At 38.4% G+C, this 72,089-nt stretch overlaps 1 protein-coding gene, 1 non-coding gene and 1 pseudogene across 3 annotated transcripts in view; 2 read left to right on the top strand and 1 right to left on the bottom strand.

Moving 5' to 3' along the window:
• Nucleotides 1-15,026, top strand: part of LOC143856421 (uncharacterized) — a 16,213-nt gene extending 1,187 nt beyond the window's left edge. Inside the window, exons 2-7 of one of the 2 annotated variants that reach the window (XM_077366639.1) lie at nucleotides 1-1,152; nucleotides 5,715-5,822; nucleotides 10,121-10,925; nucleotides 11,086-13,897; nucleotides 14,458-14,519; nucleotides 14,614-15,026. The exon at nucleotides 1-1,152 is cut by the window's left edge and continues 388 nt beyond it. In XM_077366639.1, coding sequence (XP_077222754.1) covers nucleotides 1-1,152; nucleotides 5,715-5,822; nucleotides 10,121-10,925; nucleotides 11,086-13,897; nucleotides 14,458-14,487 — 4,907 coding nt within the window. In that variant the 3' untranslated portion in view covers nucleotides 14,488-14,519; nucleotides 14,614-15,026. Of the gene's footprint in view, nucleotides 1,153-5,714; nucleotides 5,883-10,120; nucleotides 10,926-11,085; nucleotides 13,898-14,457; nucleotides 14,520-14,613 lie in introns of both variants that reach the window. The other variant, XM_077366631.1, reaches the window with a different exon arrangement.
• On the top strand, nucleotides 1,608-1,729 carry LOC143875371 (5S ribosomal RNA). Its single transcript, XR_013250021.1, has one exon. It is a non-coding gene; the product is annotated as a 5S ribosomal RNA (ribosomal RNA).
• Nucleotides 15,027-20,031: 5,005 nt separating the features above from the next.
• Nucleotides 20,032-71,560, bottom strand: LOC143869965 (uncharacterized; annotated as a pseudogene).
• Between the last annotated feature and the right edge of the window lie 529 nt (nucleotides 71,561-72,089).

Below are 72,089 nucleotides of genomic sequence, written 5' to 3'. Positions count from 1 at the left end.
CTGTAATTCATCATGGCCCACCTCCCATCCAGCAAGGCCCACCTGCACCCCCACATGCTGTTCAGTCTAGTCATCCTTACATTCAGCCTCCTGTAATGGTAAACATGGGTCACTCATATGTGCACCAACCTCCACCAGCTCATGGAATTGCTCCACAGGCTCCACCATATCCTTCATCCATGAATACTCTCAATGCCCATCAAGTTGCCCAACCAATACCTCCTCCCCCTGGCCCTCCGCTTTCTAGACCAAGCCCCCCGCCCCCAAGACTATTACCTCCACCGCCTCCAACAGTAGGACAAATGTTATATCGGACTCCTCCACCACCGCCCCCACCGGGAATCATGCAAGGGATTCATCATGCCGTACCATTGCCTCCACCACCTCCTTCTGGTTTCATCCCAATCACGCCCTCTCCTTATGCATCATTCCTACATGCCCCAGTTTCAGATGCCCACCCACCTTCACTGCCACCGCCGCCGCCTCCACCTCCACCTCCACCCTCTTCTCCTCCTCCCCTCCCACCATCCCCACCATCACCCTCTCCATCACCATCTATTTTACACTCGGATCATTCATTAGAAATTTCGCACCGTTCGGAGCCTGATTTTGGTTCTGACAGACAACCTAATTCTGCGCATTTGATTAGTGGCTCCATTGAGAACATGGTTGGAGGGACTCAGTTGAAAAATGATGTGCCCATTCCCAGTGGTTGTACACATGGTGAATCTAGCTCTGAGATGGATTCTGTAGTGCCAGATGATGTCTCATCAAGAGCACTGACTTTGGAAGATCTTCCTTCACCTCCACCAAAGCCAGTGGAAGAAGAAATTGTTCGGAATATTGAAATTTTGAGCCAGTTTATTGCTAAGGTTGGGCCTCATTTTGAAAACATGGCTCGTACCAAAGAAGCTCGGAATCCAAAGTTTGCATTCCTGTTTAGCGGTGAGCCTGGAAGTGCTGCGGCAATTGGGTATGAATATTTTCAGTGGATGAAGAAGAAATGCCAATTGGAATTTAAATCATATAATGAATCGGAGCAGATTGATCAAGCACCAAGGCTTTCGGAAAGAGAGTCTTCTTTGCAGTCTCTTAGTTCCCCAGATGAGGGTGTCTCTGTTTCCCCTGCAGCATCGGACATGGAAATGGATGGTCAGTGCATTTAATATCATTCATTGCATTTTGCCCTGTATATTTTCCACTTTGTGAAAAAATGCTGTTGATTTTAGACCTTTCTGTTGGTTCTCATTTATCCATTTTATTTGATTTGTCGCTGTCACTTAATGGTATTGAAGCTTATTCTTTCATTGTTTGTACTTTTATAAGCCATTCAAAAAAATTGGTAGTTTTATATGTAAGCTTTATAAGTTCCGACTCGTCACATTTGCTTCTCATGACTTTATATAGTTTTAATATGCAGGCTAAATTTTCTGTCTAAACCTTTTTTCCCTACACTGAGGATTTTCTTTTGTTTCTCATATTGCTTCTTGTTCGCATTGTTTTCCCTTTCTTCTCTAAACCTCCTGTTCTTGCTTTTTTAATTTTTTTTTTTGTTTTGCATTTTTTAATCTTACTACCGTTAAAAAAAACATATTCATCTAGAAAAGGGGTGCGATCATACCAGCACAAACACATTGGATCCCATCAGAACTCCGAAGTTAAGCGTGCTTGGGTGTGAGTAGTAGTACTAGGATGGGTGATCTCCTGGGAAGTCCTCGTGTTTCACCCCTGACCCCTGTCACTTTTTTACCCATCAAAAAAAAAAAAAAAAAAATCATCTAGAAAAACCCTATGTTGTTCTATAAGAGTACTTGGGACACATTGATCCTGCAAAAAGTCCTTCAGAGTGAGGCACCAAGTTAATTTGCTAATAACATCCTTTGTGTATCATTGAGAACAAACATTGAGCTTATGTTGGGCTCTTGTCATTAACATGTACAATCTGAAATTACATATGTTTTTTTTAAAAATATTTGTTTACCCCTTTCAAGCATATTTCCTTGTTCTATATATAAGTGTACTGCATTTTAATCATTATCTTGGCATTTGAAAATTTTCGCTTAGAGTCCAGTCTATTAGTTCTAGTCAGTTAGGGCATCATTCGGTAGAAGTTGAGTCTCTAGTGTTGTTTCTAGGACGTAGGTTTTTTCAGGTCAGTTAGGTGTTGATGTTCAATTTCTTGGGTTGTCTTCATCTCTATTTAGAAGTTTGTTTTTTGCAGAGTCTGTAAGGTCGTCCTACAGGTCCAGTCACTCTGTTTCAACCATGACTAACAGGCCAACGCTAGGTCGAGTCACTCTGTTTCAACCACGACTAATGGGCCAACGCTAGGTCGAGTCACTCTGTTTCAACCACGACGAACAGGCCAACGCTCCACATCAGGGCCAGGTTGAGGCCAGCCCTGAGGGGCCTGGTAGGAGAGCACGCATGCTTCGTTAGATCCGCTATTCCAACATGTTGGCCTATAGCAGAGCCACCCTAATCGGGATCAGTGACGCATGGTGATGCAAGACGATCGAAGGAATGACTATTACTTCGCTCTAATGCTGAGACTGATGTGGGACGATCTAGCTTTGATATCAATTTTTTTAAAAAAAATTGATATCAATTTTGCACGTACAAAATCTCACAAGGTTTCAAAACAATAGCAATGTGCCTTTAGGGAAGATTCTAGACCTAAAATAGGGCTTCTGGGTAGATTTAGAGGCATGCTGACACGAGCCAAGAGTGTCAGATTTATGTCGGGATGGTGTAAATGGTTGTGGTAGGGAATATGAGTGAAACAGATGGGTGAAAATTAAAGATTTGGGTTCTAAAATAGGTGATTAGATTGGAAAAATATTTCTACGAGGTTTATGATAGGGTTGGAGGGGAACATAACATATGTCGAGAAGCTGCATAAGGATGCTAGGAAGGTGTAAAATTAGTTTTGGGATAAATATAAGGGGTGCCAGGCATCAATGATTTTGAATGATGTTTTTTAGGCTGGAAATTTTTTTAATGGGTATTTTAGGAGTTTATGGTAGAAGATTGGTGAAAAATAATGCAAGAGAGGTTTTGTGTGAGATTAATCGTGGTTTGGGGTTCCCGAGAAGGTAGTTTTTGTGAAAATATGAAAAAAGATGAGATAATATTAATTGAAACAATAAATAACAAGTAATGAAAGGTAATCTACTTATCTCAAGGCTTAACACCATGAGTTTCTTTGGCATCTTACCAAAGTGGAAGAAGAAGAACATGAAGAAACCTTTTCTCCAAGAGGCTCTCAATATCAAATAGCAAATGTATATAGTGTGTATTCTCACAAACCCAACATAAAGTATTTATATCAAACAAATAAAAAAACCCTAATGACTAAACTACCTTTTCTAAGGACTTAAAGATTTACTCCCACTTAAACTTTTGTAATAGCGTGAGGCCTATTTAAAGACCCACCACAACTCGAATAACTTAAGTTGTTTTGATGGAAAACTAATACCCCCTATGACTTAAAAGGACTCAAATAACACTATAAAAACTAAATAAAACTCTTCTAACACTAATGATGAGTCCCCATCTTCTTGACTCTTTGATTCCCCTTGTCATCTTGGATGATTCTCCATTAATATGGCTAGTACCTCCTGGATGCATCGTGACACCTAGGCCTAAACCTATCTCATCCACCTTTGATAGGTGAGGCTGGTTTCCGAGATTTAGGTCTTGACGATTCCTTTGACGATTCTTTTGAAGGTCGACCTGATTCTGAAGATTTAGTTGAGCCTTATGAGGAGCCGTGTGGTTCTACGATGGTTCCAGACCCTCTTTTGAGGACAGGATAGTGTGGCTCTTAGAGGGTTCTAGAAGTTATGGTATTTGAGTTATGTCATGTATTTAAAGGGTCATCTTGACCTTGATGAATTCCTTGAGTGGATAGATAACATCGATTACTTCTTTGAGTGAAAAGATCTCACATAAGATAAAACTGTTAGATTTCTTACCATGAAATTCAAGGTTGTTTCCCTTGTTTAGTGGGCCATTTTGTACCAGCCAAGCCCCACTAGACGGATGAAAATAAGGCAGCGTCGAAATGCCCAGGCGATGGCAGATACCCATCTTCAGTTGAATCAAGGGACACATAATATCTTATTACGAGAGAGTGTAAACAAGTCCAAACCAGAAGAACTCAAAGAGGAAAGGCCCCGATTAGTAGCCAAAATGAAAAAAAGATTAAAGGTGTTTTTTCTCCATCGTTCACAAAAGAATTTGTATTTTGATATTTTCCTTTTTTCAATGAGTTGCATCCCAGTTGTATTTCCATGGTCTCCCAAGCAATATATGACACACGTCCATTGGGACTATATCACCTATTACTTTCAGTTTTTACATGGGTCCAATAGAAAGCAAAACTAAACAAGTAGAAATAAGTACCTCACCTCTATGAATCATTGTATCTTGTACGGTTGATGGTGCTTTTTTTCTTTCAATTATAATTTGATGTTTTCATTGGATCCTCCATCTATGAAGAGATTACATTGCTTTCCTCATGGGCTAATCCTTACCCAGAAGATGTTAGATCAAAGACATACTTCTTCATTGATGATCTTTGGAGGTGATAAGAGTGTCTTTTGAACCAGCATTCACTCCCAATTTTGATCTTCAGCATGAGAATCATCCCTCCGACAGTCTTTGTGTAGAGAAACTTCTACATGCAATTTATTTCAGAATTCAGGTATTCTCGTCTTTATTCCTTAATATATTTATTCTGTTCTTGTGTTCGAAAAAATTGATCATCATCATAATTTCGCCCTTGATATCGATCATTGTGATCTCGACCTTGAACCTTACATGTTAGAGCCCCACCTAGATGAAAATAGTTGGTATCAATCTCCTCCAGAATTCAACTCCTCGTCAACATCATATTCGTTCCCTGGTTTCCCTCCATGTGGTGAATCCTGGTGCTAGCACGAATGCTTAAATGATTTCTTGCATCGAACTTGCTCTGATAACAGTTTTTTTCCTGAAGGTTATTTCTCTGATAGCAGTTTGATACAAGTTATATGCTAGGAATCCACAAAAAGTAGTAAACTTGCTAGAGAATTGAACAATTAGATAAACAATCTAATAGATCTTCACAAACAATGCTATGAAGGTAACCGTCATTGAATTTTTATCAAAATATGATCAAAGAATCGTAAAACGCAAAACCCAAAAGGGAGAACTCCTACCTATTCATTGACCTCTTGCAAAGTGCATCAAAACTTCACACACACACACACGTAGGCCTAAAATACCTTAAAGTCCTACTTTAATCCTGACCCAATGGTACAGGATTGATTCCAGCCATTAGATCAACTTATATGAACCCTAGTTTTTTTTTTGAGCTCCCCAAAAGTAAAGATGGAATGTTTACAAACAAAATTAAATAAAAATCGCTAAAAAATCTCCATAAATTATTATCACCCGGCTTGCCAATTTTTGTGATTAACTAAACTCTGTAGGGCCCGCCATTGACGTGATCATGATGTTACTTTTGTATCTCGGTCAATCCATGTTTTCTCCTAAATCATCTTTTACTGAATTATGTATGGGCTTGTTTGCATTGGTTGTCAACCTGTGTTTCTTATCATATTTAATGTATATCTGAGTATTTGTATGCATTTCAATTGCCTGATCTATGTGTGCTAGTTATATAGTATTGAATGCTGAAAGTTCTTTTTATGTGTGGTTGTTGTCAGATGATGTCGATCAGCCTGAAAAAAGCCAGGGTGTGGGTCTGTCAAATGAAGACTTAGATGGGCAACTACATGCACCTCAGAGTTCGACAAAGCCATATGTGCCTGAAGGTGCAGTGCCTGGAGTTATTACCTGTTCTAGTTCATTACTTGTTGCTGGGCAAGGAGAAGGTTTCAGTTTAATGCTTGTTTACTTCATTGGCTTCAAATATATATATATATATATATATATATATATATATATATATATATATATATTTATATATATATATATTTTCTGGGTTTGTGTTTGTCCTTCATAGTTCATTACTAATTAGTTGCACATTGAACTGCTTCTGGGCACTTTCTATTTTCCTTCCTATATTTTTTCCATTGATTTATTATTTCTTTCATGTATGAGTGAAACCTTTGTTCTGACTGTTACTCTATAGTTTCATGTGATTGTTTTCATCTGTCAGAGCCATAGTTATATTTTCCATGTTTTAATCTATTACTGCTAGCACATTATAATATTATATGAAATTGTGCTATTTCATGTATAAACTTTGTGGTGCACCGTTTTTTTTTGCTTTCAATAAATCTAATGTGCATGATTGAATGCAATACCCTTGGGCAGTGTTTTTTTTCCTGGCCTTCAGTTATGATCAGGAAAACAAATTTTTCTACGGGACCTGGTCATATGCTCGTGGCTGCAATTTTGGTGGTTGGATGAAAGAGAGGCATCAAGGGAGGATTTCACTTAAGAGTGCAATATTGCTTTAACTGACAGGACTATATTGTTTTATGTGCCTTGAATGTTATTCATGTCTTAAATATAGCTGGGGATATGGATTATGGAGAGAGAGAGTTGAATATGACATATAATGAGGAAACTCCATGGTGTATCACTGTGCTGTAATGCTATATTGGTATATGGTGAAATATGTGATGAAAAAGAGCCATTTCTCCATAAGTATTGCACTGCCAAGTCATGAACAAGATGCTTAGTAAGATTTAAGCTTGATAAGATTTAAACAGTTGCTGTAGATAATTTTTCCTACCTATGTTGGTCTGAGTTCATTTTGAATGATATTCGTAATATATCCTTTTGATTTTCTTTTCTAAATTTAGCTGGAATCATTTGATGGTTTTGTCTTTAAAAATATAAATTTGGTTCCTGATGTTGGAAAGAAATGTTGTTCAATGTCACTTTAGCAAAAGCCTTATTGAAGTACACTAATATTTCAAGTCCAAATGTATGCCCGTCCTCTTTACTTTGATGCCGCAGCCATTTGGATGCTGGGTGTTTTATTATGACCTTGGTTTTAGCTCTAGCACATTTGTTTTAGATATCAAAGTGAAGTATTGGCCATCTGCTCAACAGAGTAATCAAGCTGAAGATTTCCTAGTATTAGTTTGCGCCGGATTCGGGCCGATATTTCCCCCAAAGCTTGGTCCAGGTCTGGCCCATTGGCACCCCAATCCATTACATTATGAATCAATAGATTGGTTAAGATGCACTGTGATCTAAAATATTTGAAGAAAAAGTTGCATCTTGAAATTTATTAGTTGCAAACTGTATCAGCCGGGTGATGCCATATATTATTCTTGAACTAGCAAGTTAAAAGCTGATGAAAATAAACCTGATGCATCTCAAAATCAAATTGGGGCTCCTCAGCTTCTCTTTGAACCTCAAATCTTACAGTAATAATGCGAGACCATCTGAACTCTGCAGGTTCAGTTAATTGCTTGTTTTATGAGTCTCACCCCTATGTTACTTGTATATGGGACCTAGTAATGACTTACAGTTTTACTAGACAAAGTTCTCTAGATCTTCTGCTCAATGACTCGCTCACCGATATTACGTGTTTAGTTAACACAGATCTGTTGGGAATTTGGGATTATGTATCATAAGCATAGTGCTGATGCGTAAAGACAGCCACATGCGTGAGAAGTCCCCACTTTCTGCCAGTAAGTAGGATCAATTCTAAAGCAAAACTAGTTAACTTAATAGTCTTACATCGTTGTTAATTCACCAATCTCTTCAGACAAATGAGTCAAGTTAAAGCTACCTAATGGGTCTCTCTTGTCTGTCTCACTTATGTAAATGCAAGGAACGATTTTTTTGTCCTTTTTTTTTATCGTGCATGGAGATTTTCCCAACAATGCAATCATGTGACCACACGAGCACATCTAGGATAGAAACTCTTTTGAAACCCATTTGTCGTCGCATGCATTTTGTTATAACTTTGCATCTTTATTTTCTACATTATTTCATTAGTAAATCCATTCAATATCTTTTTGATCAATTTAGTTAACTACCTGGAACTTGTGTTTACTTTTACTTCCTCAACCATACTGCTGACAAGTAATGAAAGATTTATCTATACATTACTCTAGAGATGTGATATCTATATAAAATCAACATAATTTAGATCCATGTAGAGAAGGCTTTTATTATCTTTAAACCTTCGTATTGTTTTAATATTAGGAAAATTGTAAAGAATTGTAAACAGATGGCAGTGACTGGAATGACTGGGATAATCCGTGGTTATCCAGACTTGACTGAAACACAGGCTGATACAATTGACTACATGTTCTCTTTTGTTTCCTTCTAGAAATCTGAACGGAATTGATTGATTTTTTTTTTGAATGGTATGTGAATGGAATTGACAACTAAGCAAAGTGGTATTATTACTTCTTCCAGTTACAGCATCTTCAAAACAAAAACTTTGTGTTTGCGCAAGGGTATTTTTTGTGGACAGAAATAAAATTTATTGAAAGAGGAGAAAATGTGGTTTGTTATATGATGCATGTGAAAATTTTCTCCTTGGAAAAATATGGGCGGGCAGAAGATAATGATGGCCACTTGTTCAATGATCCGAACCATTTATCTGCTAGGCCTTGCCACAATAGGCCGTGCTCCAAACATTTCTCCTGTCAAACTATTCTAACCCTTTGCTTTATGGAGGCTTTCCTGATGAATGAAGAACATTGGATTTTTATTTTCGAGCCATCTATTTAAAGGCCATAAATTGGAGATTTAGAATCATCTGATGTGGGTGGGCTTTAGGGTCATGATCCATCCATAGCTAGGCCCAGCAGATAAATGGTTTGGATCATTGAACAAGTTGCCCCTGGATCATTGAACAAATGCCGCTCAACTATAGTTTAGAAAAATGTGTATGCATAATATAACTACTCCGAGTAGTAGGGCATTTCCCATGATTTAGCCGACACTTTGAATTTATTGCTGACACACGTGTCTTGCCGTGTCCCACACGATACGTGTGTCTACATGTGTCGACACTCCTTTCCACACTTTTAAATGTACTACTAGAAGTGAAAGACTTAATGTGTGCGTGCGGACAAGTTTTTTACTTTGTCAAGTTTGACATTCTGTTTTATTATTGAATATTGTGTTTACTTCTTTTATTATTAACTTTTCTTTAACTAATATTTGTTGTTATATTCCCTCCCCTAAGCCTAAAACCCTAAACAAACTCTTATTTCAACACTAGATTAGTTGTATCCTATTATTCTCCCTATCTCGCTGCATATTGGAGACTGAAGACAATAGATTAAACTGATGAATGCATTGTTATTTGTTGATTTCATGTTTGTTTTAGATTATAGTTGATTAATCCTAAGATGAATTATTTTGTTAAATTAATGCCATATTTATATTGTTGCAAATTATGTTAGTAATCGGTAATTTTTTATGTATGCACATGTATGGGTGTGTCACCATTTCTAGATTTTTAGGAGTTGCCATGTGAGACACCTTGTATCTGTGTCGAAACTCGACACACGATTCCGTGTCTATAAATCATGATCATATATACTTTCTGTTTTAACCCTGTCCCTGTTTCTAAACTCAGCACTCTTGTCCGTGTCCACAAATCAAGTATTAATTATGTCCGTAAACTTTATTCTATCTATCTGTTTCTATGCTGCGTCGCCATTTTTCTATACCTAGATAAATTCATGAATCTGTTGAAAACCAGGTACAAAGTTTCCATGTAGGATTGTTAGCATTAATATCTTATGGGTCTGGCGATGCTGTTTGGGACTTATACTTTAACGTCCTCATCTTCCATTTGTAGCAATTCTCTTATATACTTGTCCCTCCTATACTACACTCTTCTGATCCTGCAATCTTCTGGTTGGGGGTACTGCAAGTTTCTATATCCTTTCATTATCCTCGGAATGACCGGTATGCCTGAATTAATAATAAGGAAACATCTTGACATCCTCAGACACATGCTTGTCATTGCATTATTACATGGGTTGGCACATCTTGGTATCCTCATCTTGAAGAAATTTTCTACACCTACTTTTTTTGGTTTTCTAAGGTGGGATAACAATTTTCCTGAAATGCCTGTGCACCTAATTCTTTGATATTCTAACACGGAATAACAATTTTTCAGAACATGATCACCCTATGTTTGCAAGGCCTAATTCTGGAGATCTCGGCCGAATTAGGAGTTCACATGAAGTGACCGAATGTGCATTGGACAGCAACATGCAGGAATCCGCTACGCATCTCGTTGAAGCTTCAAATCCTATCAAGGTTTCAGTGGCCGCTGTTGGTAGTAATAATGGGGAGTTTCCAAGGGTATTTATTAAAGATGGGAGCCCATTCAGACTTATACAAGATTATGCTTCCGACGACAGTTCAGATGATGATAAGGGGCCATGCATTGAAGATGTCAGCCCTGTAAGCATTTCTCCATCAGTTAGAGTGGGTGGTTCAGGTTTGCGTGAAAACAAGAAGATTGATTCTGATATGACCTTTCGCTCCAAGAATGTTTCTACAGCTGAAATGGGATCTAGCATGGCACTTGAGATTAGCGAAATAGTCCAATATTCAGATGCTTCCCCAGCGTCACCCAAAGTGGCAATGCCCGTGTCCATGGTTCCTGATCTAGATGCAGTTACCAAAACTGATGAGCTTGGTATTCAAAACGATGAAGATCAGACAGTAAATTACCAGACAGGAATTGAATCTATACATCATAACGATGCTTTTCAAGGGGATGCGAAAATGGCTTCTGCTGTATTGAATGTTGATGAGTTTGGGAGATTGGTTAGAGAAGGTGCCAGTGACAGTGATTCTGATGGGATGCCCTATAGCGAGAGAGGTGGTAGGGGCCGGTCACCTCATGAAAGTAGACAAAGGAGGAGAAGTCGCAGTCCACGAAGGAGAAGGGACAAGCGAAGCCGATCACGCAGGTATACGTACGGTATTCTCTTTCTGGGCACATCCCTCTTGGTTGACCTTTGTAGATGTTTAACTTGGCATGTGCGATCAATGAGTGTGCAATTATTGATTCCACTTTTTCCAAGACTGCAAATACTGGAAGATTTTAAAGTTTGAACTTTTATTTTTCAGCTGGTCTCCCAAGAAACAGAGAAGCCGGAGCAAGTCACCACCTCCATCTTTCAGGCGCATGGGTGAGGTTGGCAATGATAAAAGACGGGATAATAGAGGGCAGCCCCAGGAATGTTTCAACTTCCATCGAGGCAGGTGCTATCGTGGATCAGCTTGTCGGTTTTTGCACAGCGGCCCTTCAATGGATGATGCTACAAGACGGTATAAGATCAAGGAGGATCAGTATCAGGAGAGTCCTCAAGATTTGAGGAACTCTTCTGTGGACACAAATGAGGCTAAGAATATCGAGACAGATATGGTTATAGATGAACATGATCTTTTGCAAGAGGAAGGAAAGAGCGTCCGGGATCTGCCTGTGGGCAGTGCCGAGGCTCCAAAGGATGATGATTTGGATCAAAAGATAGAATCGGCTTCTGTAGGAGATGATGTGCAACGTACCGTTTCAGCTGAAATTGGTCAATTACCGGGTTCTCAAGAGGTAGTTGGTGAGGAAATAGGTCAGTCTCAGGGTTCTGAAGAGGTAGTTGCTAAAGGGCCAGAACCACAGGAAAGACAAAAGGTACAGGTGGAACCAAGTGTCCAGCCTCTAGAGGAAGATGACTCCCAGAGACCAGTGGGTCCAGAAATCTTTCACACTGAACCTGAAGTTACTCAGACACAACCTTTGGATGGTGACACTTCTCTGGCCCAAGCTAACAGCGATAACTTGGTGGTCCAGTCGTCCCATTCCAATGTTTCTGAATCCCTCTCTACTCCGGAGCTTCCTAATGTTATTCCGCCGGCTTCACATGGAGAAGGGTCTTCAATATCTCTTCATTTACCTGTTCAAACATATCCATCCACAACTTCTCCAGACCAGGTCCCCAGAACCCTGCAGTATCCGGGTCAGGGGAATATCATTCCCCCGTATCCGAATCAGAATCCTATGAGCCATCCATATTCGAGTCAGGTTCCTGCAAACCATCCATTTCCGCCTGAGAGTTTCAGACCTCAGCCATTGCCACCCAAAGAGTTCCATCCTCCCAGCTTTCCAGCTGGAGACTTCCAGTTTCCGCCTTCCCAGCTACCCCCTCCACCTCAGCTACACCCTCCCCCTCCTTTCCATCAAGACAATATAAATGCACATGTTTCACAACCTCCAAGAGATTACCACTTGCAACCACCAGCAGGAAACTTTCAGTCGCAGCCGTACCCAGTTGAAAGGTTTCCTTCTTATCCGCCTCCTTTTGTTGACTACCATTCTCAGCATGCTCCTCCAAAGCCCTCTTGGGTGGACCTCCCCCCACCACCACCATATGTCACTGAATCAACTCCGAGACCCTACCCTCAGCCTTTGATGAGGCCCTACCCTCCAGAAGAGCCTAGTCATTCTCGGTTCTCTCAAACCCTTCTTCCAATGGAGCCTCGCCAGCCTCCCTTGCACATGGAGGAGTTCAGACTGAAGCCTCTGACCATGGAAAACCCACGGGATCAACCATTTGGGGGCCCCAGTTTTATGAGAGAAGAGCATTCTAGGCCATCTGCAGTTGCTGAAGGCCATCGGTTTCTTCACGACCCTCGACCGGATTATCATTTTCGCCCTTCTTCAGTCACGGATGATGTTCGAAATTTTCAACCATTACAGAATCCAAGATTTACTACAGGGCAAGGTTTTACTTCTTCCAATGCATTTGCACCAGAAAATATGCACTCTCAGCCCATGGCATATTCAAGGGAACCTCCTTCAATGCAAATGCAGCCTTTTCCTGGGGACAGACTATCTCTCAGGTCTTCTTCAAGGGAAGAATTCGGTCCTTCTGCTAGGGATTTTCCTTATTCTCAGCAGAGACAGTCATCTTATGGTTTGAACCTCGATAGATTTTCTTCAAATTTAGGGACTTCTAGCAATATTGAATCCATGGGTGCTAAAATTCCTTCCTCGAGCCACTACAATCCATTTGCATCTACTTTTGAACAAACACCTCCGAGCTCAAAATTCGGTCCAAGTGTTTTCAGGCGAGAACTTGACTCAAATTACAATAGTAAGTATGATTCCCCATTCAATTTGAGTCATGTCTCAGTGGGTGGACAAGGTAGTGGTGGGCTTGGAGCAAGACATACGGCATCACCACCAGATTCTGGCAAACTTGGGGGGCAGTTTCTACCGAGGTCAGTTGGTACATTGCCAATTGCCCCACGAGAACCTTCGGTGGAGCAGCACACAGTTAGGGAGTCGGCATCTGGTGACCAATATGACCCATTATATGATAGCATTGAGCCATCTCCTAACTTGTTCAGGAAATCTGATCACGTTGCAGAACGAGAATTCACTGCTGAAACCCCTGACAAGTCTATTCCTACCCAGGACATGAATGACCAAGACGTTACAGTGAGACGCAACAACTCTGCAATTGCGCTTCCGGAATATGACGAATTTGATGGTGCGGCTATCGATGAACTTGGTGGTTTGGAGAATGGGAGCCCCGGGCCAGAGGAAGAGAGGAATTTGAGTCCGGGCAATCCGATTGAACCAGACAACACAGCAGTAGGGGAGGTGGAGATTGATCAGGTTCAAACATCTGGTAAGGGAAAGAAGAGCAAGGACTCAAGGTCAATGAAGCTTTTCAAGATTGCACTCGCGGAATTCGTTAAGGAGGTTCTTAAGCCGTCATGGCGGCAAGGGAACATGAGCAAGGAGGCCTTCAAGACCATTGTCAAGAAAACTGTTGATAAAGTGTCCGGAGCGATGCAAAGCCACCAGATACCCAAAAGTCAGGCAAAAATCAATCAATATGTTGAGTCGTCACAACGGAAGCTGACCAAACTTGTGATGGTAATTGTTCATTTTCCCTAGCCATTCGTTGTTTTCAGATTTCCACACTTGAATCTTAATTTTCAAAAGATGGGGATTAATTGCCTGCCTTTCAAATTGTCACCTACACATCGCTTATGCACCCACAAATATGGTTCAATGTTATGTTGAACCTTCCCAAATTCCAAGTGAATTTTAAATGATAAGGTTTTGAACTTTTTTGATTATTTGTATTTGTTGCCTTTGTGTTTCTGACAAACATTTTGGGTTTTGGAGGGGAATGTTTCGTAGTTTTAAAGTAAAAGGCAAGTTATGTTTCTTCCTCGTTTCTGGTCATTTTTTGTTTCTAATTTTTTTTTTCTTGGAATCTCAAGGGTTTTTAGATTTCAAGAGGCGTCTTGAAAGTCTAAAAAAAAAAAAAAAAAAAAAAAATCAGAATATGATTGTCATTTAAGAGAAAGCATTCATGAATGGATGCTCCATCATATTCCTGCAGCTGAACCTTATACAGGCTGCGATTTTCTTTTTTGTTTTAAACATTTAATTCTTATCAATGATGTTGACCCTCCTACTCTCTTCAGGGCTACGTCGACAAGTATGTCAAGGTTTAGACAGCCAGTATAATGAATTGGCTCGGGCAATGGTGCGGATGGTTTGATTACACTTAATTTTTGTTATTATGAACCTTTTTTTTTTAAAATTTTATTGATCAGGTGAATTGTTGCATTTGGATGCAGTTAAGTTGAAAGGGCTTTGCGAGAGGATCGATGAAGTTCCCATCGAATGAAAATTGTTGAGATTTGTGGGAAATAACTCAAAATTCCATCCTCGGCAGTGTTTAGAGGGAGCGCTCTCAAACGTGTATGTAACCATTTATTTGGATCCTGTTTGATGTTTTGACAGATATCTCTGCCTTGATGGAATATATGTTTCATTTGTAAAGAATCTCACCATGTCTTCATCTAAAGAATTTGATCATGTAGATCATCCTCTTACCATCATAGCCCAAGGGACGACTTTGATTTTTTCTTCATTTTTCATGAGAATTCCCCTTCAAATGACATCACGTTACCAAAAAAACACATTCAAATTTTCCTGTTTCCCATTCCAATATTTCAGTAAAATGTAGCTGCTGTTTTTCCCCTCTTCTCATGGCCGCCTTGCCCTTTTTTGTTAACTTATCATCCCTTTTTTAATGAAAGTATTGATTGTTTTGCATGTATATTAAACTATTGCTATGTTGAAAAGGTAAGAATCTTACTGAAAATTTGCCCATAACTATGTATTGGATTACTGTAATGTGGTGAGACAGGTTATCTAGCTTATTATACTTTTTTTTATTAATATTTAGTGGCTTTGTTCATCTTCCCCATTAATGATTTGGTCATTCTAGCTTAAAAATAGGCACTTGGAACGTGCCCTGTCTCGATGGGGGCCAATGTGTTTCCAAGGAAAACCATACCATTAAACAAAAAAGGTTGTTTGATCTTAGTAGCCAAATTTCCTTCCCCACAGTTTAGGTTTAGCCATTGATCCGATCATGTGTACGGTGATTGAGCTCATCTGTTTGGTGGGTCGTTGTAGGATCATACAGTGCTTGTGGGTCCACTTGCAATTGATGGTGCTGATTGTTTGATGATGGTTGGCATTGCTCAAAATTTATAGGGGGAAAAAGTGTCCCTACAAAGCCCCTTGGTTGCATTTGAATCTATTAGCATCCATTGTGTTCTGATGGACAAGGACAACCATGTTAGCTTGGAGTAATAGCTGTAGGAATATTGCTGCTGGAATCGGCATCCTATTCTGATTCTGCCCGATTTTGGTGTTTGGTTAAAAAAAAAAGAAACTAGTTTAAACTTTAAAAGTCTGGAGTGGAATTGACACTGAGGCAGAGTTAAAGGGAGGAAATGTTGGAATCTATTTCCTGCCCCAGGAGCTGGTATTCTGATTCCGCACTGGTCGGAATGAATTTTATATTTGAAATTTTTTGAATTACATTTTTTATTTTAATTTTTCCTATTCTGTTTATAGGAGAATTGGGATAGGATGCCTATTCTGATTCCTGATTCTGGCAATCCAAACACAGCTTGAGAGACAACTGGAGATGGGTCTGGTATCGGCCAGTGGGATGGCCTTTGCCTTGATCCAACGGTTCTCCTATGTTTCGAATTGGATTTGGAGGAGCATGCTGCAGCCCCAGTTTGTTTGGCCATGTTCGTTTAAAGATTATTACAACCGATTGTGAGTAAATTTAAGTGTAATTTTGAGTCCAACAGTTGGTTTGGCACTCATAATCAGTTGTCATAATCTTAAATGAACAGGGCCTTTGGATTTTGAGAACAGATTACGAGTCGAAAACTGATTATTGCACACAAATTTATGTTTAATTGATTAATTTGTGACCAAAACTGGAGGCCGGGCAAGACCAAGGCCATTAGGCCAACAAAATCCTTGCCAAACGAAAGGATTTTGTTGGCCATCAAAAAAATCAATCTAAAATTTGAACGAAAGTTTTAGATTTATTTTCCAGGCTTTGGTCTTCTCCTATTCGTCCTTTGAAAAATGCAAAAGTTGCCCTAGAGACCTGAAATCTTGGCTTAGCAACAATTGATGGTAAGCTCAAAGAGTCTACTGGTGGCCTTATAAAGCTTGCTAAGCTTAGCCTTAATCTCTACTTAATACAAGTCGCCCTTTGATAAGGGACTAGTTGAGTCTATGATCCTTTGTTCATTTTAGATTTTAGGAATTGATTTCGAGTCAAAAACTGATTAGTAAGACCCAAAAAAAAAAAAAAAAAAAAAAAAAAAAAAAACTTGTTTAATAACCTCTAAACTTAAGGGCGCTCTTGTCGAAATGGGGTAAAAGGTCACCCCATTGGCTGCAAGGACCAGTTGTGCATTTATAACCGCTGAAAGTCAAAAGTGCATTAAATGCATAACTGCCCCTTGCAGCCAATGAGGGTACCCTTTCACTCCATTTCTGTAAGGGTGCCCTTCAGTTTAGAACAATTTAGAACTCCACTAATCTGTTTTCGTCACAAAATCAATGCTCATAATCCAATACTAGTTTGCCCATTACGCCTCTCCTCTACTTCTAGGGTACTAATTGTCATTTTTAGCATGTCACATTATTTCTACTTAGTAAAACCGCACGTGCGTGAACAAAGGATTTTCATCTGTAAATTATTTTTTGGGAACAATCAATTTATATTGTGGCCCATTAAATGGACGGTTTGGATCATCCTATGGTGTAGGCCATAAAATATTCAGTACAAATTTTTATTTTTTGATAGGTAAGTTGGGGTTTTGCGGGGACCCCTACCAGCTTATTAAAAAATACTTCACTACATGGGCTTACACCATATATATATTCTAACAAGAATTTTGTGACAAAGCCTGCAAACCAAAAACATATTTCTTACACTCCCTATTAAAAAAAAACAGTACTCTATAACTTACACCATAGGATGATCCAAACCGTCCAATTGATGGGCCACATCGTAAATAGGGTGTTCCCAAAAAACACATTTCCATGCGATGATCCTAGCCCTGCAATCTATAGAGGAACAACATATTGAGGAAACAGTTATTGGTTGGAGGGTTGTAATTATGCTATGGAAATGAATTTTGGCACACAACCTACTTACATTGTGGCCCATGAAATGGACGGTTTGGATCATCCTAAGATGTAAGCCATACAATACTTTAAAAAAAAAAAATACTCACTACCAGGACTTACACTATATAAAAACTCTCATAATCACATCATTTCCCTCTAAATCATGGGGAAATGGGTCAAACAGGCCGGGTCAAAATACCCGGAAATGGACGGTTTGGACCATTAAATGGACGGTTTGGATCATCCTATGGTGTAGGCCGTAAAATATTCAGTGCAATTTTTTCTTTTTTGATAGGTAAGTTGGGGTTTTGCGGGGATTCCTACCGACTTATTAAAAAATACTTCACTACATGGGCTTACACCATATATATTCTAACAAGAATTTTGTGACAAAGCCTGCAAACCAAAAACATATTTCTTACACTCCCTATTAAAAAAAAACTGTACTGTATAACTTACACCATAGGATGATCCAAACCGTCTAATTGATGGGCCACATCGTAAATAGGGTGTTCCCAAAAAACACATTTCCATGCAATGATCCTAGCCCTGCAGTCTATAGAGGAACGACATATTTAGGAAACATTTGTTGGTTGGAGGGTTGTAATTATCCTATGGAAATGAATTTTGGCACACAACCTACTTACATTGTGGCCCATGAAATGGATGGTTTGGATCATCCTACGATGTAAGCCATACAGTTATGCTATATAAAAACTCTCAGAATCACATCATTTCCCTGTAAATCATGGGGAAATCGGTCAAACGGGCCGGGTCAAAGTCACCCGGAAATGGACGGTTTGGATCATCCTATGGTGTAGGCTGTAAAATATTCAGTACAATTTTTTCGTTTTTGATAGGTAAGTTGGGGTTTTGCGGGGACCCCTACCGGCTTATTAAAAAATACTTCACTACATGGGTTGACACCATATATATTCTAACAAGAATTTTGTGACAAAGCCTGCAAACCAAAGACATATTTCTTACACTCCCTATTAAAAAAAAACAGTACTGTATAACTTACACATAGGATGATCTAAACCGTCCAATTCATGGGCCACATCGTACATAGGGTGTTCCCAAAAAACACATTTCCATGCAATGATCCTAGCCCTGCAGTCTATAGAGGAACGACATATTTAGGAAACATTTGTTGGTTGGAGGGTTGTAATTATCCTATGGAAATGAATTTTGGCACACAACCTACTTACATTGTGGCCCATGAAATGCACGGTTTGGATCATCCTACGATGTAAGCTATACAGTAAAAAAAATACTCAATATAAAACTCTCATAATCACATCATTTCCCTCTAAATCATGGGGAAACGGGTCAAACGGGCCGGGTCAAAATCACCTGGAAAATTTTATGGGTCAGGGCTTGGACCCGCACTGAGCCCGTGCGGGCCGGGTTGACCCAGGTCAACCGGAATTTTGACGTTTTTTTGAAGATATATTTTTTTTGCATAGAGATTTGCTAGCCACCTTCGCCGAGGCTACTTGTCTGCTTGTCGCCCATCCTTTGCTGCAAAGATTGGCAGAAGTATGATTTGTGCAAAGGTGGCTAGCAATAAATAATAATCATGCAGGTACTAAGTTTTAAATGAAAAATTACGGTAAAATGGAAGCAAAGTTCCAAAATTACGAAAAAAATACCGAAAGAGTGTAATAAAAATTGACAATTATGGGAAAAAGTACAGAGAAAATAAAAAATTATGACAATTAGACAAAAGAGGCACAAAAAGGAGAAAGATGGCGTCTTTTTTTTTAAACTCATATGCAAGGGCATATGAGAAGCGCAAATGACGAATAAGAAGTGGTGAATAAGGACTACGTGGGACTTTGATGGAAATTAAGGTGGGACGCATAAGGCAATAATAGGAAAGAACGTGCCGAAAAATGTAGGATTCTCGCTTTTTGTATAGTAAGGATTCTTGTTCAAACTTATAACTCTCCACCGTGCAAAGGAATCCTATAAATCTCCAACTCTCTGATAAGTGCCCTAGTTTTCTAGGGTTTCTGCAACCAGTTTCTTTCTCTCATTCTCCCCAAACCCACATTCTTTCTACCATGTGAGCTAAGCTCACTCTCTAAAAACCTACATCAGATGAGGCCTCTACTTAGTCTGGAGGAGTTCTTGAATCACACTAGGAGGAGTTCTTGAATCACACTAATCTGCAAGAGAGAGTAGAAAAGTCATTGCTAGTTGTTGCCTCTAAGTTGTGGTATTCTTCTTCTTCTTCTCTCTATGCTCTAGGTTTTTAAAAATATAGATTGCATAAAGGTATTCTATCTCTGATTAGGGAGAATGGGTATTTATTTTTAATTCAAAATAGATGATCCAAATACTGCCAGAAATTTTGCACAAGGGGGGCAAAAATTATAGTAATTTTTTTTCTCCAAACAAATGAAAGCAATGTTATAGTTTCCAAAAAAACCCTCATATATATTCCATCACCAACATACATTGAGGTAAACAAAAATGACATCTTACAATTTTAGAATGCAAAACCTAATAACATGACCCATAAGAAAATTTTATAGGCTTCCTCGACGTGGTCTCATTTTTTGGAAACGACACATGATTGTCTCATCATTGATGTTATCAAAAATATCCTTCTCAACATATGGAATCAAGCAATCAGTCATAAATTGATCTGACATTCTATTGCGTAATCGATTCTTCAAGATCTTCATGGCAGAAAAGGCCCTCTCAACCGTTGCAGTTGCGACTGGTAAGATTAGTACCAATGTGATGAGCTTGTAAACAAGTGGATACAAGGCATGCTTTCCCTTCTCAACCATTTTTCCAACAAGATCTCCAATTCCTTTCAAATTCACAAAGTGAGTATTGGACCTCATATCAAGAATATATGTTTCAAGTTGGTTGTCTAATTCTTTTGTAGAATACTGAACTTCTGGAAATTCTTTTAGATAAAACTTAGAGAGTCGAATCAACTTCTCTTTATCAAATGCAGAAAATGAGTCACTTGGATTCAAACATGCAACACATAGAAGCAACTCTGTATTTGGTTCATTGAAACGACTATTGAGCTCTTGAAGTTGCAAGTCTATAACTTGAAAAAACAACTCAACTTGAAAATGGTGCAAGACCGTTCTTTTCTCTACATGCCGTCGCACTCTTCCAGGAACAACATAAGTATCAACCATATTAGGGACTTCTATGTCATGTTTGGCACAAAATGAAGAAATGTCATCTAACAAAGAATTCCATCCATTGTCTCGCATCAATTGTAGCCATTGTTTTGATATTCTCACTAATATCATGGCATTCACAATATCTTGATCCTTCCTTTGCAATGCTTGCGACAATTCATTTGTAATTCCCAATAAACTTATCACCAAATGAAGGGAAAATGCGAATTCAAAAGTTTGCAATGATTTCAAGAGATTATGTGCTTCATGTCTTTGATCTAAACTTAACTTTATATCCTTGACAATAAGATCAAGTACATCAAGAATAGAGGAAAACATATATTCCAAACTAACCAGTGTTGTATAGTGTGAGCTCCAACGTGTATCCCCTGCACGTTTGAGTGTGGTCTCTTGATTAAGTCCTTGTCCATTTGAAAGCTCACAATTTTCAAGTGCTTCCTTAATTTTGGCAAGTTGAATCTCCTGAAGAATATCATGGCGCTTACAAGAAACCCCCACCACATTTACTACATTTGTAACTAAAAAAAAAGAGATCGGAGATGTTCATATTTTTCTTTGCAACACCAACTAATGCCAACTGTAATTGATGAGCAAAACAATGAACATAGTAAGCATATTCATTCTCCTTCAATATTAGTGCTTTAAGACCATTAAACTCCTCTTGCATATTACTTGCCCCATCATATCCTTGACCACGAAGTCTCGATATGCTCAATTTATGCTTGGCCAATAATGCTTCAATTTCTTCCTTAAGGGATGTAGCAGTGGTGTTGGGAACGTGAATAATACCTAACAAACGCTCAACCACATGCCCAAGCTTATCTACATAACGTATAACTACGGCCATTTGCTCCTTGTTAGAAACATCACGAGCTTCATCAACCAAAATAGAAAACAATGAATCCCCGAGATCTTTAATGATTGAGTTAGTGGTTTCAATTGCACAAGCACTCACTATATCCTTTTGGATATCTGAAGTCACTAGTTTGAGATTCCCAGGACACTTCTCCACACAAACCCTCTTTATATATTCATTAATCATGGTCACGAACTTCAAATGTTGACGAAAGTTTCTTGGTTAAGCGAGTCACAAGATTCATCATGCCCGCGAAAAGGTAAACCTTGTTCTAAAAGGAATCGAGCATTCATAACTGAAGCATGCAAGCGAATTCGATAGTCACTTAGCTGTTGCTCTGTTTGCTTATTTACCAACGCTTCAATATGTTGCTTTTGATTCCTAAAAGCTTCACATTTACTCGAAGCTTGATTATGAGCATTATTAGGACCCCCTATATGTTTTCCAAATCTTTCTACTTTCTTCCAATTAGAGAACCCCTCAACAACAAAAGCATCACAACTTCCAACATGCTCCTTACTATCCGATTTAAAAAGATAGCAACACAAGCAATAAGCCGCATCTTTTGCAATGCTATACTCCAACCAAGTAGGATAATCATCAAACCACTTTGGATTAAACCGCCTATTCTCTTTTCCTTGCATAATTTGAAGAAAATCATGATTACGTGGTTGAATTGGACCCATTCCTAAGTATATCATTCGAACTTTTGCCCTATCAAAAAGTTGATAATCAGTTATTGGCCTTCGTAATCCGGGATCAACAGGAGGATTTGTAGGATCAAGTTCCAATCGAATTCTTTTAGAATTTTCGCGTTCTTTGGTGGGGACACTTGAAGTTGTAGGAGGGGTTATCGACTTTAATGACGGTACTCTTTTAAAATATTTTTCCATACCTAAAAAAACCAAACAAGAAAGACAGAACTTTTATCACTATATCACAAAAATATTTAATTATCAATACTCCATAACTGAAACAATTTTCTATTTCTACTCCAAGACCCGGACAAAGGTATAACAGATTGACAGATAAGATTAAAATTAAACTGAGATGCCAAGATCATTTTAACCCCCCCTATCCATTCACAAAAAGAAACAAGAGAAAAACAAATGCAATTCCTAAAGCAAAATGGTTTAAACAAAAAAAAAACCCACATGAAAATTACACACAAGTCTCACAAAATTGCACTTTTGGTTTATAAAGACCCCAATTCTAGGCTGAAATCAGATGTCAAGATCATTTTAATCCTTCCACCCCTCTCCATTCCCAAAAAGAAAAAAACAAATACAATTCCTAAAGCTCAATGGCTTAACAAAAAACAAGCCACATGAAAACTACACACAAGTCTCATAAAATTGAACTTTGGGTGCAAAATTGCAAATGTACAATTCTCACAAATTGCACCCAATTGGATTAAAGAGACCCCAATCCTAGGCCGAAATCAGACAAGATTATTTGTCAAAAATCCGAAAATAAACATTAGACCAGAAAAGCACAAAACAGTAAAACTAGCCTTAGCATCTTATTTTCCATTTTTGCTGAAATTCCATAAAGAAAATCCCTTTCAAATCCAGAAAAAAAAAACAACTTCCCTTACAGATCTCAAAATCAACTCTACAGATATTCTAACAGATAACAACATAAACACCCATAAATTTTAGTCTACAGAAAAAAAGAAGACAAAATGCCAATGAAACTTTAAGAGAGAGAGAGAGAGAGAGAGAGAGAGCAAATAAACCCCACCAAAAAAATGAAACCCAAGCTACAAAAAGAGAGAGAGAGAGAGCAGTGAAAGAAAAATCACCTCCGATACTTATACTAGTTATGGGCTTTCTTCCTTGCTTCATCTAGGGTTTGCCTTCGTCAGTTTGTCTGGGGTTTCAAATTTCAAAGATATTAAAGCAATAAAGCTAGGGTTCGAAAGATAAGAAAAGGCATTGAAAGATAAAATATTTTTTTTTTGGGTTTAACCGCTGCTGACAAGTGGGACCAATCGACCGTCGTAGCCCGGTCGACCGCCGCGGTAAAGCAAACTAGCCATTGGGGCATTTTCTGCTTGACTTTTTCAAGCCATTAATTTACAGTTTTACCCAAAACGATCATATTTTCAAATACTCTATATATACATGATTAAAACTTATCTCTACAAGCTTTTGAACATTAGAGAAAGATCAAATCTCATTTCTCTTTGAGCTTCAATATTTTATTTCAAAAGCTAAAAACCTCTTTGATCTTCCATTTCTACATGTTATCAAGAGGCACTCCATAGGGCTTTTATTTGCTTATTTCTTGGAGTGAATGTGAGCTTACAATGTTGTAATCCGCCTATTAAGAGGCACTGAGAGTTTTACATTTTATTTGTTCTTCATGTGAGGGTCTCCTCTTCGGCCTATGCGTACTATTATAACCTCCAACATGATTTTATAATTTCTCCTTTTTTTTCTAATTTCTAAATCATTTAGTAGCAAAAGAATCTATTCCTCCTTAAGCTCCAACATCAGGTCTAAAAAGATAATAATAATATAAGCAAAATACGACATCTTTTTATATATTGTATTTTATATTTTAACCAACCAATGGATAGCCCCCTTTCAACTAACGTAAAGGAGTGATTCAGGTTATGTGTCTACTTCTTACAGGTACTTGCACATCAGTGAGTCATTGTGGACACGGCTGACATCTATGATCTTCATTTTCTGAGCATTGTTTATCCAATCCTACCAAGAAAATTAGCGCTTCATTACCTGCAACAAGGTGGCATCAGAGCATCCCTGTGCCACTTACCCTACATTATAGTGGTGAAAATCATTCCCAAGCAGTGAACCATTCTTAGAGAAACCATTTTTTTTTTGGCGGGGGGGGGGGGGGGGGTTCATAATAGCAAGGATTAGAAAATCATGTTGGGTGTCATAATAGAACACATAACCAAGCCCCTCAGAAATGTGGAGATTTGATGAAACAAAACCAATGTATTCGGATAATGATAAATAAACAATCGGATTATAGACAAAATGAATAACGAATCTGTTTGAATGCATCAATTGACTGTTTTCGATTTTTAAAATAGCAAGGATTAACTTTTCGAGATTGTGATTGTAGACACCCCATTTTGACAGGGCCCTAAACCCGTGTATTCGAATGAAACCCCGAGGTTGAACAAGGTCTCGAAGTGCAAAGCCAACCCGAAAAACCTGGAAAATACTGTCGTTACCAGGCCCTCTGATCGATGTTCATAACCCGAGAAACCCCCCCTCCCCCTATCGAGGAAAAGAGTAGTTAAAATGCATCAGATGGTGGTTGTCCATGGAGGATGGGGGGGGGGAAGAAAATTCATCATTTTCCCTTATATATCATCGAACTAGGGTTTAGAGTGAGGAGGCCTCATTTTTGCAAAAGAAAAAAATCAAGAAAGAAAACAGAGAGAGGGAGGAGGAAAAGCCGCCGGCCGATCCTCACCCCACCACCAAGCCTCTTCCAAAACCGTACCCCATCTTCACCCTCCAACCTTCGGCCGAGCCGCCTCCATCTCCTCCCTCATCTCTCCTCTTCAACCACCATCTCCATCCCTTACCAGCAACCCAACCACCAAACCCACATCCGGCCAGCAACCCTTTAAAAAAAAAAAAAAAAACCTCCGACCGCCTCTCCCAACTCCGGCCAATCCACCCACCAACACCTCCTCTGTCCATCTCCCTCTTCAACCTCAAAACCCATTTATGCAAAACCAAAACCCCACCTTCATCAACCTCCTCTGTCTTCATCTTCTCCGGCAAGCTTGCCGGATTCCGGCCAAGACTACCCCACCACCGCCACCATCTTCTTCCTCCTCTGCTGCTATCCCATTCAAACCCATTTCAAACCCCCATGGAATCCGACCCAGCTAACCCACTTCATCTCCCCAAAACCCCTTATCTCAAACCCATCTCCCATCCATACCCCCATCATCTCTGCCCGAACCCTCCTCATTTTTCTTCCACCCACCTCCTTCTCCCGCCGGCCATCCATCCATCTCCGGCCAGCCCAAGCTCGACCCCTTTCGACTTCATCTCCTTCGGCCAACCACCACTAGCCGCCACCACCATCATCTTCCCCCCTTTTGTTCCCTTCACCCATCCGGTCAAAATCCACCTCACCGATCTCCACCATCTCTACAACTTCCAAAATCCAAACCTATCCCCTGTTCTCTGCAAAACCCACATTAAAACCATCCAAACCCTCTTCATTTCATTTTTTTCACCCCAACTCTGACCATCTTCCCACCCCATCTCCGATCCAACCCAGTAACTACCGAGATTACCTTCATCGATTCCGGCAATTTTGCCGGAATCCGACCGTTTCCTCTCCTCTGATTTCGGATCTTTCATCATCGTCATCGTTGCTATTGCATTCAACCCAAGAGAGATTCTGTACATGCATTGCGTCCTCGCGGCGCGGGGATCGTCTCCGGATCGGCAACTTTGTGCGGCACCGGCAATGGAAAATTAAAGAGTAACTAGCCCAACTCAGGTAATTTCTCATCCTCTTAGGCATTTTGGTCTGAATTCGAAGTAGGGATTAGTTGTTTGGTTACGTTTTGAAGTTTAAGTATGATCTCTGGAAATTCTTTTGGCTTATTTCTCGAAATTCAGTTCTCAGGTTTTCTTTTTGTCGCATCTATTCTCAGTGCTTTATGATCCAATGCACCTTGATTCGTAAGCTTGAGCTTATAGTAGTCATCTTCAGATGGTGATTTTCTTTATTTTTAGTTGGAAATCTATCAAATGGCTCATCTCAGGGCATTCCTTTTCTCTGCATTCCTGATGATCAACCTTTATCTTCATGTTTCCTATCTAATGAATTTCAGCATTTTAGTAGTCTTCGCGATTCAGTTGAATATTTTGATTAAGCCCAAACAGGTTCTGTTCGTGGTTCAGATCGCACATTAACAAAGGTCTCAATTGAATTGTTATGTTTTTGTTTTATTACAAAAGAGAAAATTCCTTGTACAGTGGCAGCATGAATCAGTCTTTTTCGGGGGTTTTAGAACTCTTTGCCTCAGGGAATTTGTCTTTTTCGGGCGCAGGCTATGACGAAATGCTTCTTGAGCCAACCCCTTCCCTTTCTGCCTTAGAGTTTTCGCAGGTTAAGGGATTTCTTCCTCTTTAGAGTCTGTCATAGAGAGTTTAGGATTTCGTCCTTCCATCTTTCAGAGTCAGTCTTCAGCATAGGAGTCTGTCCTATCATCATAGGGGTTAGGATTCTGTCCAATCTCTCACTAAGTCATGTGATTTTATCCACTCTTGCAAGGTATAGGATGCTGTCCAACCCTTGCAGAGTCGTGATTCTGTCAAATTCCCCCCGCAAAGCATAGGATGCTGTCCAACCTTTGCGGGATATCAGGAGTCTATCCTACCCTTATGATGATAGGATTCTGTTAGGATTCTGTCATCTTGTGTCAAAAATTCAAAAACACTTCAAAAACATCTAAAAACCAAAAATCTCAAAAATCAAGAGTCATTAAGAGTAGTTAGGAAATTTTGGTCCGAACTACGGATGGCTTGATCCCTAGCTGAGGGGTACATAGGCAGCTCAGGCGTGCAGCTGGCATCCTGAGTCCAGTCATCACCATTTTTACATCACATTTTTTTACACCATTTTACAAATATTTCTCACCTTTTCGTCCGAACTACGTTGGCTTGATCCCTCTTCGCAGGGTACGTAAGTAGCTTGGGTCCACCCAAGTTCAGTCAAACCTTTTTAATAAATATTTTCAAACATTTCAAAACAAAAGCAAAAATGGGCAAGGATGGTGATTGCCAGGTCACTCGGAGTCCTCTTTTCATTCCATTTCCAGTTTTCATCGTGATTTTCCGGTTTCCATCGGTTTTCTGACATTTTATTGGGTTTTGGGACGGGCGATGACGTAGCGTGGCCCCTTAACAGGGATTGTCCTCGCTGAGCCCAACGATAGGTCATGACGATCGCAAGACTCGTCCGATCTTCAGCAGATTAGGATCGCTGGGCTTGATTCCTTTTGAATCGCCCTCTGAGCCTATCGTGTGTTCCATCTTCTTTTCCCTGGCATTTTTGGTTCTCACATGCCGTTGATTTTCCGATTTCTTTCTTTTCTTACACCTTTTAGCTTGCTGTGTGCTTATCTTAGATTTCTCATGCATTCTAGTTTGTTTGTTCTTCTAGCGTGCGATCGATTGCCATTTTCTTAGTCTTATCTCTTGCATAGGCTCGCATGCTAGTGTGCTTACTTTACTGCTTTGATTGCTTAGCTATAGCGTTTATCCATTCGTCTTAGCTTGATTATCTGTCTAAACTTAGATATTTGCTTTTCTTATCTTATTATATTTGTCATTATCTGCTTAGTTGTACCTATGCATGCGATTGTTTATTGCTTTCTTAGATGTGATGAGTTAAGATTAGATGCGATAAGTTAGGATCTGGATGTTCATTTTCTTTGCCCATCCCCGGGTCATGCATGCTTAGATAGACGTTTTCTCGGGGATGATTATTCCCATTTCACATGATTTTTGCCCAAAACTCTTCAAAGTTAATAATAAATGGCATAAGAGACCAGGTGCTTGCACTTGGGCGAATTGGGGGTGCCTAACCCCTTCCCCATTCGTCATCAGGCACGGACCTTTTGTATCTCTGGTTATCTGTTGCGACAGAGCACAGCATGGGATCCAGGGCCTACTTCCTTGGATGGCGACTCTTTCTTTGTTTAAGGTGCGTCTCGAATCCGGGCTGGTCCCCGAGTCGAGAGGTATCTCACTTTACATCGCCGCTCATGCTGTGAGGGGCACTCTTTCGAGAGTTCCTTGGTGGAGCTCTCCTTCACGTGGATGATCTAGAGACTCGTATGGGGGACCCGTCCCCCCGCCTCTCTCGGATCGGGGTCCACAGTGATTAATCCGATAACTCCAATAATCAGGGTAATTTTTTGAAATTGGTGTAGTTCCTTAATGAGAAAAATGACAATATTAATCGTGTGGCATTGCAAAATGCTCCGAAAAATCATAAGTTACCAGCATCTAATATACATAAGCAAATAATGAATGTCGGAGCATTTGAAACTACTAAATGATCTTGGGAATGCATTATTCCCTATTTTAGTAGATGAGTCACGTGAAATATCAATAAATGAGCAAGTGATTATAGTCTTCTGTTATATGAATTTGTGTGTGTGTGTAATTGAACGTTTTCTAGATATCATGCATGGTAGTGATACCACTGTCTGAACACTCAAAGCGACAATCAAGTCGATGTTAGCCAAACATGGATTAAGTATTGAACAATTACGAGGGAAGGAATATGATGGAGTAACATGTGTGGTAAACTTAATGGTCTCAAAATATTGATTCTGTCGGAGAATTAGTTTGTTTATTATGTTCACTACTTTGCACATCAACTTCAATTGACACTAGTTGTTGTTGCAAAAAATTATATCGAAATTGCAACTTTCTTTAACTCGATTACAAATGTTTTCAATGTTGTAGGAGCATCATGCAAGCGTCGTGATATTTTTGTGAAAAACGAACTACAAAAGTTATTGCTGCACTCGGAAAAAATGAGTTTTCTACTTGTCGTGGCTTAAACCAAGAGACTAGTTTTAAACGACCTGAAGATACACGCTAGAGTTCCCATTATTTTCACAGGATTTAAGAACTACGTTGCCTTGATGCTCGTGGAGGAGGGGATACATAGGCGGCTTCGGATGAACATCAGACCATCCGAAAAATCGGGCGACAACATTTAGAGTCTTAGGGTTTGTTATTACTATTTTAGAGTTTGTATTTAATGTTACCATTGTTTCTTGCGCGTTTTCTTTTCGGATTGAGATTATTTTCCTATTTGATTATTCACATGCTTAGCTGTAGCATTAGCATGCCTATCTTATCTAGTTTATTGCCTGTTCACATGTTTAGCTGTAGCACTTGTTCATATTCTATTGATCACATGTTTAGTTGTTAGTTGCTTTACTATTTTTCTCGCTTATCATATCTCATTATACTTGTTCCTTTATTTACGTTATACCTTTAGCTGTAGCATGCATGTGTTTGCCCACCAAAACTTAGACACTCATTAGTATGACACTCATAACTTAGCTATGCTTAGGTGACACTTCTTTTATTTATTTTGTATGTGCTTATTATCCCCGGGTCATGCATGCTTAGGTAGACGTTTTTCTCGGGGATATTTGTTCTCATTTCACATGATTTTCACCCAAAACTCTTCAAAGTTAATAATAAATGGCATAAGAGACTAAGTGCTTGCACTCGGGCGGATGGGTTGCTCTTCGGACCTTCCTCATTCGTAATTAAGCACAGACCTATATATATATATATATCTGGTTATCTATTGCAAAGAGGATTTATTTTTATGGGTTCTAGGGTTGACTTCCCTGGATGGCGACTCTGAGTTATTTTATGTACATCTTGGTTTTGAGCCCCGGCTCCGGATCAAGAGGTATCTCATTTTTATCGCCACTCGTGCTATGCTATGAGAGTGACACCATTTTGAGAGTTCCTTGGTAGAGCTCTCCTTCATGTAGATGATCCAAAGGACTGACGGGGGACGCAATCTCTCGTCGCCTTCTCAGGATCGGGGTCCACAGGCTGGCGACTCTGCTGAGGAGTTCTTGAAACATTGGCTAACTCTGTAAAAATGCCATTTTTACTAATTTTGAAGAAATTTGGGCTAAAATCATGTTAAATGAGAACTTTTTCGTTAGAAATCCAGGGGCACCAAATAGGTACGTAAAATAAGGGATTCACACACTGCACAACATACATTATCATATTCTTTATTTCTTTCATTGTTTTCATTATTGGCCTTAGGGATAGATACGACGCGTACCAGATGTGATGTCATTACCCTGATGGAACCGTTGAATCTATTTCCAAGCTATGCGTCGGTGCTGCCCCCGTAGACACTAGGCATACTTGTGTCTACAACAGCCGGTGAGCAATGAACATACTCTGTATAACGATAGGCATACTTGAGTTATACATCAAGAATATGGTCATATGCATAGTGTCCTATAGATTGAGTCAGGCGCCATACTTTCATTTTATATATAGTATGTACATAAATATATTTGCTGACTTAGTGAAACCCAACTGCGAAATGCATGTCTACATATATATATATATATATATATATATATATATCGCATTCATATAGGACATACATGTGTGATGGAAACACATGTGAGCTTAGGATAAAAATCAGCCTACCCATGTAGTGTAGAAGGGTAAGTCACACTGTGGTTACCCGTCGCGCTGTCTAGTATACTCACATGTCAGTCTTTAGTCAAGAGTCTTGACTCTGTTAGATTATATTAGGGCTGGTGCCCCTGGTTAGGGTATATATATATATATATATATACTATATCTATTGTGATATATCCCTTAGATTGTGTTTTTATATCTATTTCAGTCATATCATTCTTTCAAACATGGTCAGTGATCCTTGCTCTTACTTGGTCATCATTTAGATTATGATCTACCCTGTGATCTCCGGTTATATGATTGTTCAAAGTGTCTCAGATTTACATCCGATTCATCGGTTGTTAGATCAGGGCTTACTTTCTAGTGAGGTTTTCTGGTCTATTGTCGTCGATTACAGTTTGTTCACTCTTTCAGTTTTGGATTTGGCCGATATTTTTTTTATTCATCACCTTCTGCGGCTACTCCTTGATTCTTCGTTATTCATTCTTTGTGCTAGCTGTTAGACCAGGGCTTGTCTATAAGTAAAGTTTTCTGGTCTAACTATTAGCTAGATTCTTCTATTCTTTCAGTCTTCCGACCTGGTTAGTAATTTCATTATTCTGACCATGGTCTACCTTATTGTTTTTCGAGTGTACAGTTGTGTTGTTCCATTATACATGTCTTATTTGCTGAGTCGATTTGTAGTTTTGTTATCTTTTTTTACATACCCGGTTCGTTGAGTCGATTATTTAGATTATGATCCATTTTTAGTGGGTATTCCTAGTCTAATTCATCCTATTTACATCCTTTTGACTTGGTTGGTGGCATTTCTCTTGCCATTGTTGAAACCATAATCTATCTTCTCATTCTCGGATTGTACAGATCTTTTGTGTATATCATGTTTTGTCGATTGATTACATTAGAACCCATTTCTAGTGGGGGATTTCTGGTTTAATCAATAGTATTTATATTTTTTTTGGATTCATTTGATTGATGGCATGTACTTGTCACTCTCATGGCCACGGTCTATTTACTACCCTTTTGATTATATATCCATTCTTTTGTTGTATCATAGATTCATGTTGTGCATATATTATTCATTAGGTTATATTCTTGAATGTTCACCTGTTCTGTCTTAGATATGGTCGATGGCTTGTCCGCTGTCTCAATGGCCATAGTCTATCATTTCTGATCATATTGATCGTACAGTTGTTGACATCCATCGTCAAATTTTAGATCTAGTCCTTGACCCTACTTTTGTCATTCTTATGGCCATGGTCTATCATCTGATATATTGATTATCCATTTGATCTATGATTGCTTGTCCTTTATTATGTACTCTTGTATCATACCGTGATCATTAATGGATTGATTGTATCTTGCCCATCTATCGCATGAGTGCGTGATCATTGCTGAGATCGAAGCTTATTTAGATTAGGGGTGTTTATTGTTCCTAACTCTTACATACCCAAAATAAGAGCAGTCATACTCAAAGAAAACATAAAGGAGTTGATTGAAGATTTCTTGAGACCTGTTGATGTAGGTCATATCATCACAGCCTATTTTCCTTTGACCATCATAGACAGTTTTTCTTTGACTTTCTAAATTAAAATACCCATTGATGTGTTCAAGATTACTCTTGTCTATATTTGTTCAGAACCTTTATCCCATGACTATTGATCTAGTATGTGCGCTTCCAAGTCAAGAGCCTGTATTCAGCGAAAGACCATTCTTCCAAAAGACTAACAATTTCCAATCACACTTGATCCAGGCAGTCTATTGCTTCACCCGCATTATCAACATAGTTTTTTGTTGCCTCATTTAACCTAGACCTTGTGGAGTTGCCTTTTCTAAGATTCCTACTCCGAGATCGAACTCTATAGGTATTATTATCATGGAGGAAGGCATGCTAGCTGTGAACCTTCAGTGCCAGTTCATTACTTTTGAAGAAGTGTCTTGTGTTTTGAGAGTTTGTCTTTTTTTGAATAAATGCCAATTCTCATTTTGAAGTTGGCAAGTCAAGTTGTGTCAATATTATCTTGTGTGTATTGAGTCTGTTAGTCTTTTTCATCGAGTCAATGTTTAGTTCTTTTGAGGCTCATAAGAAAAAATGTCATGTTTGTCAGTCTTCTCATTTAGAGTCAGTGTTTAGCTCTTTGTTAAAATTCAATGTAGAGCCCATTGAGGCGCGTCGAAAAGTCATTGATGCAGTCTTCAATTCAATAAAGTTGTTGATTTCATATCTTTGATACTCTATGATTCACTCTTAGATCTAATGTTTAAACAACTTAAGAAACCTTTCTCGGATGAGAATGCAGACGAAATTCCCCTCGAGATTTGAAAATGGTCAAATGAGAGGATGAGCGTCGAGCATAGCCACTTGAAGAAGAAATCGAAGCTATAGATAGTGGTATCGAAATCCAAAACACGGGAAAGATGGATTGACAAAACTTTATCTCCCGAGGAGCGCGAGGAATTGATAACCCTGTTTAGAGGAGTTTGAGGTAGGCTTGCTTGATCCTATAAGGATAAACTAGGAGAATGTCATGTTTGGTGTAAAGCAAGACCCCATTGGCTTTAGACATTCAGTCAAAAAGTGAGATCTTAAATAATGAGCATCAGACATTCAATGGAGCTGATGAGAAGTTGAGAGAAGACTTTCAGATAATGAAGTCATAGTTTTTAGCCTTAAAAAAACACTTGGGCTGGATGTACTCAATGAGATTCTAAGGTGGAATATTTTAAAAGTAAGGACAATTCTTATGTCCGAAAGAAAGAGAGTATACCAAAACGAAGGAAAGCAGGAGAAAGACAAGAAGGAGAAGAGAATGTGTCCTTAAGACAACTCTTTAGGAATATAGAAGACCCAGATGATGAAGTCAAGGAGATAGATTGGATATGAGAATTGTCTCCAGCATTTGGAGACTAAGGAGAGTTGTAGAATCTTGAGCACAAAGTTAAGATCTTCAAGATGAGAAGTTGAGCATCGTGGTTGAGGTCTTGCATGCAAATACCGCCAGATTCCTCGATAAACACATTCAAAGTTTTGAACCTTACTCCTCAAGAACTTGCACTTCAAAACACCAGGAGGCCATCCTTGGACGTTTAGGCTTTTATAGCCAAAATTCTAATGTTTAAAAAAACCCTTTTGTGAACCCTTTGGACCAAAAATTCAAATCAAACCATTTCCTTCTAACCACATTATAAACCAGGGGCATTTTTTTAAGATTTTGAACGACATTATGACCTGATCCCCACCTCTTCAGGGGAACGTAGGTATCCTGTATGCCAGGTTTTGTCAACCTTTGGGATAAAAGCAAAATTATTCCCTGTCAATCTTTTTGAAGCTAAAAGCTAAACCATTCTTTGCTAAACCCCAAAAGGACGAACTGCGCGAACCTGATTCTCCATTTTTGGGGTACGTAGGCAATCTGGCTAGACCAGATTCGGGCCAAATCATTTGAAATTTTGATATCTAACCCTTTTGAACCCAAGCCCACCTAGAAAGTCCTTCTGGTGAAACAAGCAAAGGTTCAAGCCAAATGAAAGTAAAAACAGAAAGAAAAGAAAAGAACGAGAGTCTGAAGACCCACTAGGTTGAAAACCTTAGACGGTAGCTTAGATAAAGTCACGTACTTGCTAAGTCGATAACCAAAGGAGTCGGCATATGCAAAATTAGGGTAGCGGTCTGATGGGTTGAAAAATTGAAGAGGCAATCCAATCAGGGGCAAAGACTTCCCACAAAGAGTTGAGGTGATGCAAAAGAAGTTTCTCAGTTATGAAGAATCCCAGATTGCATGTAGTGTGAGTGAAAGTTGAGACAAGTAGTTTGCAAGACTGAAAGCCTGGAAGACATTTGTTGTGACTTCCTGTAATGAGGAGACTCGAAGAGATGGATAAACAATCACTACAGGGCAGGATCTTAAAATCCGAGTAGTGTCAGTGAGACTTACTTTAACATCTTTTTAAACTATGGGCATTAAGACTGAGCAATCCAAAGGGGGTAATAACCATGACGGAAATCCCGATGGAGGAAATTAGGTTCTCTTAACATGGTTTTTGAGATTACTTTGAGAGTGGCTGACCTTACCATTGAAAAAGGATACATTTGATCTAAGGCTGAATCAAAATTTAGTCAAGTCCCTTGAATATTGTAAGTCTTCTTTGAAAGAGTCCTTAGGAGTCTGTTCATTGTTCATCCTTATTTTCTTTTAGAATCCAAAATGTTTGGCACCGGAAAGAACTGGTGTACATCTCTGAAATATGAAGAAAAATTCAGAGTAGATCACGGTTTAGGAATCAAAGAAAGGTAAAAAACTTCTTATTCAGGCCTGTCAGAGATATCACAAGCAGTGACCAGCAAATGAAAGAATTCTCAGATCCAGTCTTTGTGGATATGGTTTTACCACTATACCAAAGAAAGAACCCATGCAAACTTAAATTTTTCCTACTTACCTTGGTTCTGCTTTCATAAGACCTTGTCATGGAAGCACATCATACTAGGGTCATCTTTTATGATTCGCATCATAAAAGATATTACACAATGATAACTGAGATATCTATTCTTAGCAAATAGAAACCAGAGAAGCTTGAACACACTATTTGAGTTAAATTTTCAGATCAAATTGTCTCTTTCGGAGTCAAAGTTTCAGAAACTTCAATTTCCAACGGAGTCTAGAATCCGTTCCTACAGTCCTCAAACCTCAGTAGAATGCTTTGCACCAGTTAAGAGAGTCAATACCTAAAGATCTCATTAATCTACTTGAGGTTTGCTTTCAGCAAAGATCATGCACTCCTAATTAATCTCAACGAGAGATAACTAATCCATTAGTGAATTCAATCAAAGTTGGCAAATTTTCTTTAATCATTTTAACCAGTTTCTTTTTTAATAAGGATAGAAATTGACGGCTCTGTACTTAGAGTCTGGTATTTTCTTCTGTCATTTTGAGTTTAAATAAGGATAGAAATTGATAGCTCTATGCTTCAGAGTTTGGTCTTTTCATCCATCATTTTGAAAAAATTTAATAAGGAAGAATTTACCATATTCCGTGTTGCACGGTTTGACCTTTCTTCCATCATTTAGAAAAAAACCTTTGGTTTACATTTGTTTTGACAAAATTTTTAATAAAGCTATAAAAAAAAACTCTTTGAGTGATTAGTGTGTACTTATTTTGATTTGTACTCTTTAAGTGTTTGGTTTTTGTTTACTTTGGAAAAGTTTTAATACAATGACAAAAGAAAAAAAAACTCCTTGAGTGTTTTTAAGAAATAAAAAAATTGCCGGATTTAGTGTTGCACGATCTGGTCTTTTTCTCAATCATTTTTTAAAAGAGTTTTAATAGAGAAGAAAATGACCAGATTTAGTGTTGCATGATCTGGTCTTTTCCTCAATCATTTTGAAAAAGAAGGTTTTAATAGAGTAGAAAATTACTGGATTTAGTATTGTACGGTCTGGTCTTTTCTTCAATCATTTAGAAAATGTTTTAATAGAGTAAGAAATTGCCAGATTTAGTGTTGCATGGTCTGGTCTTTTCTTCAATCATTTTGAAAAGGTTTTAATAGAGTAAGAAATTACTAGAACCTATGTTGCACGGCCTGGTATTTTCTTCAATGTTTGGAAAAGGGTTTAATGGAGTGAGGAAATAACCAGAATCTGTGTTACACAGTCTGGTCTTTTCTTCAAGTGTTTTGAAGAGTGTTTTAACAGAATAAGAAATTATTGGACCTCGTGTTACACGGTCTGGTCTTTTCTTCAAGTGTTTTAAGCAAAAATGTGTTAATAGAGAAGGAAATCACTGGATTTCGTGTTATACCATCTGGGCTTTTCTTCAATCATTTTGAAAGGTTTTAATAGGAGGAAATCACCGGATTTCGTGTTATATGATCTGGTTTTTCTTCAATCATTTTGAAAGGTTTTAAGAGGAGGAAATCACCAGAATCTGTGTTACACGATCTGGTCTTTCCTTTAATCATTTTGATAAGATTTTAATAGGAGGAAATCACCGGATTTTGTGTTACACGATCGGGCTTTTCTTCGAACATTTTAAAATGTTTTAACAGGAGGGAAATCACTGGATTTCGTGTTACACTATCTGGTCTTTCCTTTAATAATTTTGATAAGGTATTAATAGGAAAAAAATTACAGGACTTCATGTTGCACGGTCTGGTCTTTTTGGAAAAGCTTTAAAGAAGATAGAGAAAGAAGTAAGAAATCACCGGATTCTGTGTTGCACGGATTGGTCTTTTTTTCCTTCGCCCTGGTATTAAATAGCCGGATGATTAGTAGTGCAATGTCAAGTAGTGACTTGCCTAATCATCGTTCCATAATGTGTCGCATCTCTAATGAATTTAAGAGTCAGGCATATCTACGAAGAGGTTTGTAGGGGACTGTTTAGCAGGACATACAAAATTGAGTTTATATGGGACTGTTTAGCAGAACCATGTAAATCGGGAGTGATTCGCTACCTTGAAAGAGAGGAGTCAGAGTTACTCGGATAGTTAAACAGATGATTTTCAGCAATGATATGTATAGTTATCGCCTGGTGAAATTTGGTTTCGCCCCGGTATTAGATGTTTGAGTTTTGCTCAAATATTCGAGTACCCTAATAAGTGGTCAAATAAGTTTTGGACTGATCGACAAGATAAAAAAAAAACTCTTTGAGTGTTTGGATTTGTGCTTGTCTTAGACGAGTTACAATGTAGCTTTTAAAAAAAGGGGGGGGGGATTTCTAGAAAACAAAAAAGAGAAAAAACTCTATGAGTGTTTGGATTTGTGTTTGTCTTAGACCAGTTACAATATAGTTTCTAAAAAAAATGTTTCTATAAAAAGGGGAACTCTTTGAGTGCTTGATTTGTTCTTGTTCAAGTGATTAGTTGGCTTGTTTGGTTTGTGCTCTTTGAGCAGTTGTGGTGTATGCTTTGGTTTAGCCTTGTTGAAAAAAGAAGAAGTATGTTTGTGTTTTGTGATTACTTGTAAGCCTTTGTTAATTGATGTGAATAATTGAGTCATGAGTATACGAGAGAGACCATCTCATTCGGATGTCATGGTTGCCATGATAGGAGCCGGTGAGAGGCTATTTCCCTATTAACTTTGAGTTTTGTAGTGTCATTTTGTTGCTCTACCCTTGTGAATACCGTTCTTAGAACCAAAAACCAAAAATTTGCTTTGCTTTATTTTTGGGTCGATCAAAATGTGTTGTCTATTCAGCTTTGACATTCACGTGTCAAGCACGCTCTGCCAAAGATGGGCATATGTAGACACCCCATTTTGACCGAACCCTAATAGCCTGGTTTGATTAGAAAATCTTTCAAATAAATGAATTAGTGTCCCAAATTGTACCTCAAGGTAGGTTAGGATCCCAAGTAGGTCCTTCTAAAATTTCATCTGAATCTGTCGAGTTTTGCCCAACAAACAAGTGACGTTGGTAGTGTAGTATAGTACAGGAATAAGGGGGGTGATTTATCCGCACCAGGGGATGTCCAAAGAACAAGGGGAGTGAATTAGCCCGTCTAGGTCGAAGCTTGTTTGCGCGCTCATCATTTTTTTGTGCGCCTATCAATTGGAGGGTGCTAATATCAGTAACCTCTATTTGGTATAAAAACCAATGAATGAAAAAATGAAGGGACTATTCATTTTCTTTAGAAAAATTAAAAAGAAAGAGAGAGAGAGAGAGAGTGCGAGAGAGAGGGAGAGCCAAAAACCCAAATCCTAGCTTCTTCTCCATTTTTCCGGCTGATCTCCGGCAAGTTCTGACTGAAATTTCGGTCAATCTTGATCTTCTCTTTTCATTGCTTCCTTCTTTGGATAAACATTAGATCTGCTTGATTGTCACTCTCTTCATCATTTAGAAACCTTAGTTTTACCTTTTGTTTCTCAAAACCGTAAACCTTTTGGTTTCTTCTTCTCCGGCCAACCTTAACGGAGCTCCGACGTGCAATACATCTCCTCCAAAGTTTCCAGTAAATCTTTGATCTGATCTTAAATACCACTGGACTTAGCACAATTTGAATATTCGAAGATTTTCAACAAGACATCTAAAATTTTTGTGTTTCCTCTCTCAAGGTACGATGATTATTTATCACGATTAGATCTCCGATCTAATTGTATGCTAGATTTAATTTGAAGAAAATCTCATATCTGTTTATCAATAGGCTTGCTGTGTGTTCCTTATGAATGAGCATCACATAATCTCTGAAATTTTTACATTTTTCATCATTTTTCTTTAGAAGATTGTGAAACCTGCTTGTTCATAGGTCTGCTGTGAATATTTTTTGAAATTTTTGTATTTGATCTCTAAAATTTTAGCATTTCATTATCATTTGCCTTTATAAGATTGTAAAACCTGCTATGTTCTTTTCATGTGCCCAAGCTTTGCCACTTATTCTGTGAATAATTGTTAAAATGTTTGGATTTTTTTAAGATATAGTCTAATTTGATTCCCTGCTTACATGATTTTTCTTGCACTAAAGCCATGAATGTGATAACAGGAAGTCGAGCCTTTGTCCTATAGCATTCTCCCTGCTATTTCTATTATATAAAATTTACTTAATCTCTTGGATCTTGCCCTTTCCATTGTGAAGTTATATAAGAAAGAATCATGTGAATTCCGTGTCTCATTTTGAACTGACATACAAAAAGCATGTACATGATACGTTGTGATCTTTTGTGTTAAACTCCACTCCAATTTCATGTTATAAAGTATTTCCGTGAATGATACAATTTTCTCTCAAGATTTAAGGCCTTGGAATTGTATTGACAGAGGTTTAAGAATATAATTGTTAGTTATGCATTTTCTTGTTAGCCGTAGTATCTTTGGATGAAGAGTGTATTATAGGATTGTTGAAATCCTATCCTTATTAGACTCTAAATTCTCAATCTTGTAGTCATCTTATGATGTGAGTGTTTGTATGCATGTGTATGTGGGCAAGTATGTATATGTCTATATGCGTATGTATGTAGATGTGTGTATGAGTGCATGCAAGGGTGTATATATTTGTTTATAGGTGTCAGTGAGTGAGTATATGAGTATATGCTTGTATGGAGTGTATATATATATGCTTGTGTGTGTGTGTGTGTAGCTACAAGTTGTGTGTGCCTATTTGTGTATGTCTATGTATGAGTAAATGCATGTGTGGATGTATGTGTATGTGGATGTGACAATGAATAAGTTTGGGTGGGTGGCTATAGAATGAACATAATGATGTCATGATATCATCTTCATTGTGTCATGATAATGAGTTGAGGCCCATAGCTCATGTCTGCAAATTTTCCTTTAGCGTAGCACTTGTTTGTTTTTCTTCTTCTTCTTCACTCATACACTTCTTTATTCTAAGTGTTATCTTTCACCACTATGTTACTTGCCACACATTGATTCCAATTGTTATTCTATTGGTACATCATGTCAGTAAAAGAATGAACATTGAGGGAATAAGTATATAAGCAATATCTACAGTGCTAGTATGTGGTGGCACAAGTGACAATTCAACCCATGGTTCCTGCTCCTAGTTAGAACAATTCAACCCATGGTTCCTGCTCCTTGTTAGAACAATTCAGCCCATGGTTCCTACTCCATGTTTAGCACACTTTAGTCTATGGTTTGGGTCATGTTTTGGCATAATGTCAACCCATGATTCCTGCTCCCTTTGAGTCACAATTCTGCCCTATTTTTTACACAAGTTCGGCTCATTTTCTGCAAAAGTTTAGTCCACAATTCTGCCCTGTTTTGGCACAGGTTCAACTCATTTTCTGCACAATAGTTCAGCCCATGTTTGGTGAAATACAAGGACAATTTATTCACTCTTATTTCAGCCCCTGTTTTGTATGGTTTAAGTACATGATTCAGCCCCTATTTTGTATGGTCCAAGTATATGATTCAGCCCATGTTTTGTATGGTATAAGTACATGATTCAACCCCTGTTTTGCTCAGTTCTGTCCATTTGGTTTTTTGTCAATGATTAGTATGTAAGTTTGTGTATATGTGTGGCTGTGAATGTATGTGTGTATGAGAGAATATGCATATGGCTGTGTGTGTTTTTGTATATGTATATGTGTGAGTGTGTGTATGCTGTACATGTACATAAGTATATGTGTATGTGAGTATATGTTTGTGTATGTATGTGTGTGTGAGTGTGTAGGCATGTGTGAGAGTGTGTGTCTATATATATATATATATGTGTGTGTGTGTGTGTGTTGTGTGTGTGTGTGTGTGTGTGTGTGTGTGTGTGTGTGTGTGTGTGTATGTTTGTGTGTGTATGTGTGTGTTCATGAACGTGAGTCTATATATGTATATGTGTGTGAAGAATACTGTCTGTGCGACACTACAGTGAATTCAATTTTGTATGTACTGTGTGCATTATATGTATTTGTTGAAACAGTCTACTCCTACAAGCATTATGTGCTTTTCAAATCCATCAACACATGCATCTTGATGGATATGCCCCATGCATTGAATCTATATAGCCATCATTCCTCATCCCCATAAGCATCAGCCCATATCCCCATTCCCACATCATGTCTCCATAGCATACATCTAACAGCCCATATACATCATCCCTTATCCATCTACTGCATATCATCAAGTCCTATAATTCCTTCAGCCTATTTGCCATGTTTCCATTCCCATAATCCTATAGCCATCGAGTCACCACCTTGATATTGGCAGCCCACTCATGGCCTTATTTTTTGAAATCCATCTCTTTGATAACGACAACCCCTTTTATGGCCTTGTTTTGACAGCCATCTCTTTACTTTAGTATTTGTAGCCCTCTGCCATATTTTAATGTCAGCACAAGCTGAAGCAGTTTTTTTATAGGTTTGTGATGGTCTTCACCATTAAAAAAAAAAAAAAAACTGTTGATGGATTAGCATGACATAGTTGAATTGAAGATATAAAGCCTACAATGTTTATGCTATTCTGATAATGGTATTTGTTTTCTGTGCTGAGTACATTTTTAATTTAACCTTTACTATCTACTACACAGTATCTGTAATACTCTGATAAATGTTAGGATTTACGGTTATTTCTGAAAAATCACTATTATCTTGTTTTAATGGTCAGACAAAATATTTTTTTTATGCGAAATGCTTTTATAGTTGTACTAAATGTTCAAAATATGTTTCTTTCAGTTATGCAAGTGAAACTTGACATAGAGGCTTTATATTAATAGTATAAAGGATACATGCTTTGATAATATAATGATTTGTTTTTGTTTTATTTTAGTTAATAACTTTGGACTGTGAATGATTTCATCTTCTATTTTATCATCAGTACTATAGTTTTTTTTTGGAAGAAAAACTTTGACAGGTTTTTGAGTATAGAATAGTAATTTTAATGTTGTCATCTCAACAGGTGGTCATTTAAATATTTTGTGGATACATAGAATCAACCTCATTTTATTTTGCTGATTAATATTGGTAGAATTAGTTCTCTTTTATGTAATGTGTGTAAGAGCATACATAAAAAAATTGCAGGAGATCCTTAAAGTTTAAAGAAAATCAGTGTAATGGTTGGAATAGGGTTGTGATGTTTATATTTTTAAGGGATAGCAGGTTGGATTGGTTGAACTCAACTGGGTTTTATGACCCTGAGTTTAGAGGGCATACAAAGAGAGATTATCTTTTCTTATTTTAATTTTTGCCCTCGATATCCACATCATGGTAGAGTCCAGTACTTGATAATATTCAAATGGAAAATTAGTTTTGTTGATTAATTAAGCTTGTTAGATTGATTTATCTCTCTCTCATAGCATAGGGAGATGAAGGTGCCCATCTTTGTAGGGACCTACCAGATTATGGTATTACCCTCTCTTTCTTCTTCTTCTTCTTTAAGTAGAGTTTTTTTTATAGCCTTTTAGGTACCCTTAGATATTAGTAGCCATTCTTCATTGTAAAAGCAATGAAGGCGTTAGCCCAAGCTCTTTATTTAGGGGACTTGCTCGGTCCTAATAGCACTCCCCTCTTTTAGTTAGTAGACTTTCCAAGTCTTTTGGATACCCCTTAGACTTTAACCCCTTCATTGCATGGGCAATGAAAGAGTTATCTAGAGTCCTATAGGAGACACACTCTGTCTCATTAAGGTAGTTCTCCTTTGGAGACATGCCTAGTTGTTTAGAGCCTATCTTTTAGAGAGTACACCTGATTTTAGTATAGAGTTAACATATAGGAGGCATGCCTTGCCTGATTAATAGAACCCTCTCTATACCCCAACTTGGTCCGTTAGTTGTCTCATCCCTGTTTATCATTGCAAGGACAATGATAGGCATACTTGGAGCTCACCTTTATGTCTAGCAAACTTGCCCAGTCTCGCTAGCACCCTTTTGTTTATTTCTTTGATATATAGAATACATTATTTGTCTTATTAGCACATTCTTTTTACATGTCTTGGTTTGATACACTCCCCTTTATAGAGTAGTGAGATAGTGTTTAACTTATTTGCTCCCACCTTTTGGGAGCGTTATTAGAGAGCCTTTGACTTATTTGCCCTCACATTTTGCGTTATTAGTTATGTTTTGATTTATTTACCTCATCTTTAGTGTCACTTGTTTAGGAGTTTATTCTTTGCCATAGATATTTCTTCCCCTTTTAGAGACTAGCTTAGTCTTATTAGAGTTTTATCTGCTTGGGATCTTTCCATGTTTTTCATAGTTGGGACACTAGTTTGCTTATTTGGGATCTTTTCATTTTTACCTTGGGACACTAGTTTATTTGTTTTGGGATCATTACGCTTTTAGTGAGTTTGTTTGTTTGGGGTTTCTCCTTTGCCCTAGGGTTTGGCCCTAAGGTGTTGCTTTGTATGTTCCCTTTGGCCTTTTACCAAAAGGGTTAAAACATTTGAAAATCCAAAAACATTAGAAATTCAAAAATAAAAAACACTTGAAAACTTTAAAAATCCAAAAACATTAAAAATTTGAAACTCAAAAACACCTGAAACATTTTGAAAATGTCAAAAACATTTGAAAACTTTAAAAACATAAAAAACATTGAAATATGTTAAAATCACAAAAACATTAGAAATTTAAAACTTAGAAACATTTGAAACCAGAAAACTTCAAAATATTTAAAATGTTAAAAGTTTTAGGAGAGTAGTTAGGAAAGTTTATTTCCAAACTACGTTGGCTTGATCCTCTTCCACGAGGTACGTAGGCAGCTTGGGATTTTTATCCCAAGTCCAGCCAAATTTTGTAAATAAACCATTTAACCTTTTTAAAAATACAAAAAAAATCTTTCATAAAATGTGTTTTCGAAAAGCTCTTCCTCTAGAGTTAGGAGTTTGTCTTAGATAGAGTGTTTTGGTTGTTGTGTGTTTGTGTTAGAGTTAGGAGTTTGTCCTAGCTAGGAACGCCTCCGTCCGGCCAGTTGGCGATCCACGTCGCCGATTGATGACTAGAACATGATGCGTTAGTCTGCCCATTATTTTTCTTAGGATACAACCTAGTTACACATATGATATAAGAACTACTTTGCTTTGATTCTCGTGGAGGCGGGGCTACGTAGGCAGCTTCGGATGAACATCAGACCATCCGAAGAATCGGGCGACAACATTTAGAGTCTTAGGGTTTGTTGTTAATATTCTAGAGTTTGTATTTAATGTTACAATTGTTTCTTGCATGTTTTCTTTTCGGATTGAGATTATTTCCCTATTTGATTATTCACATGCTTAGCTGTAGCATTGGCATGCCTATCTTATCTAGTTTATTGCTTGTTCACATGTTTAGCTGTAGCACTTGTTCATATTGATCACATGCCTATTTGTTAGTTGCTTTACTATTTTTCTCACTTATCATATCTCATTATACTTGTTCCTTTATTTACCTTATATCTTTAGCTGTAGCATGCATGTGTTTGCCCACCAAAACTTAGACACTCATTAGTATGTGTAGACACCCCATTTTGACCGAACCCCAAATTGTCATTCTGAATAAGGTTCCTCTAAACAAGTGAATTAGTATTCCCAAATATGCCCTAACCTGGTTTAGAACCTCAATAATGTGTCCGCCAAATTTTGTCGAAAGCCGTCGGGGTTTACCCAGCAAACGAGCGTAGTGCAGTGTGCACGGTGCAAAGGCAGAGGGGGAGCGGATTTTTCATTCAGGAAGGTGCCCATATCAATCCAGAAAAGAAGAGAAAGTGTGCCCTGTTTTCTGCTTAGACCACCTCATTTAGGATGAAAGAGAGTGAGAAATACACTAGCAGGGGCTGTCCAGAGCAAAGGAGGGGGTGTATGAATATATCATTTCCCTTAAAAGGGAAATGAATTAGGGTTTGAGGGAGGATCCCATTTTCAAAAAAAGAGGAGGGGAGCCTCATTTTCGTCAAAAACAAAGGGAGATTACAGAGGAGAGGGAGCCGCCGGTCGATTACTCTTCCACCACCATCATCGGCACCACCACCACTTCCACCGTCCCTATCTTCACCATCTCCATCATCTCCACCCCTAGCAACCACCGTCTCCATCAAATCCGCGGCCAAAACCCATTTTCTCCGGTAAGCCTCCATGGATTCCGGCAAGACTTTGCTAACCTCCGACCCACCACCACCATACCCTCCATGTCCTCTTCCCATCATCAAATCCCGATCCAAACCCAAATCAAAACCCTCAACAGACTTTCCATTTCACCTCCCAAACCCCTTCTCATTTAAAACCCATTTTCTAAAAAAAAGAGAGAAGAAAACCAGTGAGGAGAATAGAGGGATTTTTCGTTGAAAATCTTCTTGAGAGAGAGAGAGAGAGGGAGAGCGAGAAAGAGAGGGTTTGGGGTTTCCCTTCTCCAGTCATCACCACCATTCCTTCTTCTTCTCCGGTGGCCATCACCGGAATCCGGCCACCTCCGTCAAACCCCCATTCTCAGCCACCATTAAATCCGACCACCCCCTACCCCCAATTTCAGCCATTACCTAAACACCATTAAAACCCCTCTCTCAATCCTTCATCTACCAAGCCACCATTTCCCAAAACCCGTTTATGCCCAACCCCTTTTACCACCATCAACCGCCCAAACCCACATCCACCACCACCTTCTCTGGTGAGAAATCCTCAAATCCGACCAGATCAACCTCTGTTAGCCCAAGGGTTCAACAAGTACTCCTATTGAATTGTTTTGATGATTAACAAACTAAATTTGTTTTAAAGGTTTTATACACTAATGATTTCCATTGGCAAAGTTATAATGTTCACAGTGTACCATCCTCAAGAGTGCATGACAAGGTTGAACTCAAGGTTGAACTCGAGGTTGAACTCAAGCACAAGAATGGCAAATCAACTCAAGCATCAATGGAGTTGAGTGAAGACATGTCAAAGCTTCTACAAGGTGCCAACAAGATTGAAGACCAAGTAAATTTAGAATGTAAATGGTCCTCAATGTTTTGTCTAGGTCTATGGCACAAAGGAGAGTTAAAATCAACCTAGATAGAATTTAATGGGTTTGTGAATGTTCATAGTGGTGTCTCAACATTGTTGGACCCTCATGACACTCCATTTATCTTGAAAAATCAAAGTTCCAAAAGCCCAAACACAATCAGCAAAAATATAAGGAAAATCTGCTGGCCGTAGGCTTCTCGGAACTCCTAGAATTGTTCCAGGTTCAAAAAAATAGCCGCTCGGAGCTCCGAGCCCGAAGTCCGAGACGACCGTTGGAGTGCGAAAATTTTGTGTTTTTTGTCCCCTCTATTTATATGAACCTAGGGACTCTTGGGTTTTTTACCTAAGGACATTACAAAGATTTCAAGAGCACAAAAAGCCATTTGTTCTCCTTCTCTTGAAGATCTTCACTCTCCATCTCTCTCTTGTGCCATTTACCTTAGATTATTCTTGAGAGACCTTAGGACCTTCATTTGTTCAATCTTGTTCTTGTGAGAGTGAGTGAGCTTTACCTTAAATTAGCCTATCTAGAGGCAAGCAAGCCTTTTCATTTCATCTTCTTTGTATTTGGCACAAAGGGCGCCGTAGAAGACCCTTGGAGCGTGGAGCTCGATTTGTACAAGGCGGAAGGAACGCCGTATTTAAGTTCCTTGGAGAAGATAGTGGAATCCTCAAGGAAAGTAACTTAAGAAGAGTGGAGTAGGTCTTGAGCTAAGGCCGAACCACTATAAAAATCTTTGTGTCAAAGCTTCTTTGCCTCTTCTCCTCTTCTTGTGTGGTAAGTTTTCACTATTGCTTTGAATACTATTTTGGATTTCCTATTCAATCTAAAACTAGTGCAATCTAAGTTTTCAAAAATCTTAAAATTAGAAAAGAAACCCAATTCACCCCCTCTTGGGTTGCTAAGTGGAATTTCACTTGGTATCAGAGCATAGGCTCTTACATAGGAATTCTCTTTGAAAACCTACAAGGGAAAGATTCAAATGGCAACCTTTTCTCATAGCAATGAGGGGCAATCCACCACTAGACCTCCCTTCTTCAATGGCTCAAACTATCCATATTGGAAAGCTAGAATGAGAGTGTTTTTAAAATCTTTGGATTTTGATGTTTGGAGAAGTATCCAAAATGGATATAATGAACCTAGTGTTGATATGGAACTATGGGATGAAAATGAAAGAAGAGAATCCACTATCAATGCAAAAGCAATGAATGCCTTGATTTGTGCCTTATCTCCCGAGGAGTTCAATCGAGTTTCTACTCTTGAAACCGCTAAGGAGATTTGGGATATGCTAGAGATAGCTCATGAAGGGACAAATCAAGTGAAAGAGTCCAAGATGAATCTTCTCTTTAGAGAGTATGAGCTATTCATGATGGACCCAAATGAAACCATTGCCGAAATGCATACTAGGTTCACAAACATAACAAATGGGTTGAGATCCTTAGGTAAACAATTGTCTAGCAAGGACTTAGTTACCAAAATACTTAGGTCTTTACCTAAAGATTGGGATCCCAAGGTCACCGCCATTGAAGAAGCAAAAGACGTATCAAAAATGGGCTTAGAAGACTTAATAGGTTCCTTAATAACTTATGAAATGATTTTAAAAGGAAGAGAAACCTTAAACAAACAAAAGGAAGATACAAAAAGGAAAGGAATAGCTTTCAAAGCAAGAGTTGAGAGTGAAGAGGAAGAGAGTGAAGAAGACACACAAGATGATCTTGCTCTCTTCACCAAGAGATTCAAGAAATTTCTCAAATTCAAGAAAGGAGGCAACTCTAGCCAAGGAAGAAATAGGCCCTCAAACAAAGAGGAGATGAGATGCTATAAGTGCAACAAGGTTGGTCATATACGGCCAAATTGCCCACTCATCAACAACAATGACAAGGATAGGAAGAATAGAAGACATGGCAAAAAGGCTTTGTGTGCAGCGGCTTGGGATGAAGGGAGTGCTTCATCCGGAAATGAATCCAACGGAAAGGATGAAGATGACCTTTGCTTCATAGGACTCGCCGATGTAACACAAGATATCTCCTTATCCGAGGTAAATGATGTTGATGATATGTCTCATGAATTCTCTAATGATGAACTAATTTTTGCTTGTGAAAAACTTCATGAAAATTTGGATTTACAACTCGCCAAAAACAAAATAATGAAAAAGTCCTTACAAAATATCACTAGGGATTTTGGATTCTTGAAAAAAGAATTCGATTTGCAAACCAATACAAGTGAAAAATTGATTTTGGAAAACAAAGCTTTGAATGAAGAAGTAGACAAATTAATCTTTGAAAACAAAAGCTTAAAAGAAGAAAATGAGAAACTTATTTTGAAATGCAAAGAACTTGATTTAACATTTAAAAAATTCTCATGTGGCAAAAATAAACTAGATGAAATTCTTGAAAATAAGCTTGTCTCTCTAGAAAAAAATGGTCTTGGTTACCAACCCTTTTCTAAAGAAAAAGCCTCATTCAAAAATAAAGCTATAGGAAATTTCTCCTACATCCATGCTAACACTAGTGCCTTTATTCCCACTTGTCACTATTGTGGTAAAATAGGACACTTAAGGTTTGCATGCAATGTTAAGAAATCAAAAGCAACAAAATTTATGTGGGTTAAAAAGAATGAGCTTTATGATGTTGCTAACCTTGAAGGACCCAAGAAAAATTGGGTACCTAAAACTTCAACATGAGCTTTGATTCTTGTAGGTGTGCTTGAAAGGAAAACCCTCAAAGGACAAGTGGTTTTTGGATAGCGGTTGCTCAAGGCACATGACGGGAGATGTAAGCAAGTTCGCCTTTGTCACCATGAGTCATCAAGGAAATGTCGCCTTTGGGGATGATACAAGAAGCAAAATCCTCGGTGAAGGTACCATTAAAATTAAGGACATTAAGGTTGAACATGTTTTGCTCGTTGACGGTCTTTCATTTAATTTGATAAGCATTAGTCAACTATGTGATCTTGGTCACAAAGTTCTTTTTGAAAAAGATAGATGTAAAATTTTGAATTCCAAGAATAATGAAGTTGAATTTGTTGCATATAGAGATGGCAATATGTATTCATTAGCATTAGAAGACCTTGAAAATCAAAACATCCAATGTGATGATAACCCTTGGTTATGGCATAGGAGACTTGGTCATGCTCATATGGATTTAATTTCAAGATTATCTTCTAAGAATCTTGTGAGAGAGTTACCTAAACTCAAATACATTAGAGATAAAGTTTGTAGTGCTTGCATTCATGGAAAACATGCTAAAAACTCTTTTAAACCCATAAGTGTATTATCTACCTCTTGTCCACTCCAACTCCTTCACATGGACCTATTTGGTCCCATGAAGACTAGTAGTAGAGGAGGAAGTAGATTTGTATATGTGATTGTTGATGACTACTCTAGATTCACTTGGGTGTTATTCTTAACTAGTAAAGACGAATCCTTCAAGAAATTTGTCAACTTGTGCAAGCGAATTCAAAATGAACAAGGGGTTTTCATAAATGAAATTAGAAGTGATCATGGCACCGAGTTTGAGAACTGTGAGTTTGATACCTTTTGCAATGAAAATGGAATCAAGCACAATTTCTCGGCTCCAAGAACTCCCCAACAAAATGGGGTAGTTGAAAGGAAAAATAGATCTATTATTGAAATGGCTAGAACCATGTTAAATGAGCACAATGTTCCAAGAAACTTTTGGGCGGAAGCCGTTCACTCGGCTTGCTATATTTTAAATAGAGTGCTCATTAGACCTCACCTTAACAAAACACCTTATGAACTATGGAGTGGAACACCCCCCAAAGTTAGCTATTTCAAAGTTTTTGGTTGTAAATGTTTTATATTAAACATGAAAGACACCTTGCATAAGTTTGATTCAAAATCCGATGAAGGTATCTTCTTAGGCTATTCAACCCATAGTAAAGCTTATAGAGTCTATAACAAAAGAACTCAAATTGTGGAAGAATCCGTGCATGTCAAATTTGACGAGTCTTTTGAACCTCCTAATGTCATTAATGAAGATGATGATGGTGTCAATCTTCTAGAGCCTCTTAGTCAAGTAGAGTCCATTGTCCAACCCTTAGAAAATCTTAATTTAGAAGGTCAACCTATAGAAGAACTTGAAGGAGAAAGTCTTCCTAAACATAGTAGAATCATGTCTAGTCACCCCTCTACTCAAATCATAGGTGAAACCTCACAAGGAGTTAAGACAAGATCTCACTATAAGAATGTTTGTGCCAACATGGCCTTTATCTCCCAAATAGAACCCAAGTCCATAAAAGAAGCTGAAAAGGATGAATTTTGGATGATTGCTATGAATGAGGAACTAAACCAATTTGAGAGAAACCAAGTATGGAGGTTAGTTCCTAGGCCTAGTGATCACCCGGTTATTAGGACTAAATGGGTGTTTAGAAACAAACTCGATGAGCATGGAGATATTCAAAGGAATAAAGCTAGATTGGTAGCCCAAGGTTACAACCAAGAGGAAGGTATCGATTATGATGAGACCTTTGCTCCGGTTGCTAGATTGGAAGCCATAAGGATGCTACTTGCATTTGCATCCCATAAAAACTTTAAGTTGTATCAAATGGATGTGAAGAGTGCATTCCTAAATGGGTATATTATGGAGGAAGTTTATGTTGAACAACCTCCCGGTTTTGAGGATTTCAAATACCCTAATCACGTATATAGGTTGGACAAAGCCTTGTATGGTCTAAAGCAAGCTCCTAGAGCTTGGTATGAGAGGCTTAGCTCCTTCCTATTAGAGAGTGGCTTTCAAATGGGCACGGTTGACAAAACCTTGTTCATTAAAAGAAAAGGAAAAGATATGCTTATTGTTCAAGTCTATGTAGATGATACAATATTTGGTGCTACCAATGATAAGATGTGTGAAGAATTCGCACAATCCATGCAAAAAGAGTTTGAGATGAGTATGATGGGAGAGCTTACCTATTTCCTAGGACTTCAAATCAAACAATGTAAAAATGGAATTTTCATCAACCAAGAGAAGTATACTAAGGAACTCCCTAAGAAATTTGGCATGGATAGCTCCCAAATCAAGCCAACCCCTATGAGCACTTCCACCAAATTAGAAAAAGATGAAAGTGGGAAACCGGTTGATGAGAAAAAGTTTAGAGGAATGATAGGTAGTCTATTATATTTGACCGCTAGTCGGCCCGATATAATGTTTAGTGTGTGCATTTGTGCTAGGTTTCAATCTGGTCCTAAAGAGTCTCACTTGAGTGCCGTTAAGAGGATATTCAAATATCTCAAAGGAACTCCTTCTTTAGGATTATGGTATGAACGATCGAATGAATTCAACCTAGTAGGATTTTCGGATGCCGACTTTGCCGGTTGTAGAATTGATAGAAAAAGCACAAGTGGCACTTGTCAATTTCTAGGAAGGTCTCTAGTGTCCTGGTTTAGCAAAAAACAAAACTCGGTAGCCTTGTCTACAACCGAAGCAGAATACATTGCGGCCGGTGCTTGTTGTGCACAAATCCTATGGATGAAGAACACTCTCATGGACTATAATCTTGCATTTAGTAATGTTCCAATCCATTGTGATAATACAAGCGCCATCAACTTGACAAAAAATCCAATTCAACATTCTAGGACTAAGCACATAGAGGTAAGGCATCATTTCTTAAGAGATTATTCTCAAAAAGGGGATATTGAAATTAAGTACATCCACACCAATGAACAATTGGCGGATATCTTCACAAAACCCCTTAATGAGGATCGATTTTGTGACCTTAGGAGTGGACTCAACATTTGGAGTCTAGATCAAATGAAAGAGTTTGCACATGAAGCATGAATAGAAGACATAATTATCTTTGTATATATATATCTCATATTTTGATTGTGACTACATGGTTTTTGATGATCCAACCCTAACTCTAAAAATCACTCAATTGGTACCCATAGCCCACTTCATTTCAAGGGGGAGTCGGTACCATCACCCTAAATTAAGATACTTAAAACTTTGGCCTTGCGCCATCATCAAAACCCTCGGAAAGTCATCTGTGTGTTCATGCATTGGATCATGGTTAAGTTGCAATTCAAAATATCACATGTAACTATGTTCTCCTCCCATTCAATTCAATTCAAAAAAATAAAAAATAAAAAAAAATCTCGGAACTCCGAGATTTTGTCTCGGAACTCCGAGGAAATGAACAGAGGGCTCTGGAGCGTTTCTCGGAACTCCGAGAAAATTTCTTGGAACTCCGTGATTTCTTCCAGGCTTCTCGGAACTCCGAGAAAATTTCTCGGAACTCTGAGAATCGGACAGTAGAAAAATAAAAAATTGCGTGTGTTCTCGGAACTCCGAGAATATTTCTCGGAGCTCCGAGAATCGGTCCAGGAGCGTTAAAACCCCTGGATCCGGTTCATTTTTACATATTCTTCTCTCCACTTTCCCTCTTCCTTCCCTTTCTCCTAAAATCCTACCTCCATTTTCGTTCTTTTTCTTCCTTTTTCTCCTTCCACAACCCCTTTTCCTCCTTCAAACCATTTCTTATAACTCTCTTCTTCCTACCAAACCATTTTTTTTCTTTCTTCAAACCCTAGAATTTCTCCCTTTTTCATTTTTTTTCTTCTTCCTTTCTCCCCTTCTTCTATTTTCTTCCATTCTAGGGCTATTTCCTTGTTTTTAAACCATTATCCTTCTCTATTTCTCTCTATTTTTCTCTATTTCTCTCTATTTCTCTTATTTTCCTTCATTTTAGGGCTATCTCTCCACTCACATTTCTTCTCACAATGCCTCCCAAAACCAAAAATCTCAACATTGGAGGCTCCTCCCAAGCTGCAGACCCTGAATACTTTCCTGAAGAAGTTCCCGAGGAAGAAGGGCCTTCTCGGAAGAAGGCAAAGGCAAAGGCTGTAGCGGCTGAGGTTGTGCCTAACTCATTTTTTACTGGGGATAAAGCCAAGAAACTCTGGGCCGACATCGGCACTAGGGGCATCCTCACCGGCAGGTACATTGATCCCCCTGTCCTTCAAATTTTTGACTTACAGGCCAAATTTGATGCCCTTCACTGGACATCCATCCTACACCTCAATGAACCAGTATACCCTCGATTGGTGCGTCTCTTCTACGCCAATCTCACAATTTCTCCTTCCTTCTTCAAAATTGAATCCAAAATCAAGAAAACAGTGATCAAACTCAACTATCACACCTTTGCCACTCTTCTTGGGATCAGCTCTGATGGCCTCACCCACTATTTATGGCCTGAAGATGGGACACATTCACTTGATGATATCGATCATGACACCGTCTATGGTAGGATTACGCGGCACTACCACTCAAATATGCCCGTCCAATCCGCCGACCTCATTCCGGTAGCGTGTATGCTTCACAACTTTATGTACCACATCTTCATCCCTCGTGGTGGGATGCGTGAAGCCCTCAGACCCTTAGAGGCCTATCTTATCTACAACATTCTCGAGGGCCGCCAGCTTTGTCTGCCGTACATCATGTTTCGCTACATGTTTCAGACCCCTGGCCGCTACCGCTCTTCGTTGCCCTATGGGATGGTCCTCACCCGTGTCTTCCGTCACTTTGGCATCACCTTGGATGGTAAACTGACCATGACTCCGACTGCCCCGTTTGATGAGCAGACCTTTAACCGCATGGCTTTGAATCAAGTAGCGGTTGACGTTGTTCCTGCCGCTGGAGGCGGCTACGAAGCCGATGCTCAGGCTGCACCGGCCCCGCAGCCATCACAGGATACATCTTCATACTGCACTCGCCAGGATTTGGCTCAGATGCAGGAGGCTATTGAACGATCCATGGCCTCACAATTTGCGCAGCTATCTACCCATGTCGACTCTGAGATCTCTGCTCGCTTCCAGACCATGACTACCCACGTTGATGAGCAGTGGGCCGCTTATTATCGTTACCTCTCCGGTGACCAGTGGGGCCAGGCGCCGGGCAGCTCTTCTCATCAGCCACCGCCTCCTCCGCCTCAGTAGATGGCTCGAGTTCTCTGATGCTCAGATTTCTATTTCTATTCGGTGTATCTATCTGTTTCTGTTTTGTATCGATAGTCTTTGGACTATACGCTGGTTGTATGGATCTTTTTTTTGGGATGTATTAGGTTTATCTACATCTGTCGCCATTATGCTGTGTCATGAATGCTATGTACGCTGACTGATTGTATGCACTTTTCTGTATGCCATTTCACATCCTCTATATATATCTCTATGTTTCATTCTTTTTGCTTGCATACCTTGTATTATGCCTACTCTCTCTATCGCATTTCACGTTACTTGTTCATTTGCTCTCACCTACCCTCACTCCTTTTGTTCCACCTTTTTGGTGATGACAAAAGGGGGAGAATATTTGAGCTCCCAATGCATATATTAAGGGGGAGCAAAGCTCTATGCTTAAAATTTTGCAATCAAATTTTCATCCTTAAAGTAATGCCTTAAATGTTCAATTAAATCAAACTCTTAGGGGGAGCCCAAAGTGTTTTATTCATCCCTAAAGGGGGAGCTCCTACCCTAAAACAAATTATGTTTGTCATCATCAAAAAGGGGGAGATTGTTAGCCCAAGGGTTCAACAAGTACTCCTATTGAATTGTTTTGATGATTAACAAACTAAATTTGTTTTAAAGGTTTTATACACTAATGATTTCCATTGGCAAAGTTATAATGTTCACAGTGTACCATCCTCAAGAGTACATGACAAGGTTGAACTCAAGGTTGAACTCGAGGTTGAACTCAAGCACAAGAATGGCAAATCAACTCAAGCATCAATGGAGTTGAGTGAAGACATGTCAAAGCTTCTACAAGGTGCCAACAAGATTGAAGACCAAGTAAATTTAGAATGTAAATGGTCCTCAATGTTTTGTCTAGGTCTATGGCACAAAGGAGAGTTAAAATCAACCTAGATAGAATTTAATGGGTTTGTGAATGTTCATAGTGGTGTCTCAACATTGTTGGACCCTCATGACACTCCATTTATCTTGAAAAATCAAAGTTCCAAAAGCCCAAACAAAATCAGCAAAAATATAAGGAAAATCTGCTGGCCGTAGGCTTCTCGGAGCTCCGAGAATTGTTCCAGGTTCAAAAAAATAGCCGCTCGGAGCTCCGAGCCCGGAGTCCGAGACGACCGTTGGGGTGCGAAAATTTTGTGTTTTTTGTCCCCTCTATTTATATGAACCTAGGGACTCTTGGGTTTTTTACCTAAGGACATTACAAAGATTTCAAGAGCACAAAAAGCCATTTGTTCTCCTTCTCTTGAAGATCTTCACTCTCCATCTCTCTCTTGTGCCATTTACCTTAGATTATTCTTGAGAGACCTTAGGACCTTCATTTGTTCAATCTTGTTCTTGTGAGAGTGAGTGAGCTTTACCTTAAATTAGCCTATCTAGAGGCAAGCAAGCTTTTTCATTTCATCTTCTTTGTATTTGGCACAAGGGCGCCGTAGAAGACCCTTGGAGCGTGGAGCTCGATTTGTACAAGACGGAAGGAACGCCGTATTTAAGTTCCTTGGAGAAGATAGTGGAATCCTCAAGGAAAGTAACTTGAGAAGAGTGGAGTAGGTCTTGAGCTAAGACCGAACCACTATAAAAATCTTTGTGTCAAAGCTTCTTTGCCTCTTCTCCTCTTCTTGTGTGGTAAGTTTTCACTATTGCTTTGAATACTATTTTGGATTTCCTATTCAATCTAAAACTAGTGCAATCTAAGTTTTCAAAAATCTTAAAATTAGAAAAGAAACCCAATTCACCCCCTCTTGGGTTGCTAAGTGGAATTTCAACCTCCCATTTCCAGCCTAACCCCATCTCTCTGCCAAAACTCCATTAAATCCGGCCACTCCTTCCACCACCTCCCTCTAATCTCCACCTCATCTTCTTCGTTCAACCCACATCAAACCCATTTCGGTCGAATCTCAAGTCCACCACCACATCCACCACCATCAACCTCCATTAAAATCTCCATCTTGCTCTGATTCGTTTTTTTTCCTTCTCCAAACCCACCTAGAAACCCAATCTCCGGCAATCACAAACTGTTCCGGCAAGGTCTGTCATCTTCTCCGACCGGTCATCGTCTTTTCCGTCCACTCGCCACCAACGATCTTCTTCTCCTACCCTCTACTTCACAGCCGCATCTCTCATTTATCCTCATCATCTTCAAACCATCGGGTTTGGAAAGAAGCTCAAGGTAATGGCCGAAGGAAATCGAAAAATGTCTGGAATTAGCTACTTCATCAGGTAATTTAAACATGTTTATTTTTGCATATCTCTAGAATTCCATTTTGATCTTATGATAGAAAATCTTCAGTTTAAGACTTGTTTGATTTTTCCTCTGTGTGAATTCACACCTTTAATATGAGCTGGTGTTTAAGCTTAGCGATTTTGTGCAAAATAGGGCAGTGATATGGTGTGAGTGTATCTGTATAGGTGTGTGTATGTAGATGAGCGAGCATATGTGCGCATATGAATATATGTATCTGTTTGTGCTCAGCAGTTGAGTTTTTTTGGTTTCGTTTGAAGCACTTAGTTGCTGATTTTGCGGATATATGCACTCACAGTTATGGGTTTTGCCTGATTGAAAGCACCTAGCTGCTATCTTAGTGATGTATACACTGGTTTGGTTCCTTACGAATTCAGTCCTTCACTGTTTTAGTTTCACTGGTTTATGCGATTCATACATTGGTTTGGTCCCTCAATGATTCAGCTCTTAATTGGTTCAGTTTCTCGCTGATTTGTATGGTTTGCACTTTTTTGGTTTGTATCTGTTGGTTCAAGCATCATTAGAATCTTGGCAATCTGATGGTCAATGGACATGTTATTACCTGCTTGTTTTGTTTGTAATCGTCAAGCGTTATATCCTTGGGATTACGCCTTTGTTGTTACCATCATGTTAATCAGGTACTTTAGCATGGTTCATATCAGATTTTGTATCTTTGCATCTTAAGTGTCACTTTAGTAACCTGTTGGTTTGTATATCTCCTATTCTTCTCTTATGGCCTTCCATACCCAACTTCTGTAGATATATTTGTTTTTCTGCCCTTTGGAATGTTCTAAAATAAGTACAGATAAGCTGGGTTTAAATATAGCATTCATTTGGCATATGAAAAGAATATCAGATTGAGCATGATGGGCTGTATATAATGATTACCTCGATTTTTCTTCTTTATGGATGAATGAGAAAGGGTGATAGGTAGAACGTGCTTGAGTGTACAACTTATGTCTCAGCGGAAAGGTCAATCCTTTAGGAGACTATCTTGGTCTCATTAGAGAAGTCCGCTCCTAGGAGACAGGCTTTGTCTCTAGAAATTCCCCCTCTTGAGAGGCTTGTATAGCCTCATTTGCGGGGCGCCCTTATAGGTAAAAGACTAACACAGTCTTTTTAGTCGCCCTGTCCTTGCCTATCATCGCCAGGGCGATGAAGGCGCTAGCCCAAGCCCATCCTTAGGAGACTCGCTCAATCCAAGTAGTGCTCCCCTCTTTTGTTTAGTAAGCCTACCCAACCTTTTGGATTTCTTTTAACCATTTTTTTTTTAAAAAGAACCCTTTTCTGGGCAATGATAAGGTTACTTGGAGCCCGTCTTTGTGTTTTGTGGCTCACCGTTTTTTGCACTTGAATCTGCACAAGTTGATGCCCCCTGTTATGCACCAAAATTTATAAAAATCAGAAATATCATTGCATGCATTTGTATAATTTGTTGAAAATTTAAGATTTTTCTTTTATGTTAAGTTTTGAGTTAGGTTCTGAAGATGAATGGACTGTTCAGGTGAGACTATCTTGAAAGCTTATCATACTTATTTTTTATTTAAATAAATTGTTTAATTGAAGAAGGAAATCAGATGACTACTCTATTCGATGTTATCGACATGAGTACTGTTTGATTTCAAGGCGGTTTGTAGAAATATTATATGTGTATGAAATCAGATGATTACTTTGTCATCATCTGATTTCGTTGGAGTCCCCGTATTGGGGTTTGTGGTTGGCTTTGAAGTGTTTAATATCATTTTTTTATTTCATTAGGCTACCCAGCGGCTGGTCTGGGCTAATTAATTTTATTTTAAATAAATTGTTTAATTGAAGAAGGAAATCAGATGATTTGCACTATTCGATGTCCTTGACACGAATATCGTCTGATTTCAAGGCGGTTTGTAGAAATATTATACGTGTAGGAAATCAGATGATTACTTTGGCATCATCTGATTTCATTGGAGTCCCCGTATTGGGGTTTGTGGTTGGCTTTGAAGTGTTTGATATTATTTTTACTTCATTAGGCTACCTAGCGGCTGGTCTGGGCTAATTAATGTTGTTTATCATGCTATGATTGCTATTATTACAGGTTGTGTACTCTTTAGTTATAAGTCCTTTTTTGCTTAGTACTTGATTTGTTTATATAAGAATTGAATGGAAATTTGAGATTGCCTAGTAGCTCTTTTCTGCTCTCTTGGTGGACTAGCGCAGTCTTCTAGACTTCTTTAGATACTAGAACCTGTACTATGAGGCATATTCTGTCTCATTAGGAAATCCTCCTTTGGAGGCAAGCCTCTTTTTTTTTTTTTTAGCTTAACCTCAGGGAGGTTGCTTTGATTTTGATAAATGGTGTACCCATAGGAGGCATGCCTTGCCTCATTTAGAGAGTCTTTGACTCATTTATCTTTTAGTTGGTGATAGTGGAGTCTTTGACTCATGTTCCTTTTCTTTTAGGGAGTCTCTGACTCATTTATCCTTTAGTTAGTGTTAGTGGAGTCTTCGACTCATGTTCCTTTTCTTTTAGGGAGTCTCTGACTCATTTATCCTTTAGTTGGTGTTAGTGGAGTATTTGACTCATGTTCCTTTTCTTTTAGGGAGTCTCTGACTCATTTATCCTTTAGTTAGTGTTAGTGGAGTCTTTGACTCATGTTCCTTTTCTTTTAGGGAGTCTCTGACTCATTTATCCTTTAGTTGGTGTTAGTGGAGTCTTTGACTCGTGTTTCCTTTTCTTTTAGAGAGTCTTTGACTCATCTATCCTTTAGTTGGTATTAGTGGAGTCTTTGACTCGTGTTTCCTTTTCTTTTAGAGAGTCTTTGACTCATCTATCCTTTAGTTGGTATTAGTGGAGTCTTTGACTCATGTTTCTCTCTCTTTTAGAGAGTCTTTGACTCGTCTATTCTTTAGTTGGTGTTATTGGAGTCTTTGACTCATGTTTCCATTTCTTTTAGAGAGTCTTTGACTCATTTATCCTTTAGTTGGTATTAGTGGAGTCTTTGACTCGTGTTTCCTTTTCTTTTAGAGAGTCTTTGACTCATCTATCCTTTAGTTGGTATTAGTGGAGTCTTTGACTCATGTTTCTCTCTCTTTTAGAGAGTCTTTGACTCGTCTATTCTTTAGTTGGTGTTATTAGAGTCTTTGACTCATGTTTCCATTTCTTTTAGAGAGTCTTTGACTCATTTATCCTTTAGTTGGTGTTATTGGAGTCTTTGACTCGTGTTTCCATTTCTTTTAGAGAGTCCTTGACTCATTTATCCTTTTTAGTTGGTATTGTTAGAGTCTTTGACTCATATTCCTTTTCTTTCAGAGAGTCTTTGACTCACTTGTCCTTTGCAGTGTTATTAGAGAGTCTTTGACTCATTTGCTCTTATAATGGTATTATTAGAGCCTAGTTTCCCCTTTTAGCCCTAGGATTTGGCCATAGGGTGTTGTTTTTGTTTTTTCCCTCCGGTCTTTGACCAAAAGGGTGAAAACATCAGAAACCTTTAATCCAAAAATATCGAAACATTTGAATTGTTTTGAATTGTTCTGAGTGTAGTTAGAGAGTTCGTTTCGAACTACGTTGGCTTGATCCTCTTCCACGAGGTACGTAGTGCAGCTTGGGATTCTTATCCCGGGTCCAGCCAAACTTTGTAAATAAATCATTTAACCATTTTTCTTCAAAACTTTGTTTTCAACAAGATCTTCCTTTAGAGTTAGGATTTTGTCCTAGATAGAGAGTTTTAGAGTTAGGAGTTTGTCTTTGATTTGTTGTGTGTTTGTTTGTGTTTGTTTTAGAGTTAGGGGTTTGTCCTAGAGTTATAGGAGCGCCTCCGTCCGGTCAGTTGGCAATTCACATCGCCGATTGATGACTAGGTCTAAGATGCGTTAGTGATCCCATTATTTTTCTTAGGACGCACAGCCTAGTTATACATAGGTTGTAGGAACCACTTGCATTAGCTTAGGGCTAACTTGCATTTAGTTAGGGCATATAGGGTGTCCTAAAATCTACAATTCACTGGAATTTAAATAATCGTTCAAGAAGCTTTAATAACTAGTCCGGTCTTTTAGATCGAGTCTAAGATAGAGGTCTAGGTGTCTTAGGCATCCTAGCTTAGAATAGGCGCGAAGAACTACGTTGCCTTGATTCTCGTGGAGGCGGGGATACGTAGGCTTCTTTGGATGAATACCAGACCATCCGAGGACTTGGGCTAATCATTTAAAGTCTTAGGATTTGTTGTGTAATTATTGTATTTCTTTTGATATGTTTTCTTACTTTCTTGTACTGATCCTATACCTTTAGCTATAGCTTGCATGTGTTTGCACATCAGAACTTAGACACCCTTTAGGCATGTCACTCATAACCTAGTTATCATTAGGTGACATTTATTTCGGTTCTTTCGTGTGTGCTTATTTTCATCTCCGAGACATGCATGATTAGATAGACGTTTTCTCGGAGATGCGTGTTTCCATTTCATATGATTTTCGCTTGAAACTCTTCGAGGTTAATAATAAATGGCATAAGAGACCAAGTGTTCGCACTCGGGCGAATTGGGGGCGCTCTTCGGACCTTCTCCATTCGTCATCAGGCACGGACCTTTTGTATCTCTGGTTATCCATTGCAAACAGAGCATTTGTTTTGGTTCCATGGCGTGTCCATGGATGGCGACTCTGAGTTATTTTCAGATATATCTTGGTTTCGAGCCCTGGCTCCGGATCAGGATGTATCTCTTTCTTTTTATATCGCCACTCATGCTATGCTGTGAGGGTGGCAACAGTTTCGAGAGTTCCTTGGCAGAGCTCTCCTTCACGTTGTGGAGATCTTAGAGGATTGCAGGAGGGATCTCGCGTCCCTCGGCACCGTCCTCGGATCGGGGTCCACAGTATGACACTCATAACTTAGCTATGCTTAGGTGACACTTCTTTTATTTATGTTGTATGTGCTTATTATCCCCGGGTCATGCATGTTTAGGTAGAAGTTTTTCTCGGAGATATTTGTTCCCATTGCACATGATTTTCGCCCAAAACTCTTCAAAGCTAATAATAAATGGCATAAGAGACCAAGTGCTTGCACTTGCGCTGATGGGGTGCTCTTCAAACCTTCCTCATTCGTAATCAGGCACATACCTATATATTTCTGGTTATCCATTGCACAGAAGATTTGTTTTTATGGGTTCTAGGGCTGACTTCCTTGGATGACGACTCTGAGTTATTTTAGGTACGTCTTGGTTTTGAGCCTTGGCTCCGGATCAAGAGGTATCTCATTTTTATCACCACTCGTGCTATGCTATGATAGTTGCACCATTTTAAGAATTTCTTGGTAGAGCTCTCCTTCATGTGGATGATCCAAAAGACCGACGGGGGACCCATTCTCTCGCCTCCTCCTCAGGATCGGGGTCCACAACTACTTGGATGAATTTTTCTTTAGAAGCTTGAAGATTGGTTCGCATGTGCTGGTAAGCTGAGTGATAAAATGGCTTAGGTACTGAAATTTTTCCAAGAATCCTCTGATTTCTTTTTCTGTTTGTGGAGACGACATTTTTTGAATTGCTTTGACTTTGGCAGGGTCTACCTTGATTCCTCTGTGGCTAACAAGGAAACCTAGCAACTTTTGGGAAGTAACTCCTAAAACGCACTTGTTAGGGTTAAGCCGGAGCTTGTATTTTGCAATTCTTTCGAAGAATTTTCTTAGAGTGCGGATATGATCTGCTCGATCCTTAGCTTTGACAATCATGTCATCAACGTATACCTTTACTTCCTTGTGGATCAAGTCATGTAAGAGGGTAGTTGCAGCCCTTTGATAAGTTGATGTAAGCCCAAGGGTTTCCATGGGTCTAATCATTCACCTTACCTCTTGTTTTAATACTAGCAAACACAAATTGATTAGCATTTATGGACTAATGTGTTGCTTTGAGGTGTTGTGTTATATACAGGATTTTCATGTCATAATCGCCATTACACAACTCTTCTCAACACATGACTTGTGGATCAAGAAACAAATGAACCAAGAGCTTGTACTCACAGTGAAGACATCATCATTTGAAGATGTTTAAGTCAAGAAGCTCAATGTGAAGATCCCACAAGTTCCTAGCAAGTGTCAAGAAGGAGCTTGGAGTTGAACATGCCATGGTGACACCTCATGTACCATTCAACATGCATTGAAGATTGGAGGAGAAGTCACATGAGCCATATCTGGTTGAAGATGTTCACTCAAGCTGAAGAAGTCCAAGGAAGTGCAAAGGAGTGAATACATTCCAAGAAGACTCAATGGTATTCCTTTTTAGAATGTATTTAGAGTCCTCTTGATTTTATGTTTAAATGCACTTTCAAAAGATTTTCAAATGGTTTTCATACTTAACATCTTACATCTTTGGAAACCATACACACCCAAAAATGTGTTTGAAAACCTAGGACTTAAGCCCAAAGACCATGGCCCAAAAGCCCCTGAACTTTAAAGTAAAAATGAAATTTTATACGGGGCCGGTCGACCAGGGTTTCCCGGGCGACCGCGACAAGCTTGCTAGAAATCCAGCATTTGCATAAAAATAGCGAGCCGGTCGACCGGGGGTTAGCCGGGCGACCGCGGATATGTTTCTGTTTCAACAAAAACAAATCTGTCATGGTTTGGGCGGGCGATTGCCAAGGGTCGGTCGACCGTGATAGTGTTTTTGAGATTAAATTAATTCAAACAGATTGCCCTCGCCGGGCGAGCGCCATAGGGCCGGTCGACCACGTCGGTTTGAAATTTGAATTTTTTAAAGAGAGCACGATAAGGGCGGGCGACCGCCGTGCCTCGGTCAACAGCCACGGCCTGAAAAAAGAGCCATTGGGGCTTCGCAGGTTGACTTTTTCAATCCATTTTTTTATGTTTTTACCCCCAAACGGTCATATTTCTTCAAGGGCTATATATACACTATCTAAACGTTTCTAACCAAGCTTTTGAACATTTTGAAAAATCAAAATCCCATCTTTTTTAACTTCAACTTTTCAAATCAAAAGCTAAAATCTCTTTGAGCTTGTATTTCCATATTCTATCAAGAGGCACTCCATAGGGCTTTCATTTGCTTATTTCTTTAGAGTGATTGTGATCTTTACAATTTGGTAATCCGCCTATTAAGAGGCATTGAGTGTTTTTAATTTCTTTTGTTCTTCATTTGTGAGGGTCTTCTCTTCGACCCGTTAAGAATTGTGAAGACATGGTGAGGGTCTCCTCTTCGGTCAGTTAAAAAAAGTGAAGACATGGTGAGGGTCTCCGATTTGGCCCGTTAACAAAGGTGAATCATCTAAGAGGGAGTGTCCCTCGCAAGGCTTCGTGTAGAAAGGGTGTGTGCCCTTTGGAATTGGAGAAGTTGTGGTGTACTGCTTGGTGATTCGCCATTCAAGAATCCCAACTTTAGTGAAGCATCAAAGGAGGAAAACTTGGAAGAGTAGAGTAGGTCTTGTGATAGACCAAACCACTATAAAAATCTCGTATTTCTTGTGGATGTCTCTTCTCCCTCTCTCTCTCTCTCTCTCTCTCTCTTGTACGTGTGGTGATTGGTAATTTCTAACCCTAACTTATATTTATGTTTTTTATTGAACAATGGTTAGTAAATGCACTTGATTGAAATATATAAACCCTAGTTGCATTATAATGTCTATTTGAACAAGGGTTAGTACATGTGCATGATTAGAATGTCTAAACTCTAGCTTTCATTAATATATCTATTTGAACAAGGGCTAGATTAATTAGTGCTTAATTAGTGGATTAACTTTTAATCTTCCCTTAATTAAGCATAAAATTTCTAATTGACCAATTCACCCCTCTCTTGGGTTGTCACACTTGAATTTTATTTGGTATCAGAGCTTAGGCTCTTAAAAAGATTTTTTTAACCTTAAAAATCTGTAAGAGAAAAGATCCGTGACAATTCAAATGGATTTTGAGAGAGGCTAATCTACTCTAATTCCTCCATTCTTTGATGGAACGAATTATGGAGCTTGAAAAGTGAGAATATTAGCTTATCTCAAATCCATGGATTATGACATCTTAGATGTCATGAGGGGTTTTTTTATCAAGGAAATATACTAAAAATAATATAAATTATTTTTCTTGAACTCAAAGGCAATGATTTCAATGTGTTATGGTTTAACTCCAAATATTTTTGACAATATTTCAAATTGTATCAATGCAAAAGATATTTGGAAGATATTAGAAAACACTTTTGAGAAAAATATTTGTCTCTTTTCAAATGATAAATTTCTAGACAAAAAGAGACTTCACAAAAATCTTTTGCAAAAGAAAGTTCTTTCATTCAATTTTCAATTTTGAAATTCAAATTGAAAATTTAAAATTGGAAATAAATGAAAGTTTGAAAAGAAATGAAAAATTAAGTCAGTTGAGCATATTTTTTATACATAAAAATATTGTCTTATTTCAAAGATGCAATGCCTTTGAGAAAGAAATAAAAAGCCTTGAAAACACAAACATTGAATTTATTGAAAAATATAAACATGTTTGTGAAATGAAGAACAAGTAAATGAAGAACTCTCATATAAGAATCAAAGACTACAAGAAGAAAAAGATAAGCATATTTGCTCAATTTCAAAGTCTTGTGATTCGATTTGTACCTCATTTACCAATAATTACCCATGTACTTATTGTGGTAGATTTGGACATCACAAATCTAGGTGTAAGCTTAGATTTGTGAAATCTAACAAGTTTGTTTGGATAAGAAAAGATACACTCTCACAAACAAACTTGGATAGAACCAAAGGGATTTGGGTTCCAAAGAATCTCATCTAAACTAATCAGTGAATGAGTTAGTTTAGGAATTGTGCAAAATTGTTATATCATTCACATTCATACTAGATAATTTAATTCATTGAATACTCTTTGTATCTAGTTTTCATGAGCTTAACTGCTATATCTTTGTATCCATGAATATAGATACTCATATGTGTGATGCTTTTAACTTGCATGTATCTATATTCATATGAGGTTAATGATCACATCTTTTACTTGCTATAGTCTAAAAGTAATTAAATGCTATATTTGTTTTTAAACTATACTTTGTGCTGTATTGAATATTCTTTTAAAATCCATCTAAGTGCAAAATTACATCACATTTGCACTTAGCATCCACAATTAGAAAGCCTTGCTTGTCAACCTTGCTAGACATAGATTAGACACATGTCATAGGAATCTAGCATCATTATTGGGTATCTACCAATTATGATAGTTAACATGTAATACATTGTGGTGAGAACACTTATCTCCCTCGCATTTTGGCTTTCTATAAATTCATTCACCTTGTGCTTATTGCATTATCATTTATAGGTGATTTGTGGATGAAAACATAGTTGCTTGGACCATGAACCCTATGAGTCATGTCATTTGGGTCCAAACTTTGTAAACTATCCATGGAGGCTTAAAATGTCATATCTTACTCATGTTTACCCATAAGTGATATATTATCACTTGCATGAGCCATGGATGTCTCTCAGACATTGTTATTTATAGTCTACTTGTCTTTTGTCTGAGTCATATAGATTTGAGCTAAATTGACACATTTATATAATCTACAGTTACCTCCCTGTGTGGTACTAGCTACATGGTAAAGATGTCAAACCCTAAAGTTAAAAGCTATTCAATTGGTGCTTTTAGTCTTTGTACTTGTTGAGAAGGAGAATGTACCCTCACTTTAATTAAAACACCTAATTTCTTTGGCTTCTTGCCAACATCTTCACCATGGTAAGTCATATGTGCCTTGAATTATTTTATATATATATATATATATATATATATATATAAATATATATATGCACATAATTAGGAGGACCATGGTCTGCTAGGTTGTCATCTCTTTTGGTATCATTTGATTACCCCTAGCAATCATGCATTTGTAGCCCAATGGTGGTTTGTCAATCATTCACCTCAAAATCCCTTGGTGCTTTTGTGTTAGGATAGCCCTTTGAATTCATACCCTGTATGAGTCTCTAATAAAGGGGGAGCAATACATGAAAATATATGTCATTTCCATCTTGTCATATGTAGGTTGATATGGGTCTCACACTACATGTGATGAGTTCACTCATATGGAGCTTTATTGCTTCATATGCGTGGTAGTTGGAATTTATCTTATGTTTACATTTTGAGATCATCTTTCATTTGTGACAAAATCCCTTAGCATGTGCCTCAGTGCCATATCTTCTTAGGCTTTATACTTATCTTGGATGGACTCATATGGTATCATCATTTCCAATGATAAGTATCTTGTTCTAGAGTTTAAAAAATCTCTAGAACTCTCTTTTATAGGACAGTGCTTGAGATGATCATCTCATTGCCTATGAAGTAGTCTCTTATCATGTGCTCTTAAAGTGAATAACATCTTTCATCATGATAGGTTCCAATTGTTATACATTTACAGTCATATCTATAGCCATTGTGGATTGTCATGCCTTGCCCTATAGATTCTATCCAAGGCCAATGACAATTGTTTGAGGGAGAGCTGATTCTTTGGGCTGGCAAAGTATCATTCTTAATATTTTTGAATTTGTCATGTCTAGGGGTAGGGGTGAGCATTATTCGGTTATAACCGAAGAACCGAACCGATTTGGTCGGTTCGGTTCGGTTTTTCTCCATTTCGGTTCGGTTTCGGTTAGTTTTTTGGGAAATTCGGTTATTCGGTTTCGGTTTCGGTTATCTAAAAAAAAAATCGGTTAACCGAAATAACCGAAATAAGGGATGAAACCATTTTTTTTTCAAAAAAAGTTGCTTTATGTGCACTCTGTGGGATGATCAAAACCGTCCATTCGATTGATCACAACTTAATTATGTTGTGCTCAAAAAATTATTTTGATCGGATGATCCTAGCCCTCCGATCCAAGCCTAAATTTTACTTTTTCCCTCTTTTCCTCTCACAATTCGATTATTCGGTTATAACCGAATTTGTAATCGGTTCGGTTTCGGTTCGGTTTCTCATAATTCGGTTTCGGTTTCGGTTCGAATTTTGCGAAACCGAAATAATTTCGGTTTTAACATTTCGGTTTTTTTGGTTCGGTTTTAACCGAATAACCACCCCTATCTAGGGGTGTAAACGAGCCGAGCCGAGCCGAGCTTGGCCAGGCTCGGCTCGGCTCGTTAAGCTCACAAGTGAGGCTCGGCTCGGGCTCGGGCTCGGCTCGGTCAGGCTCGCGTGCGGCTCGCGAACCTTATCGAGCTCGGGTTATATTATGTTCACACCCCTCATCTTCCCTGGACAGCCCTACTAGTGTAATTTGATTACTTTTTTTACACTATGGGGGTGGTCCTAGTAACAAATGGGGTTCCAAAAATGAAGTGACATATTTTGCCCCCCCTTTCACTCCATGGACAACCCTTTTAATGTATATATTAATATATAATATATATATTTAAATATATTAAATTCTTAACAAGCCTTAACGAGCCGAGCCGAGCCGAGCCTGGCCTAACTCGGGCTCGGCTCGTTAAGGATTCGAGCCGAGCTTTTTTCGAGCCGAGCTCGAGAGAGCTTCCGAGCCCGAGCCAAAATTGACACCCTTAGTCATGTCACATTGCTCATCAGCTCGCTTGTCTGCGAAAGAAAAGACCAATTCAGATAATTGGTTCTTCGCAGCTTGTCTAAGGTACTTGTCTCTCTCCATCATGCCAATGTAATAAGATGGTAGATGTACACAATTTTTCTCTGTCCAATCCTATCTCTTTCCACAGTGAAGGATGAGTAGAGACTAAGGAAATTGATGATGCATATCTATTGGTTGGCATGCACATTTCCTGAATTCTTTCAAGGATGACCTTTTGATGAGAGAGAAAGATTTAAAACAAGTACACAGTCCCTCAAACCTGGAAGATTATTAAGGATGCTAACATTATGAACAAGGATGAAAAGATCAAGCTCTGATCGAAGTTCTTCTAAAACTTTCATCAGTAGTCTTGTATCTCAATCATTTCCCTCTTGGAGAGTCATTCCGTAACTCATTTGACAGAGTCGAAAGGCTTTGCGTGAGAGCTCTAACGATATGTAGAGTATTGTAGTGCTCATCTAAATTATTTTTAAAAAGAGTTCCGAAAATGATGATGCGCAGTTCAGTTTTACTTCTTTCGAGAGATTTTCAAATGCCACTTTTATCATCTCAAGAAGTAACAAACCTGCTATTTTCAAGAGAATTTTTAATCATGTCCAAGGCTTCCTTAACAACCTTCCGAGAAAGGTATATGCTTATCATTCATTATGCCTAACTTTTGTAAGCATATTATTTGCAGTTTCATGGGTCATAGAAGTACTTTACAGTAATTCATTTCATCTATGCCCATCCTCAAACATAGATGTGCCTCACACTTGCATTTCACATGTCTATGTTTGTTTGTTCTTATCATGTATGGTTCACTTTAGACATCTCATACACATGAAAAGTTCTTTGGGAGAGTAATCATGGTACTATACCTTGAGCTTTAATTGCTAAATCTCTTCCATTTTTTTACCAAACTATACACATGTGTATTTTTGTACCAGACTATATTCATCTCTATATCTTTTGTCTGATACTTCTCCATTCCCATTCTGAATGCAAAAATCTTTTTGAATGGATTAATTATGAATGGTTAAAGGTGTAGAAAGGCAAATCTGATGCCATATGTGCTTGAATTGCTATATTTAGACTAGTTGCACATAGTCAGCGGGAGCTTTAACTTTAAATCTCTAGGGGCAAGCAACTTGAGAACTTTAAAAGTTGTATTATAGTTCAGAGCATGGATATGCTCTGGAATAGACTTGTCTGCTTATTGCCCAAGAGTTCCAAGTCAAACCCTTCACCTTTTCCATCATAATGCATTGTCATGCCCCTTTCACATAGGTTTCACCTAGGGCCAATAACAAATAAATAGGGGGAGAGCAAAATGGTTTCTTATTCATGTTTATATAGACCATTGTGATGTGCTCACATGCTTTATTGCCCCCATACTTGTGCTAAACTGGAAAATATTCAGATCAAAAATGAAAAAAATGGCTTCTCATGCATTTTAGTCTTGTTTTATTCTTTGATAACCATTCTATGAGCTTCAATGGTATATCATATACTTGGCACATAGCTTAGATAAGCTATTATTGATCTTGAGACACCATTTGCACTTTCACTTGTGAAAATTTTCATTTTTGTTGTTGCCAAAAGGGGGGGAGTTTTTGGGAATTTATTAGGTAGCCCATCGTATATTCACCACTTGCTTTACATTCATTTATTATTCTTGTGCATATAGTGAGGGGGAGCTATGCTCTATTTTACATATCATATCATGCTTATTCATTTATCTGTTTAATATCTACTTCCTCCCTAATCAATTTGTTTGCCATCATAAAAAATGGGGAGAATGTAAGCCCAAGGGTTCCCATGAGTCTAATCATTCACCTAACCTCTTGTTTTGATGCTAGCAAACACAAATTAATTAGCATTTATGGACTAATGTATTGCTTTGCGGTGTTGTATAATATACAAGATTTTCATGTCATAATCGTCATTACACAACTCTTCTCAACACATGACTTGTTGATCAAGAAGCAAACGAACCAAGAGCTTGCACTCACAGTGAAGACATCATCATTTGAAGATATTTAAGTCAAGAAGCTCAATGTGAAGATCCCACAAGTTCCTAGCAAGTGTCAAGAAGGAGCTTGGAGTTGAACATGCCATGGTGACACCTCATATACCATTCAACATGCATTGAAGATTGGAGGAGAGCCATATCATGTTGAAGATGTTCACTCAAGCTGAAGAAGTCCAAGGAAGTGCAAATGAGCGAATACATTCCAAGAAGACTCAATGGTATTCATTTTTAGAATGTATTCAGAGTCCTCTTGATTTTATGTTTAAATGCACTTTCAAAAGGTTTTCATACTTAACATTTTACATCTTTGGAAACCATACACACACCCAAAAATGTGTTTGAAAACCTAGGACTTAAGCCCAAAGACCATGGCCCAAAAGCCCCTGAACTTTAAAGTAAAAATGAAATTTTATACAAGGTCGGTCGACTAGGGTTTTCCGGGCGACCGCGATAAGCTTGCTGGAAATCCAGCACTTGCATAAAAATAGAGGGTCGGTCGACCGGGGGTTAGCCGGGCGACCGCGGATATATATATATATATATATATATATATATATATATATATATATATATATATATATATATATATATATATATATATATGGTTTGGGCGGGCGTCGCCCATTAAGAAAAGTGAAGACATGGTAAGGGTCTCCGATTCGGCCCGTTAACAAAGGTAAATCATGTAAGAGGGAGTGTCCCTCGCAAGGCTTCATGCAGAAAGGGTGTGTGCCCTTTGAAGTTTGAGAAGTTGTTGTGTACGACTTGATAATTCGCCATTCAAGAATCCCAAATTTAGTGAAGCATACAAGGAGGAAAACTTGGAAGAGTGGAGTAGGTCTTGTGATAGACCGAACCACTATAAAAATCTCGTGTTTCTTGTGGATGTCTCCTCTCTCTCTCTCTCTCTCTCTCTCTCTCTCTCTCTTGCACGTGTGGTGATTGGTAATCTCTAACCCTAACTTATATTTATGCTTTTGATTGAACAAGGGTTAGTAAATGCATTTGATTGAAATATATAAACCCTAGTTGCATTATAATGTTTATTTGAACAAGGGTTTGTAAATGTGCATGATTAGAATGTCTAAACCCTAGCTTTCATTAATATATCTATTTGAACAAGGGTTAGATTAATTAGTGCTTAATTAGTGAATTAACTTTTAATCCTCCCTTAACTAAGCCTAAAATTTCTAATTAACCAATTCACCCCCCTCTTGGGTTGTCACACTTGGATTTCAGTTGCACCAGCATTTTTGAGACCGAATGGCATCACTCTGTAGCAGTAGGTTCCCCACTGTGTAGTAAACGCTGCCTTGGTCTTATCTTCTGGAGCCATCTTTATCTGATTGTATCCTGAGAAACCATCCATGAAGGAGAGAAAGGCATGACCTGTCGTGTTATCGACAAGGATATCGATATGAGGCAAAGGAAAGTCATCATTTGGACTGGCCTTGTTTAGATCTCTGAAATCGACGTAGCAACGCACTCTTCCATCCTTCTTAGGTACGGGAACAATGTTTGCCAACCAATCGGGATATGTGACAACCTCTGGAAATCCTGCTTTCAGTTGGTTCGTTACCTCGTCCTTGATTTTGAGGAGCCATTCAAGTCTCATCTTTCTGAACTTCTGCTTCTTTGACTTAGCTTCTGGATAGAAAAGGATATGATGCTGGACAATGTCTTCACTTAATCCTGGCATGTCTTTGGATGACCAGGAAAAGATTTCTTTGAATTCTTTTAACAATTTGATTAATTCTGCACGTTCTTCAGGAGATAAGGTTTTACCAATCTTAATCTCCTGAAGCAGGGATTCAGTGCCTATGTTAATAGTTTCAAACTCATATTCTAATGGTTTTGCTCAACGCTGTTCCGATGGAATTGAAATTAGTTTGGGAAGGATGAAGATACAGTCTAAGAATGAAAAATTCCCTTTTCAGCCGATTGAGTTGCCACATGCCTAGCATCCTCAAGGATGTCCAAGTAGAAAATGTTTTTTTAGTAATATTGATAGTGTTTATAGCCAATTTAGCATCACAATCCCTAGAGAATACTAGACATCAATTCAAAGGTAATAATTGCTTGTGTGGTGACAAGGCACCCATGTTCTCTCCTACGCTCCTATACCTTCCATGACATTCTCTTCAAAAAAAATAAAGAATTTGTCAAGTAGAATCTCTCTCTCTCTCTCTCTCTCTCTCTCTCTATATATATATATATATATATGTAAT

This window comes from Tasmannia lanceolata, unplaced genomic scaffold (assembly GCF_043159265.1).
Source record: "Tasmannia lanceolata isolate RefF3 unplaced genomic scaffold, GAP_Taslan_0.1 ptg000003l, whole genome shotgun sequence".
NCBI classification, from domain to species: domain Eukaryota; kingdom Viridiplantae; phylum Streptophyta; class Magnoliopsida; order Canellales; family Winteraceae; genus Tasmannia; species Tasmannia lanceolata.
This window is presented reverse-complemented; position numbering and strand designations above follow the sequence as displayed.